The 61,876-nt window shown below is 48.0% G+C and overlaps 2 protein-coding genes across 4 annotated transcripts; both read left to right on the top strand.

The window, feature by feature from the left end:
* The first annotated feature begins 2,295 nt into the window (after positions 1-2,295).
* B4GALT7 (beta-1,4-galactosyltransferase 7) lies at positions 2,296-12,660 on the top strand. 3 transcript variants are annotated; one of them, XM_008015467.3, is made up of 6 exons: positions 2,296-2,466; positions 6,677-7,039; positions 9,644-9,869; positions 10,881-10,964; positions 11,255-11,359; positions 11,858-12,660. In XM_008015467.3, the coding sequence occupies exons 1-6, from the start codon at positions 2,417-2,419 to the stop codon at positions 12,011-12,013; spliced, it is 984 nt and encodes a 327-aa protein (XP_008013658.2). In that variant the 5' UTR covers positions 2,296-2,416; the 3' UTR covers positions 12,014-12,660. The 3 variants fall into 3 exon arrangements, with proteins under 3 accessions (XP_008013658.2, XP_072866562.1, XP_072866564.1); XM_073010461.1 differs by having other exon boundaries at positions 2,318-2,466; positions 10,744-10,964; XM_073010463.1 differs by having other exon boundaries at positions 2,363-2,466; positions 6,777-7,039.
* A 32,359-nt stretch (positions 12,661-45,019) lies between these two features.
* Positions 45,020-45,721, top strand: LOC119623709 (NADH dehydrogenase [ubiquinone] iron-sulfur protein 8, mitochondrial-like). Its single transcript, XM_037996363.2, has one exon. The coding sequence runs from the start codon at positions 45,056-45,058 to the stop codon at positions 45,686-45,688; it is 633 nt and encodes a 210-aa protein (XP_037852291.2). The 5' UTR covers positions 45,020-45,055; the 3' UTR covers positions 45,689-45,721.
* The last annotated feature ends 16,155 nt before the right edge of the window (positions 45,722-61,876 follow it).

The following is a 61,876-nucleotide window of genomic DNA, read 5'->3' as shown; positions in this document are numbered from 1 at the left end:
TTTCCCTATTATTAACATCATGCATTACTTTATCCAGACTTCCTTAGTTTTTACCTACTGTCCTTTTTCTGTTCCAGGATTCCACATCACATTTAGTCACTGTGTCTCCTTAGGCTCCTTTTGGCTGTGACAGTTTCTTAGACCTTCCTTGTTTTTGATGATTCCTTGACTGTTTTGAGGAGTACAGGTCAGGTATTTTGTACAATTTCTCAGCTAGGGTTTGTCTGATGTTTTTCTCATGATTAGACTAGGGTTGTGGTTTTCTGAAAAGAGACCACAGGCTGGGTGCGGTGGCTCATGCCTGTAATCCCAGCACTTTGGGAGGCAGAGGCAGGCAGATCACCTGAGGTCAGGAGTTCAAGACCAGCCTGGCCAACATGGTGAAACCCCATCTCTACTAACAAATACAAAAGTTAGTCGTGCATGGTGGCAGGCACCTGTAGTCCCAGCTACTAGGGAGGCTGAGGCAGGATAATTGCTTGACCCCGAGAGGCAGAGGTTGCTGTGAGCTGAGATCATGCCACCACACTCCAGCCTGAGCGACAGAGTAAGACTCTGTCTCAAAACAAAGACAAAAACAAAAGCAAAACAAAAGACACCAGAGTTGAAGTGTCATTATCAACGTGGCTTATAGCTGGATATCACATTTAAAAATTAGATAATTTGGGGCTGGGTGCGATGGCTCACACCTGTAATCCCAGCACTTTGGGAGGCTGTGGGCAGATCACGAGGTCAGGAGTTCGAGACCAGCCTGGCCAACATAGTGAAACCCCATCTCTACTAAAAATACACAAATCAGCCGGGCATGGTGGTGTGCGCCTGTATTCCCAGCCACTCGGTAGGCTGAGGCAGAAGAATCGCTTGAACCCAGAAGCTGGAGGCTGCAGCAAGCCGAGATCACCCCACTGCACACCAGCCCCGGCGACAGTGTGAGACTTCGTCTCAAAAAAAAAAAAAAAAACAAAACAAAAAAAGATAATTTGGGTTTTATGTGAGATCTGATTTCTTGAGATAGTGACTCTGACAATCTGAAGTAGGACTTCATCCTGATGTAGTAACATTTAACCGGATGGAGTGATCCCCTTTAGATGGGCTGTGGATTGGTCAAGGTTCTGGTGTAGGGTCTGCAGTGCCCTGGGGGAGTCCACAGGAAGGGGGATGGGTGGATTATATACTTCCAGGTTTAAGGGGTAAAGGGGTTACTGGGAATGATTCATTTCCCGTCCAGAGTGACGTTCTCTCTGAAGCAGAGTGATTAAGATCATAGATTGTGGGGAGAAAAAAACAAAATAGATTTTTTTTTTTCCAAAACCCATATAGATTGTGCAACCAAACTACCTGATTTGCTTCTCTGTGGCTCAGTTCCCTCAACTTTAACTTGGGGATAAGCACCTACCGATAAGGACTACCTGAGATAACCCTCATGCAGTAAGAACTATTAACAAGGACTGGCACATAATAAGAACTTAACAGGAATCTACTAGGAAACTTAAAGTTTGTCTGGAAGAGCAGAGGAGGTCAAGTCTAACAACTGCCGCCTTCTTTCTTCAGGTAGGAGGCTAGCAGGAGGGGTGGGGAGGGGTGTGGGATGCGAGGCATGGTTAAATTCCCACGGGGACGGGGCAGATAAGGGAACTCAGTCTCCTATTCCCTTCTTCAGTTCTCAGCTCCACCAAAGTACCCTTTTCCTGAATGACAGCTGTCATTTATATGGCGTTGAACTGTGTGCCTAGCGCTCTACAAGTGTTTGCACTTTCTCCTTGAATCCCCACAGCTACCATATGGGATAGGAGCCATGGATATACCCAGGTGAGGAAACAGATGCAGAGATGTGGCTTGCTCAAAACACAGCTGAATTGGCAGAGTCGAGTTTCAAATTCAGTCAACTTGCCTTCAGAACTCGGCTCCTAACGTCTGCTCGGGCTGTCAGCTGAACTCAGCGCCGAGGCATGAGCTTGGCTTTGCCCCTCCAAGCTTGTGCGGAGGAGAACGCGCCGCCTGGGCCGAGACGGGGACCCTGGGACGCTCCCGCCTCCCCTCGGGAAGAGGACGGAGATGCAGATTCTCCCCGAGCGCTGGTTTGGAAGTCTAGACTTTTAGGTCCAGTCCCAGCCCATTGACTTGTTGGGAGGCCCTAGGCGTCTGGGCGTCAGTTTCTCGGGCTGTCAGGCGGGTCCCTGGGCGGCTAGGAAGGAGCCGCCCGGCAAGGGAGGCCCGTCCGCGCTGCTCGCAAGCAGAACCTTGGAGGCGGCGGCTCCGGGAGCGGGCGGCGCGGCCGGAGCAGCGGACCCGGCGGACCGGGGGGCGGGGCGGACGGGTCTGGGCGGAGCGGGAGGCGGAGGCGCCGCGTAGGCCCGGGAGGCCGGGCCGGCCCGGCTGCGAGCCGCTGCCCCATGCGCCGCCGCCTCCCCGCACGATGTTCCCCTCGCGGAGGAAAGCGGCGCAGCTGCCCTGGGAGGACGGCAGGTGAGCGGCGGCGGCTGGCCCGGGCCCCGTCCTCCCGGGCGCCGCTCCTTTCTCGGCCGCCCGCGGAATCTGGGAGCCCGAGGCCGTCACGTCTCCACGTCTGCGGGTCTCTGTGAGGGCGTGTGGGTCCCTGGCGCCCTGTTCCGGTTTCTGTCTGTCGGTGTGGGTCTTTGCCTCTCCCGCCCTCCGCCACTCCCCGCCCCCTCTCTGCCTTTCCGCTGCACTGGTTCTTCCTCCAGTACCTTCCCCCGCGCCCGTGGCTCTGTGTGTCTCCATTGACTTCCCTTTGTGAGTTTCTGATCCCCTCTTTGCTAGTCTCTCTCATTGTGTGTTTCGTTGTGTCTGTGTCTCCACCAGCCTCCCTGTGTCTGCATGCGGGTCTCTGACTCCGCTGACCTCTCACCATGGATTTGTGTTTCTCAATCTGTCTCTGATCCCTGAGGGCGTTTATTCCGTTTCTCTGGTCTCTACCTCCCTCATCACATCCGTATAGCCTCAGACCCTACCCTGCCTCCTTAACGCTTCCCCCCACATCCTTTGCAGGCCGCCAGCAGAACCCACCAGAGAAGCTCCGTGCTCTGCCTGGCTGGTCACTGCCTGGCACGTACTAGACACTCCTCATACACCCGTTAGTCCATTTCCTGTGCAGCTGTATTGGCCCTACCTGAAAGATGGGAGCTTGGCCCACACCTTAGCTAATGATGTTTCTCACTAAAGCAGAATGGGGAAAGCGATTTGACTGCCTCCATTTGGGGGGCGCTTGAGATGTGTCCCTGCAAGTCTTCTCACATAACACGTGACAGGATCTCCTCAATGACACCTCATTTCCTTCATGTTTCTTAAGTTTGTCAGGTGCCATAAGATTCTGAAATTTGGCCGGGCACGGTGGCTCACGCCTGTAATCCCAGCACTTTGGGAGGCCGAAGCGGGCGGATCACGAGGTCAGGAGATCATCGAGACCATCCTGGCTAACACTGTGAAACCCCGTCTCTACTAAATATAGAAAAAAATTTACTGGGCGAGGTGGCAGGCGCGTGTAGTCCCAGCTACTCGGGAGGCTGAGGCAGGATAGTGGCGTGAACCTGGGAGGCGGAGCTTGCAGTGAGCCGAGATCGCCCACTGCACTCCAGCCTGGGCGACAGAGCCAGACTCCGTCTCAAAAAAAAAAAAAAAAAAAGATTCTGGAATTTAGTGGGCACAACTTTTACTTCTGGGGATTTTTCAGACTTGGTGTTGAAAGGAGAAGACAGGAATATAATAGAAAGCATGGACTAGAGTTTGACCTGGGCAGGAGTCTTCGTTAATTATGTGAGCAGAGACCCCTGCATCTTTCTGACCGCAGCCTTTCCATTGCTGAGACAGTTGTCACAATATTGACTCTGCAGGGCTGTGTGAGGATTAAAGGAGAGCATCCATGTAAAGACCATGGCACTGCCTGGCACAAGAGGAGGTGCCAGTTGTCTTCCAGTTACATTTGCAGTTTTGAGGTGCTGTAACCAGAGCAGCTGAGGATTCAAACCTTGTAGTATGACGGTTTGTATGAGACAAGAAAGGAAAGGTAATAGAGGAGCATTTCTATTTCCTGATGCCTTTCCGTAACTGTTCCCAGAGAAATTTACTGATAGTCAGTTCTGTGCTTTTGACACAGGGGTGGTGCAAAGATCCACGCAACTGATGCAGGCTAGTGTAGCTATGGAGTGTAGGTTCTGGAGCCAGCCTTCCTGGGTTTGAATCCGCCTCTTACTAGCCTTGGGCAGTGATTGATGAGGGAGACAAAGCCTCTTCTGAACTGCCCCTCAAAGTCAGGGCGGCCTGGGCCTGGGAACCGCTGGGACTGCAAATCTGGAGTTTGCCACCTGGGGGCACCAGGAGCAACTGTTCTCAGTGTCTACTGTCTTGAGGAATTGGGACTCTGGGTTCAATTCAGTTGCTCAGCGGTTTGTGCCCTTAGAGCACAGGATAATGCCTGTGGGGATGTACTCCTCATAGGAGAGGGGAGCAGGACCGAGGGAATAGTGTGTGAAAGTGCTTGGAGTGCCCAGTCCACGCCGTTCGCCTGGATAATAGTCACTGCTTCTTTTCCTGAAGGGATATCACCCCATGTCCATCTCTGCAGAACCTACCCTGCCCCCAGAAAAAGCCCAGAGGGCAAGGGAGAATCTGTAGAGGTTCCAGCCTTCCCAGGCCACTCTCAGGACTGGGCTATGCGCCTCCCCGGCTGAATCCACCACCACAGGATAATGGGGGGTAAGTCAGAAGCCCTGGGGGGTATCCTACCAAGCCACCTCTTAGCTGCATGTGGAACCTAGGCCTGGCTTCAAGGCTACTGGCTTCTAGGTTGGCAGTTGTTTCTCTAGAAAAAGGGAGGAGTTAGTCTGGTTTTAGCGTGTGACTTAAGGCATGCCCTGACTGCTTTAACCCTTTCTGTAACTCACTTGGGGAGCTCTCTGCTGCCTGGCCTGTGCTTGCTGTGCCACAGATATGAATCTGACATGGCCTGAGAAGCAAGGACACAAGGTGTTACAAAAAAGTAGGAAGTAAGATGCCGTGGGAATACGAAAGGGGGAGTGTTATGGGGCCAGGGGGCAGTGCTGGCCATGACATTGGAGTTTGGCTCTGAAGGATCAACAGGTGGCCTCAGGCAGATAAAGGACATTTCAGGCAGAAGGAGCAGGCTGTGTGAGGGCTGGAGCAGGAAGGAAAATAGCAAGTGGAGAAGCTCCGAGGTGCCCAGCATGAGAACATGGGACGAAGGCTTGGGAGCTCCTGGAGTTGGGGCCAGGTCACGGAGGGCTTTGACTGTCGGGCCAAAGGGCTTGGCCTTTGTCTGGCAAACAGAGGAGGGTCATTCAGAAGATTGGAGGGGTCTGAGCAGGGCAAGGAACAGATGAGTGAGGAAGGATCAGAGGGGGACTTAGGAGATAGAATTTGTTTGTTTATTTGTTTATTTATTTATGAGACGGAGTCTCACTCTGTTGCCCAGGCTGGAATGCAGTGGCGTGATCTCAGCTCACTGCAACCTCTACCTCCCGGGTTCAAGCGATTCTTCTGCCTCAGACTCCCAAGTAACTGGGACTACAGGTGCACACCACCAGACCCAGCTAATTTTTGTATTTTTAGTAGAGACAGGGTGTTACCATATTTGCCAGGCTGGTCTTGAGCTCCCAAAGTGCTGGGATTACAGGCATAAGCCACTGCACCCAGCCTTGAGATAGAATTTATAAGACCTGATAGTTAATCGCTGACTCTTAAATTAAGACTGTGAAGTGGATTCCTTTGCAGATTATTTTGGGGAGAAGGTAGGGGGAGTACGAGGAAAGTTTCCCCTTCCTGGATTCCTCAGCCCCTCTCTCAGCATACTCAGGAATTTCCAGAGGAGGGGCAAATGGATCCGGTGAATTCTGTTTCTTTGTATTTGCTAACCAAAAGACTGTCTCCTGCCATCACCCCAGTTTCTATGATGTTCAGCTGCTGTTTTTCTAGTTTCTGAAATCAGTGCCTATGCTGTACCCAGCCCTCATCTTTCTTTCCCTCTCTGTCTCCCATCTTTTACATGAGCTGCCTCTTGGACTAAAGGTTTGAGGCTCATTCAGTGAACTGCCACTGACAGTTTGGGCCTTGCATTGCTTCGGGGGCAGGTGTGATCTTCCCAGAGTAAACATCGGTCATTTTACCTGGACTAGCGCCGGCACACACACCCGTGTCTGGGTGGCCTTTGGTCATTCTGGGAAGCAGGATGGAGCCACGGTTTCTGCTGGGGTGGATCTGTAGGGGAGTGGGTTTGGAAAGCAGTGGGTTGCATCTCTAAGGTGGGGATTCCTGTCACTGGCTCAGGACGTTGAGCCACTGTCGTGGGGAGGAGCACATACAAGTGACAGGAGCCTCCTCATCCCTGTCCTGAGCAGCTCTGACCAGGACTTAGTCACAGAAAGTAAGACAGCATGGAGGAGCTGGGGCAGCTCTGGGACCTGGGAGTGGTTCAGAGGGCTTCCCAGGAGCCGGCAGCAGGGGTTGGGTCTAGGGAGGTAAGCAGAATTCTGACGCATGGTGGTGGCATGAGCAAAAACATTAAAGTTGCTTTCGTACCAATTCCCAGGTGCTTGGGGTAGACCAGTTATGTGCAGCCTCCTCGTGGGGAGGCCAGAGAAAGGATCTGTCAGAGGGCCAGCCCTGCCCTGCCCTTCTGACCCTGGCCCTGCTCTTGTCTCAGGTCCAGGTTGCTCTCCGGCAGCCTCCCTCGGAAATGTTCCGTCTTCCACCTCTTCGTGGCCTGTCTCTTACTGGGCTTCTTCTCCCTGCTCTGGCTGCAGCTCAGCTGCTCTGGTGATGTGGGCCGGGCAGCCAGGGGACAAGGGCAGGAGACCTCAGGCCCTCCTCGGGCCTGCCCCCCAGAGCCACCCCCTGAGCAGTGGGAAGAAGACGCATCCTGGGGTCCCCACCGCTTGGCAGTGCTGGTGCCCTTCCGCGAACGCTTCGAGGAGCTCCTGGTCTTTGTGCCCCACATGCACCACTTCCTGAGCAGGAAGAAGATCCAGCACCACATCTATGTACTCAACCAGGTGGACCACTTCAGGTAGCGCCCGCCCCCGCCCTCTCCCCTCTCGACACCCCGTCCCAGGCTCAGGCTTCTCAGGGCCTATGAGAGGTCACCTGGAGCAGGGGCAGGAGGGCGGGAGGTGGCAGACCCCTCTCATTGGGTGTGACAGGAATCTTTGGAGAGGGCCCTGAGCTAATTTCCATTTTGAAAAGCTCACTGTGGCTGCTGTATGTGGAATGGATTATACCAGGGCAAGAGGAGAAGCAGGGAGACCAGTTAGGTGGTCACTGCTGTGGTCTGCAGTGACAGTGGCTTGATGGCGTGGTGGGGGGTGGGTAGAGAGAGGTGCTGTGGAGGAAGTCCAGACAGAACTCCCTGGGGATTGGCCCGGGGATTAGGGAAAGGGAGGGTCAAGGCCACGGCTTTAAAGTTGCCCAGAGTCTGGCGTTATCCTAAAATCCCTGCCCTTACCAAAAAGTGCTTCCTTCCTTGACCACAGCTCGGCATCTCACCCTCCAGCCCCCACCTCATTTCTCTCTAGGTAACTCCCACTGGAAGATGGATTCTTAGCCCACCAGCCCGATCTTCCTGCTTTTCAAGTCCCCTTGATCCGGATCCTCAGATCCCCCCACCTTTTCCCTGCCACCCTCCTTGTCCTTACTTCCTCCTTACCCAACCTGGAGTCCAAGGTCTGCCATTAAAATCCTCCCCGGCGTGCTCCCTCCAGCCTCTGGCCCGTTGTTCCTGGGATCATCCCAGCCTGGCTCACTCCAGCTGTCCGCCCCACACCTATGCCTGGGCACTGGAGGCCGTGGAGAGAAAAGACAACCCATGAGGCGGCCACACAGACTGACATGGAAGAGAACTTTCCCCAGTTCCCTCCACAACTCACCTCCCAGCCTCTGTGCACAGGGACTCAGGGCTGTCCCAGCTTCTGTCTGAGCTGACTCTCTACCATCCCCACCCTCAGTGTTTCCCCCACTCCACAGCTGGCCCCTTCCTCTCCCTCTCGATCAGCGTTCCTCTCCTGGAGCTACATGTGAGCACACACACTGAAGTGGCTCCTCTCTCAAAGGAAAAAGACTCCCTGGATCCCACATCCCTCGAGGCTGTCACCCTTCTCTGCTTTCTGGCAGACCTCCTTCCCGTTCTTTCTCCTTGTCTCTCTTGAACTCCTTCCGCTCAGACTCCTGCACCCACCATGGCACAGAGCAGCTCTCACTGAGGTCACCAGCCATGTCCACTCTGTTGGTCCAGAGGCCATGCTGGGCCCTCATCCTGTGGACCTGCCAGCAGCATCTTCTTTCGTAAAATGCCCCTGCTTGGGGCAGCACCCTCTGGTCCTCCCTCTACACCAGCCGGGCCTCTGTGTCTGTGGATTCTGCTTGTCTCCCCAAGCTCTCACCATCGGGGCTTCTCTGGGCTCAGTGCTTCAGCAGCCCCCTTTTCTAACTCCAGGTGTTCCTTGGGGCATGTCATGTCATCTCCCAGCATTAAACCCCATCTCTACTCTGATGATTCCTGAGGCTCTTTCCAGCCCAGACCTCTTCCTGAACTCTAGGCTCATCAGCCCAGCCATCTACACAGTCCCTCCATGTGGTGGCCTCAGAGCTACGGCAAGCTTTCATGATCACAGCTGAATTGCTGGTGGCCTGCCCTGCCCCAGACCTATAGCTCTGCCCTCTTCCCCACAGGAATGGAGACTCTTTGCTCCCATTGCTCAAGCCCAAAAGCCCTGTGGTCATCCTTAGCCGCTCCTTCTCTGTCGTACACCACATCCTATTCGTCAGCAAAATCCATCTAGAATCTGCCGCTTCTCACTGTTGCCACTGCCACCTCCTGAGCTAGGCCACCTTCATCTTTCGGTCTCTCACCTAAATTATTGCCATAGCCTCCCAGCTGGTCTCCCTGCTTTCACCCCTGCTCCGACAGTCTCTTCCAGCACAACAGCTAGGGCGGTCCTATCCAGACCTAAGTCACAGCACGCCCCACCCCTGCTCAGAGCCTCCATGGCACCCCACCTCACCCAAGCAAAGCCCCGTCCTTCAGTGGCCCTTGGGCCTCGTGCAGTCACTGTGTCACCCCCAACATCCCCTCCTCCGCCCTCGCCCTGCCCAGCTGCCTGCTGTCTGCTGCTGCCTCCTGCTGTGGCAGTGCTGTCTCCCCTGTGCAGAGCCCTAGGCACCCACTGCCCTGTGGGTCATCTCTTCAGGCCTTCAGGTTTCTGTCACTCAATTCCCCTGGCCCTCCCTGACGGCCCCATCGAGGACAAGAGCCACCTCCACCCCCAGCAAGATCACCCTCCTCGCCTGCTTTGCTTTTCCCCCAGCACTAACCACTCCCAGCCTCGCTTTATGTTTGCTTGTTTGTTTCTGTTTCCTTCTATTGGAATCTCAGTTCCTTGAGAGCAGGGCCTGGTTTCTCACTGCTGTACCTCCAGTGCTTTGAATGGTTTCTGGCACATAGTAGGTGCTTAGTAAATATTTGTGCAGTGAGTGGAGGGGACAGCTCCACAGGCTGAATGAAGTCAGTGCTGGGCCAGAGGGCAGCATAGGCACCACGGGGACCCCCAGGTGGGTGCTGAGCCCCAGGCAGTGAGCCCGTGTGCTGCCCCTGCCCAGCCTTGGCCGCCCTGCACAGGTTCAACCGGGCGGCGCTTATCAACGTGGGCTTCCTGGAGAGCAGCAACAGCACGGACTACATTGCCATGCATGACGTTGACCTGCTCCCTCTCAACGAGGAGCTGGACTATGGCTTTCCTGAGGCTGGGCCCTTCCACGTGGCCTCCCCGGAGCTCCACCCTCTCTACCACTACAAGACTTATGTCGGCGGCATCCTGCTGCTCTCCAAGCAGCACTACCAGCTGGTGAGGCCCTGACAGCCGGCTCTGCTCAGAGTCGGGAGCTCCCTCTGGGCTGCAGGCGGTGGGCAGGATGGGACAGTGCCTCTGGGGCCCAGCAGATGGAGCCCTGCCCAGGCCTAGCAGGGGAACCTAAGAGCAGCCAGAGTGCGAGGAGCAGGCGAGCCAGTCAGCTGCAGCAGCAGAACCACTTGCAAACTGGCTTCAGAAACCTGGGGAGTTAGTGGCCCTTAACATTGACGAGTGTAGGGGGCAGTTCGGGTGCAGCTTGCCCACCTCTCAGACAGTGTCACCAGGACCCTATTTCTCTGTCCATCTCTCAGCTCTGCCTTCCCTACACTGGGTTTATTGGCAAGATGGTGGTTGTCACTGCAGTCTGTATCCATCTAGGCCCTAGCCTGGTGGGAGATGGGGCCTTTCCCTCATAGCTCAGGCAGGAGTCCAGCAGTGAGCTGCACTGGCTCTTGATTGGCCAGTTTGAGTGCTGAGCCCACCGCTGAGCCAGTCACTGGCTGGTGGACGGGCAGGCAGGAAGAACCAGGTGGCTCAGGCCTGGGTCTCTTCCTCTCCAGGCCATGGCAGGAGCCAGCTTTATGTAAATGAAGCTGCTGAGCCAGGTACAAGAATGGGTGTCTGTCATGGAACCCAGCTACCCCTCTCACACACACACAGGAAGAGATAAGGGCAGGGCCACCAGGAGAAAGGGAAATGGGGGAAGCAGAAATCAAGGAGGAGCTGGTGCTTCTGCCCATCGATAGTTCCGCAAGGAGATCCCCTCTGGCCAGCCAGACATTTTTGAGAAGGTGAGCATCTCACACAGGTTCAAGGCCCCATGAGAACGGGAGAGGGACTGGGATGTACTGCTTCCTGCCGCCCCCAGCACTGCAGAGGTGGAGGAGCCTGTAAGCACCTGGTGCTTATTCAGAACTGCCCGGGGAGAGGGGCACTCCCAAGCAGTAGGAGACCAAAGGCCCCCCGGGAGGATGGACCGAGTGACGCTGCTTGTCTCTGTGTCAGTGCAACGGGATGTCCAACCGCTTCTGGGGCTGGGGCCGCGAGGACGATGAGTTCTACCGGCGCATTAAAGGAGCTGGGCTGCAGGTGAGGTTCCCCGGGGCCCTGCCACCACCTCAGCTGTGGTGGCTGCCCAGAGATTCTCTTCTGTTTCCTCAGATGAAGCTCCCGGGGTCTGGAGATGGCCCTGGTTCTGATCCCTGCCCTAACCCTGCCCTGCGTGGTCATCTAGCCAGTTCCTTGCCCTGTGGGCCCCAGTCTCCTCTCCTGCAGGCTGGGAGTGCAGGCCCCTGCCTGTGGGACCTCAGAGGAGCTGGTGGTGAGGGCTGGGGCTCCAGGAAGGGCAGCCTGACCCTGACTTCCTTGGACCTCCCTAGCTTTTCCGCCCCTCGGGAATCACAACTGGGTACAAGACGTTTCACCACCTGCATGACCCAGCCTGGCGGAAGAGGGACCAGAAGCGCATCGCGGCTCAAAAACAGGTGCTGGCAGGGCTCCTCATCGGGGACGGATAGGTGGTGATGTGGGGAGCCAGCAGGCCCGAGCTTTCACCAAGTTCTCCTTGGCCCAAACGGCCCCATCCTCCCCTGCTTGGCCCAGGTCAGTGGACAGGCATTCTGCTTGGGCACTGTGCCCTGCTCTGGTGGCTGCTGTGGGCACCCTGGGCACTGTGGGTCAGCCCAGACCTCAGGGTCCATGTAGGCTGGCAGAGTGGGGTTGGGGAGCCACATCCGGGATGCAAGGATCTTGCCCTCAAACAGCCCCTTCTCTAGGAGGCATATGCATCCAACAGGAGATCTCGGCTCTCCTGTTTCCTAGTGGGGCACAGCCCTGGGCAAGAGGCTTCACTGCTTTGAGCTATGGGTTCTTCCTCTCCAGTGGGGACCACAGGGCCTCTGATGGCGAGGTTGTGTGGGGTCAGTGGGTAGCTGGTACTCTTGCAGCCCTGAGTCCGTGCTCTTTCCTCCCTTCCTTCCCAGGAGCAGTTCAAGGTGGACAGGGAGGGAGGCCTGAACACTGTGAAGTACCATGTGGATTCCCGCACTGCCCTGTCCGTGGGCGGGGCCCCCTGTACTGTCCTCAACATCATGTTGGACTGTGACAAGACTGCCACGCCCTGGTGCACATTCAGCTGAGTTGGATGGACAATGAGGAAGCCTGTACCTACAGGCCACATTGCTAAGGCTCAGGACAAGGCCTCAGGTCCCAGGCCCAGCTCCGACAGGATGTGGGGTGGCCACGACCAAGACAGCAAGCTACTCAGTTGCAGCCAGCTGACCGCCAAGGCAGGCTTGAGCTGGGCCAGGACACGTGGGGTGCCTGGGACGCTGCTAGCCCTGCACAGTGATCAGAGGGAGGCTGGGGTGTGTCCTGACCAGGATCCCCCCTGCCTTCCTGCTCACCCTACTCTGGCCTCCTTCATGTGCCAAGGCCTGTGGGCAGTGGGGAGGGCTGAACAGGACAACCTCTGATCAGTCCTGGTTTTGTTCCTTCCTGCTGGGGCGCCTTGTGCAAAGACACAGCGCAGGGGCCACGCAGCTGGCGTAGGTGGCAGCTGGGCCTGGGAGGGTTAGAACTCCGGAAAGCAGAGCACAAGCCCCGTGGAGGGCACAGCCAGCACCGTCTAGCTGGGGGTCGCCGTGCTGGAATGTGGGCCTGGTGTTGCCAGATCTTCTGATGTTTCAAAAGAAACTAGAATGCTGGATTCTTAAGTGAAATCTTCTGCTTTTTAAATGATAGCACCTAAATGAAACTTTCAAAAAGTATGGCAGGCCAGACAAAATGTGTCATGGACCTCTCTCTCACATGTCACTTTTGGCTGAGGGGCAGGGAGAGGGGTGAGTTACAGGCTGGTGAGGAATTGGGGTGGGGCTGGGATGACAAGTCCAGCGGGGGTGGAGAAGCCAAAGGCATGAGGATTCCTGGACCACCTCTACCCCATCAAGGCTTCTGGGCAGCCCCCTGGAGGCCCCTCTGAGCAGTCTGACCACCTCCAGGCTCTCCCTGGGTGAGCTTCCTCTGGCCTCCCTGAGACATGGAGGAGGGAGAGTAGCTGAGGAGATTCACCTACAGGACTGGACTGAAGTAGGCAGGGCACTCAGCCGATGCCTCGGGTCATGGCTTGAGCCAGGAGGAAGGAGAAGGGGAGAAGTGGGAGGATCCCTGTGGTGTTCCCTCAGCACAGAGGGATTATAGTGGTCACCGAATGCCCAGGAGCAGTGAGAAGACACGGAACTGGGGAGTGCTCTTGGGGGAATCACTCGGAGGGAAGCCCAGAGCCCATGAGAGTGGGAGGCAAGGGACCCTGCATGTAGGCCACTCCAAGGCATTTGGCTGCCAAAGATGCAAGGCAGAAGGCAGAGGAGACCATCGGGCCCCAGTAATGTGGGTTTGTTTTAACACCAGGACACCTGGAGTCCTGGAGAAGGAAGGGATTGTGGTCCCAGAGCTCAGGAAGGTAGAATCCACAGCTCTGGTTCAAAGACTTCTCCTCTGAGGATGATCAGTGAGGATGATCAGGGCTGCTGTGTGCAGTTGTGTGGGTTGTGCACTGTGTAACCTGTGTATAAACCAAGGGATTTAAGTAGAGATGGCTGGGGTAAAGCTTCAGGTTCAGGTGTTTAGCCCAGGGTCTTTGTGATCCTAAATTGACTTTGCCCATTGATTCAACCATACCCACTATTGCGATGGGCAGATGGGCCTCGACTCCAGTGCAAGGGTGGTGGAGAGGGGACTGTGCCAGTTCCCTGGACAATCCCAGCTGCCTCATCTTGGACTGACACGGACTCCGGGCAGTAACACCAGCTCTTGGAGTTGCTGGGAACGAGTGTAATATCAAAGCTCCCTGCTCTGCACTCCCCTGTCACGTAGGAAGACCTCAGAAAATGGAGTTCCTTCCTTTCCACCTGCACTGGGGGAGTGCAACAAGCAGAAGAAAAGCGAAGGTCCCTTCACCTTGTGAGATCAGCTGACACCCGGGCTTAGGTGCATCCCTATCCCTGCAGCCTGTTACTTCCCTTGATCGCCACCCCCACCTCCATCTTCAAGGCTGTGCTGGGCACTCCAGGCTGGGCCTGGCGCATTCCAGATCTGCAGCTCCCTCACTCTGCATGCTGGGCCCCCACCACTCTCCAGGAGAGTGGGAGAGGCCTGAGCCGCGGGTGGCGAGGAGAAGCGGCAGTCCCCTGCAGCCTCAGTGCCCCACTTACCTCCTTCGTGGAATGGACTTGACATCCCTGCCTTGCTGGCCAGGGCGTGGCCGAAACCTAGCCAGGATGTAGGAGCACCGGGCACAGTGCTTGGCCAGTGAGGTGGTGTTTGCAATAATAATAACCATCACGCCGGGCGCGGTGGCTCACGCCTGTAATCCCAGCACTTTGGGAGGCCGAGGCGGGCGGATCACGAGGTCAGGAGATCGAGACCATCCTGGCTAACACGGTGAAACCCCATCTCTACTAAAAATACAAAAAATTAGCTGGGCGTGGTGGTGCACACCTGTAGTCCCAGCTACTCGGAGGCTGAGGCAGGAGAATGACGTGAACCCAGGAGGCGGAGCTTGCAGTGAGCTGAGATCCGGCCACTGCACCCCAGCCTGGGCGACAAAGCGAGACTCTGTCTCAAAAAAAATAATAATAACCATCACTTGTTGAACATTCACCACATAGAAAATTCTTCACACTGCGTTTCACTTAGGCCTCCCTGCCTAAGAGCTGGGTCCTAATTCACCGGTTCTGTAGATCAGGAAGGCAGTGCACAGACAGGCAAGTAGTTTGCCCAAGGTCCCAGAGCTGTAAGGGGTGGGGGGCTGGGAATGGGAACACCTGGAATCCACTTTCAGAGCCAGATTTCTTCCCCCCGCCCTGTGTAGCAGGTGCCCATGAGCAGGTGTTCCTTCCCCACAGGCCTCCCTCCTCTCCCCTGATGGAAAGGGCAGATGGGGAGGGCTGGGAGGAAAACAGGGCTACGGTGGGGGTGCAGAGGATGTGCCTCATGCTCTGCTGCCTCGAGGAAGACAGGGACTCTGCTGCTTGGTGCTGAGGAGCACTGACGGGGCATTAGTGGGACCCAGAGTGTGGCACTGTAAATGAGGGCTGTACAGAGTGCTTGGGGAAGTCTTCCCCGAGGAGGCAAAGTCTTGCTGGTGGAGAATTTGTCAGCAGGAAAGGGAAGGGACCATCATGTGCAAAGGCAGAGAGCCCAGAGCAAGCATGTGTGTCAGTGACCTGGGAGGAGCTTGAGGTGTTTCTGGCACCCCAATACTGTGCAGAAGTAGGGAGGTGGGCAGCAGAGGGAAGGCTGGGGTGAGCCATGAGGATCTGTGAATGCCACACTAAGCAACTTGTACTTTATTCTAGGGGTGCAGGGGTTTTGAGGAGTTTCAAGCACTAAAGAACTTTTTTTGTTGTTCTTTTTGAGACAGGGCCTCTGTTACTCTGTTGCCCAGGCTCGAGTGCAGTGATGCGATCTTGGCTCACCACAGCCTCTGCCTCCCGGGTTCGAGATTCTCCTGCCTTAGCTTCCCGAGTAGCTGGGATTACAGGCATGCAGGACCAGGCCCAGGTAATTCTTTGTGTTTTTAGTAGAGAGATGGTTTCACTATGTTCGCAATCTGCCCACCTCAGCCTTGCAGAGTGCTGGAATCACAGGTGTGAGCCTGGCCAGGGGAGAACTTTTGAACACTTACCTGTGTTCTATAACATAGATCCTTTGGGGGATAACAAAGATCCTTTGGGGGACCCAGGGTGGACTGCAGGGTGCAGTCTGAGGAAGGAGAGAGCCCAGTCCAAGGAAGAGATGGTGAAGCCAGAATGAGGCAAGGGAGCGGGGTTGGGGATGCAGGCCTGCTAAGCCCCCAGAGCCAGTAGGAGCCCTCCCTAGTGGGATCAACCAGACGCCATCAGGCCTTCCCTTCACGGAGGGTCGACTCCACTGCAGACTGTTTCCCAAAAGGCCAAATGGATGTACACATGGCCTTTTTGCCATCTCAGCCCTCATGCCTTGAGAACGTTTTTTACAAAACAAAAAAAGAGAAAAACAACTTTCGGTTCCAGCATCAACGTGTAAACAGCTTGTAAGTCATCATTGCCATCCTTTCAACAAGAAATAAAGTGCAACGGACTGAAAAACAGCTCCTTAGCTTAGAGCCATCAGAGAAATGAGGTCGCGGGGCAAACTGCCTGCCACAATCTGGAGAGGCAGGCGGGTCCTTAGCTAGAGAAGAAGCTGCTGGAACCACACACTGGGTAGGAATATTTAAGTGGTAATGTTGACAAAGTCAGCATGTGGACTCTTGGTGAAGACCCAAGAAAAATCCCCTCCTGTCTCTGACAGGGGAAGGGAAAACTAACCATTTAAAGAAACCCAGAGTGGGCTGGGCGCGGTGGCTCACATCTGCAATCCCAGCACTTTGGGAGGCTGAGGCGGATGGATCACCTGAGGCCAGGAGTTTGAGATCAGCCTGGCCAACATGGCAAAACCCCATCTCTACTAAAAATACAAAAAAAAAAAAAAAAAAAAATTCAGTCGAGCGTAGTGACAGGACCCTGTAATCCCAGCTACTTGGGACACTGAGGCAGGAGAATCGCTAGAACCCTAGAGGTAGGAGGCTGCAGTGAGCTGAAGTCACGCCATTGCACTCCACCCTGGGCAAGAGCGAACCTCCGTCTCTAAATAAGTAAATAAGTAAAATAAAAACACCAAGAGCGATCTCCGTAACAAAAGCCTACTCTCCAAGAAAAAAGAGCCTGTCTCACCGAGGCCTTACAACAGCCACCCAGCTCCAGCCGCCTCTAGCCTTCCTGTGTCACCTAAGGAGGTGGGACAAAGCTAAGACACCTGTGAAGACACCAGGGATACGGATGCACTATAAGACCAAGATTTAATCATAAAATTAGCAACGTGCTTCCCCCTTTCGTAAACCTTGCTACCACATCAACGGGGCTCCAGTGTAACAGCAGTGGATTGTAGCTGAGAGAGCTGTTAGACACAGTATTTAAGAAGCTCTTAGGGAAACCCGAAGACAACCAAGGAGACAAAACCAAAGACACTAGAGGAATTTAAAGCCTCTGTCTTGAAGTTACAGTAAACATTATGCCCAACTCCTTTTTATTTATTTATTTTTTTTGAGACCGAGTCTCGCTCTGTCGCCTAGGCTGGAGTGCAGTGGTGTGATCTCGGCTCACTGCAACCTCTTCCTCCCCGGTTCAAGCAGTTCTCTTCCTCAGCCTCCCAAGTAGCTGTGATACAGGCATCTGCCACCATGCCTGGCTAATTTTTTTTTTAATTTTTATTTTTTTATTTTTTATTTTTTTTTTTTAGTTGAGACAGGGTTTCACTGTGTTAGCCAGGATGGTCTCGATCTCCTGACCTTGTGATCCAACCGCTTCGGCCTCCCAAAGTGCTGGGATTACAGACGTGAGCCACTGCGCCCGGCCTACAAAGAATCTTAAAGTTCAACAATAAGAAAACAAATCATCCCAAATAAAAAAAAGGGGAAAGAACCTGAGTAGACACTCCACCAATGAAAATATACTGATGGCAGATAAGCATATGAAAAGATGTTCAACATTGCTTGCCACGAAATAATTACCAATTAAAACAACAGTGGAATAACACCACACACCTGTTAGAATGGCTAAAATCCCCAAACACTGGTAATACCAAATGCTGGTGAGGCTGTGGAACCACAGGAACCATTCTTACCATTGCTGGTGAGAATGCAAAATGGTACAGCCACTTCAAGTTTGGCAGTTCCATGCAAAGCTAAATATAGTCTGGCCGTATTTCAGCAATTTCATGCCTAGATATTTACCCAACTGATATGAAAACTTATATCCACACAAAAATCTGCACATGAATGTTTATAACAGCTTTATTCATAATCACTGGAAACTAGAAGTGATGAAGATGTCCTTCAGCAGGTGAGGGGATAAGCAAACTGTGGTATATTCCTACAGTAGAATATTATTTAACACTAAAAAGAAATGAGCCATCAAGCCACAAAAAGACATAGAGGAACCTTAAATATATATTGCTAAGTGAAAGAAGCACGTCTGAAAAACTATGTACTATATGATTTTAATTACATATGACATTCTGGAAAAGGCAAAACTAGAGACAGTAAAAAGATCAGTGGTTTCCAGAGGTATTTGGAGACAGGAGAAAGGTTGAATAGGTGAGGTAAGGGGATAATTTAGGGTCATTAAACTACTGTGTATGATACTGTAATGGTGGATACATGACACGACGCATCTGTCAAACTTCAGAGGCCCTTTAGCACAGAGTGAACCTTTGCGTATGCAAATTTTAAAAAATAATTTATGGCTGGGTGTGGTGGCTCATGCCTGTAATTCCAACACTTTGGGAGGCCAAGGCGGGCGGATCACAAGATTAGGAGATCGAGACAATCCGGGCCAACATGGTGAAACCCTGTCTCTACTAAAAATACAAAAATTATCTTGGCGTGGTGGCATGTGCCTGTAGTCTCAGTTACTCGGGAGGCTGAAGCAGGAGAATCACTTGAACCTGGGAGGCAGAGGTCGCAGTGAACCAAGATCGCACCACTGCACTACAGCCTGGCAACAGAGAACAAGACTCCATCTCAAAACAACAACAACAATAACAATAATAATAATAATTATTATTATTAATTATTATTATTATTCTTTAGAAGGTCAGAGGATCCCAGGAAGGAACATAGACTATGACAAGAGAATCTATCTGTATTACAAATGTATGAAATAACTTCACAGAAGGAGGTTAAGGAGGGAAGTGCTGCTCTAAGTAACATCCTCCTTGTGATAGGCAGCGGGCTGAGCGTCGTAGGCCACCCGGCCTCAGCTCGGAGAACATTGGCCCCAGGCAGGGGCTGTGGCAGGTCTCCTGCAGGAGCAGGCACTGGCCGGCAGCGGGGTTGGTGCCTGTCTGCACCTGGGTCTGCCAGGGCCGCCTTCCATGCTCCATGGGGTGGGGGTCTTCGGCCCCTGGGAGGCTGCAGGTCAGTGTGACTCGGAGAGGTTGCAGTCAGGAGTCCCCTGGGGAACATGATGCAGGAACTGCACCCTTTGGGGCTGGGAGGGGTGAGAAGGTTCTAGGCCTCCCAGAGCCCACCTAGCTCCCCCATCAGAAAGGCAGCCAGGATTGGGGTTGAGGAAGGTGATGCTGTGCCCCTGAGGCGGGCTCCACTTTCCCCAGGGGACCTTGGAAGACAGGCCTTCTCCTGACCCAGGCTCAAGGACACTCCTGCCCTTTCTCCCAGCCTTGGCCTCCCTCCCGGAGCTCTAAGGTCAGGCCTAGGCCTGTGGATGGCTCTGAGATGATCCCTGGGCCTCCATGGAACTCTGGCCTCACAGCTGTGTAATCTGGAGGCCTCAGGGAACCCACTGCCCTCTGCCCCTGAGCCTGAAGGCCTGTGGATCTCTGAGCCGTCCCCTCTGAGACCCTCAGCAAGGCGGGGGTTGGGCAAGAGCAGGCGGTGAGGTGTCCTTGTTCCTGAAGCTCCATTCTGCTTGGCTCCTGCCCCCTAGAGAGGCCTGGGAGGGAGACGCTGCAGGCAGGACCTTGAGGGCGGCAGTTCAGGCTCACCTGGGTCCTGGAGGGATTGGCGTTTAGCCCTGAGCAAACATCTCTGTTAGCTTTTGCCTCATGGGTGGCTCCACAAATTACAGCAGCCCAGTCACCACCACAGGTCTCCTGTGCACCTGGACAGGTGTGCACCCACCTGGTGCAGGCTTTCCTCCTTGACACCAGTGATCCCAGAGGAGCTGCGGCCAGCTCAGGTGAGATGTCTGTGGCCCTGCAGGCCCAGGTCCTGGGGCACCAGAGCCGCTTCCCAGATTTGGGTGCTGGCAGTGGTGCTTCCCGTCCTGGCCCTGGGCTCCTCTGTGCCCTGGACTGCTGATGTCTGTGTCCTGCAGAGCCCAGAGTTCCAGGGAAGCACCTGAGGGGTGGTGTGGCCCTGGGCAGGAGGCAGGGGGGGCAGGACAGGGGCCGTCCCAGTTGCTTCCAGGTCCCTCCTGTGTCTCCATGACTAGAAAATTCTCACCCTTGTGTTCCTGAAAGAGAAGAAATGTAGTTTCCTAGAATTTGTCATGACCTGGGGGATGCTGGGGGAGGTGTGCCCTCTGGGTACCAGGAACAGGGTGGTGAGCTAGGGGTGCAGCATGAGCGGGGGTGGGCGAGGGAAGGGGAGGGCTCACTGGGTTTCTTCTTCACACTTTAATTGCCAGTGAAGCCAGCACAGACCTGGCAGACAGGGGCTGGTCCTGAGTGGACCAGGGGTGTCGTCCTGGTCTGCTCCCTCTTCTGCTCCTCCACCATGGCCTGTGGGGTGTCTGCTGCACCCCGGGAAGCCCATTCCAGCCTGACACTGAGCCCAATGGGGCTCTGGGCCCGGCCCTCCTCACCTGGGGAAATGGGGCTCACAGGTGCTTGGGGATGTGGGCACAGTGCTCTGCCATGGTGAGGGGCCATCCTTGGCTGTGGGACCCAGCACCGGTGGGCAGCCCCCAGGTCGTCTGCGGGAGACTCCTCTGGCACGTCACACACAGGATGCCCCACAGAGCTTTGAAAAGTCGTGACCCAGGAAGGGCTCAAATCTTTGCTCGCTCAGTCTTCAGACCACTGGTCTAACTCTGGCCATCCAGTGGGTGCACAGTGCCATCTCGCTGTGGCTCTGGCTTGCCTTTCCCTGGTGACAGTGCTGCCGGGCATCTTTTCCTGGGCCTGCTGGCCAGTTGTATCTCACTGGAATGGCATCTCTTTGAGCCCTCTGCCCATTGTCTACATCTGGAAAACCCAACAGCCTGTCCCATTTTTAGTGTCCTGAGTTTAAGCATTTCTCTGCCCAAACCACCAAGCAGCTTCATCCAGAGGCGTCTTCATCAGTGCCTGAGCCCCAGGTCTGTTTTGAGGAGGGCGTGGGATCATCTGATTTCTCCTGTGGGCACTGAGTCACCACCATCCTCGGGAACCCTGGGAACGTTGTCAGAAGACCTCCTTCCCCCAAACCTCAACTGTGCCTGGACCCCTTCCCCACCCACGGCAGAGGGCTGCATGTCATTTTAGGAGTGTCAGGAGACTTGGGTCCTGGTCACAATTTCACCATGAGTGTAAGAGGTGAGTGCTGGGCCTCCGTTTCCCTGCACAGAATGGGGGAGGGATGTCCGTGTTCTCCAGTGGGTGGCTCAGGCCAGGTGCTGGAGGAAGAGCCTTGAGGAAGAGAGGGCTGTGCCTGTGTGTGCAGGGATGGTGGTGCCCCCGAGGCCAGGGCTGGCTCCCATCTCTGCTCCTCCTCCCACTGCTCCTCCAGGCCACTCGTCCTGGCCGGGGGCCCAGGAGGAGAGGTGTTTGCAGAGGCCCTGCACTGCACACTGGGTCCCCCACTCCCCATGTTGGGAAGAAGGAATTTAAGTCTGGAACTGAGACTGCACTGCCGTGATGGTGACTGTTGTCCTCACTGGGCACCAGGGAGGTAGCTGTCCTTAGCATTTATTGAGTGCCCAGTGTATGCACTAGGCTGTTCATGCATCTGCAGAGCCCAGGGTTTTCTTGATGGTTTGGCAGAGAGATGCTTAAACTCAGGGCACTGGGAACAGGACAGGCTGTCGGGTTTTTCAGATGGAAGCACTGGCTTGTAGATGAGTGCAGCTGGGCGGTGGAGCCGTGAGCTGAGGCAGCTGCTCCCAGAGTGAGGCTCCTGTGGACCATCCCGTCACTCCAGCGTGCCCCAGGCCTCTCCACACCTGCTCAGTGCCGGGAATCAGGCCATGGTGGATGGGCGACCTGATGCCTCGTTCTGCCCCTTCCTTTCATGTTTAGACACAGCCGTGTCCAGCAGCATGTTCCAATCGAGGTCACCAGACGGAGAGAACAGATTCTGTGGCAGTAAAGTACCAACATGTAAGCAGCACCTACAGCCATGCCAGGCAGGGGCTGAGTCAGACGCCCCTAAACAAGGAATAAACTGTTCCGACTGCCACAGAGTTTCTTTTGCTCTAGCAGCTAAATCAGCACTATGAACAGTTGTAGCGCACCACCAGACACTGAGTAACTGGCCCCCAAGCCCTGTTCCAGCAGCCGTAACTGCAGCTCCAACTGGACAGGAAACCGGTTTCAGTAACTCACTCCTGGGAAGGGACCACCTGCCACGGGCTGGCTCTGGCCGGTTTACAGAGGCTGTGCACTTGTGTGCCTTCGTGTCCTGAAGACCTTTTGAGGTACAGGGCCTAATTGTAATACATTTAAATATTAGGTCTCCACCCCATAGTGAACATGGGTCATATGCTGCATGCGTGTTTGTTTGGTATGCATCAGGACCATCCTCACGAATGTTCACAGCTCCCCTGTAACCTGTGGGAGGTTTCTATTCAGCCAGCCTGTCCTGCGTAAAGCTCCTGCCCCAGCTCCCCCTCCTTCTGTGTTGATTGATGAGCCAAACACATTTAATCCTGGAGTTTGAGGTTATCATAACTCTCCATTTAGAAAATCATCCTTTATGTATTTCCAGACAATACATTGTTGAACATATAATGCTTCTTTTTTGTTCATCTCTGAGTCAATAGCTAGTCTTTCATGTATACATTCACACCAAATCTCTCAAGAACTCAAAGAGATTCAGAAATCAGTAAGTATGCAACTTAGTTGCATACAGAGAAAAACAGTAGATAATATAGATAGCTGATAAGAGAGTTTATACAATTACTATGAGTTATATTTTTAGAGATTGACTTTTAAAAATTAAATTTAGACCAGGCACAGTGGCTTACTCCTGTAATCCCAGCACTTTGGGAGGTCAAGGTTGGTGGGTCCCCTGAGGTCAGGAGTTCAAGACCAGCCTGGCCAACACTTCAAACTCATCTCTACTAAACATACAAAACTGAGCCAGGTGTGGTGGTGCATGCCTGTAGTTCCAGCTACTAAGGAGGCTGAGGCAGGAGAATCGCTTGAATCCGGGAGGCGGAGGTTGCAGCGAGCCAAGATCGCACCACTGGACTCCAGCACCACTGGGCGACAGAACGAGACTCTTGTCTCAGGAAAAAAAAAAAAATGACTTTATACTAAGGCATTTTATGCTTTCATCTGGAACAAATTTAAAATTGCCGAATACAGAAATTACTGATGACTCAGGAATAGTAAAATGGGTGGGGATAGTCTTTCAAATCCAGGAAGGAACCTCATTTTATTCTGAATGTGTTTTGACCCTCTTCACCCTGAAATTTTCACTATCGAATATATTTGGAAGGCAGGTCTTCTTTCCTCATTTAATGTTTATCTCATACACAGGGAATAGTACTGTGGGTGTGGGATTCCGATTTTGAAATGAAGCATGGACTCTGAGTGGCCCCTTGTCCTGTGAAAGTGCGCTGGTCTGGAGAGCGGCAGTTGGACCCCAGAGTGTGGCACGTGTTCCTGCGTTCATTTGAACATTCTCTGATGACCTGTCGCTGAGGTCATGTGATGATGCGTATCCTGTCTCCACCCCAACTGCCGCTGGGTTTGAACTGCCAGCTGGACCACTCACCAGAATGGGAGGCAGCCTCTGCTGCTGTGGTGAAGGTAGGCTCACTTCCGTCTTCTCACTGCAGCTTCTTCACACGGGCCACTTGTACTTAAAATGTCTTCCTGATTTATTTATTTTTTCCCCAACTCCAGTTTGTCTACAGGTTTACAAATTGGTTTTAGAGTTTTATGACTCAGTTTGCATTTTTGAGTCTATCAAGCTTTTGGCCTTACATATTTTCCTCTGTTTAGAAAAATGTTCTGTTTCCAAGGCCAATTTTATACACACTTCCATAGAATAGACCCAGAAGAAACGCAGCAGCATTTCCTTCGTCACGTCAGGAGGTCTCGGTACCAACTACAGGGTGGGACGTTCCGTGAAAGGCAGATGACAGGCCAATGTCTTCTACATTGAGACGTGAAAATCTTAAATGTTGAAGCAGCTGGAATCCAGAGATTTTTAGAAAATAATCTGAGATTTTCTGATGGGAAACACAGTAGCCTAGTTAAGAGGTTTTGAGGGATTGTTTTAAATTAAAGACATTTTAAAAACAAATAAAATCAAGTGGATATACAAAGTTACAAAATAGAAAAAATTATTAGAGGTTATAAAAGGTTTATGAAAATCTTACTTTTTAGTCAAAACTGACTGGGGTAGATAGGTTTATTGATAAGGTCTTATTAAAATTAGCTACAATATTAAAAATACAGCAATACCAAACTAAAATTTTGGTTTAAAAATAAGCTTTTAAGATAGATAATTTGTTCTCAATGAAATTATAAGAGGTAATAATTTTTTATTCTGAAATCTGTTTTTTTGTTGTTGTTGTTGTTAAACTTCTCAGATTTATGCCTCAGAGGTTCGCCTTTTACTGTCTCTTTACACCTAATTTACAGGCCCCACATCATCGCCTTCTGTTTCTTCTCCCCTGGAAAAGGCGCATCTTTCTACTTGGCTTGGGTGATAACTCTTTACATTTTCATCTCCATTTTCATCTCCATTTTCATCAGTTCCTTTGACCCGTGGCCCCCCCACCCCAGGTTCTAATTCTGCTGCTGTAGTACTAAAATGCTTATTTTAAAGGTCTGAAATACTAATGTTTGTCTCAGATGTAACATGATTTTGTACTCTTGGCCTTTTGCTATATCTTGTTTTAGGTGATCAGGAAACCTCCCCATGCTGTTAGTTAGAACCAGGTATCCCCCTGCTCAAGTTACTAGCACTTCTGTTTACATTTCTCTGTAATACAATATTCACTCATGACTGAACACACGCTGTGTCTCATTAAATTCGAGTACCCTTCTCATCAGGTGTGACTTCCAACTTATTCAATAAGTTTCATTCAAATACGGCCCATTCTCAGGCAGGCCTTAGTTCGTCCTGCTCAGATAGTTGCTCAGATGATGGTCAGTGAGACAGTGGGGGTCACAGATTTAATTCATTAAATCACTTAAACACCAGCCCTGAGGGCCACATTTTCAGTGAACTGCTCATGCAGGGTTGGTCAGTGGAAGGGAAGTTGATTCTTGGCACAGTCATCGGGTGGCAGTTGGCTTAGAATGTTCTGAGTTCCGAGCCATCTTGGGGACCAAGCAGACCGTTGGTCCCTTGGGGTGGTCACGGTCATGGGGGTGCTCACCACCAGGCAGCTGGCAGTTTGAAGCTGCTGGGGAACGATGGCCAGACATTTGAATTTGTTCATCAGAGAGGCTTTGTTTGCAGGCAAGTGCCATATTTTAGGTGAAGAATGAAAATCTAGAGACAGAAGTTTTGCTTTGTTTGAATGATTTGAGCTCTTCTCTGGACTTAGTCACCTCCAGGCATCCACCTTCCTGAAGAGACCTGGGGCAGGAGGGTTGAGAAAGGGAGTGGAAAGAGCTCCTGGTTCAGGGTCCAGGCCATGCTTTAGAGGCCTCAGGGGTTCAGGGACCTCTGTCCCCAGAAAACCATCTACATTCTTGTCCCAGATCCATCACTCCTGAGTGCTGTGACTCTGGGCAACTCGCTTCAAATCCCTCATTTCACTTCCCTGAGCTGTCAACTCTGGGTAGCAGCCCCTGCCCTGCCCATCTCTCCAGGCTGGTGTGGGCATCACAGGAAATAACAGAAACTCTCATGAGCTCTAAAGCATCGGGCCCGTGTGAAGGAGAAAGGAAATTTCATCCTGTACTGCCCTGGAGCCCCTCAAGTGCCTTCTCTATATTAACCACTGTCACGGGCCTGGCTTATTCTTGTTTGTTTGTTTATTTATTTATTTATTTTGAGATGGAGTCTCGCTCTGTTGCCCAGGTTGGAGTGCAGTGATGCCATCTCAGCTCACTGCAAGCCCTGCCTCCCAGGTTCACACCATTCTCCTGCCTCAGCCTCCCGAGTAGCTGGGACTACAGGTGCCCGCCACCTTGCCCGGCTAATGTTTTGTATTTTTAGTAGAGACAGGGTTTCACCATGTTAGCCAGGGTGGTCTCGATCTCCTGACCTCATGATCCACCCGCCTTGGCCTCCCAAAGTGCTGGGATTACAGGCATGAGTCACCACGCCTGGCCGGGCCTGGCTTATTCCTTCAGACATGTAATGATTGAACACTTTATGGCACTCAAGAAGCACCTAGTTTCTTCAGACTTTACCTCTATTTAATTACTTTTAGCCTTAGAACATAACATAGGGCTTTACAAACATTTCCACACTTGGAAGAGGGAACTGAGGCACAAAAGGGTCTATAGGACTTCTCAGTTCATGTAGCTTCCAAATAAGAACTTGAGCCCAGACCTTCGTGCACCAGTTCCCCGTGCGCTTGGTCACTCCCATCTGCTGCCTTTCTACCTTGCCTTATCTCAGTACAGGGATTTGCCTACGCAATTGGTCTTCACCGTTTTAAGTGCATTACAGAGTGCAAATTCTTCCTAATGCCCAACTCAGATTCACAAGGCTTATCTCTGCAGATGGTGACAGTGGACAATGGATCAAATGTTGAACCCAGTGGTTCCCTGCATTTTTTTTTTTTTTTTTGAGATGGAGTCTTGCTCTGTCACCCAGGCTGGAGTGCAGTGGCGTGTTCTCAGCTCACTGTAAGCTCCGCCTCCTGGGTTCACGCCATTTTCTTGCCTCAGCCTCCCGAGTAGCTGGGACTACAGGTGCCCGCCACCACGCCTGGCTAATTTTTTGTGTTTTTAGTAGAGACGGGGTTTCACGGTGTTAGCCAGGGTGGTCTTGACCTCCTGACCTCGTGATTCGCCCACCTCGGCCTCTCAAAGTGGTGGGGTTATAGGCATGAGCCACCGCGCCTGGCCGGTCTCCAGCCTTTTTGACACCAGGGACCAGTTTCATGGAAGATAATTTTTCAAAGGACCAGGGTGGGGGGGAAGGATGCTTTCAGGATGATTCTTGCACATTTATTGTGCACTTTATTATTATTATATTGTAATAATTAATGAAGTAATTCTGCAACTCACCATAATGTAGAATCAATGGGAGCCCTGAGCTTGTTCTCCTGCAACTAGACAGTCCCATGTGGGGGTGATGGGAGACAGCGACCCATCATCAGGCATTAGATTCTCATAAAGTGCGTGCAGCCTGGATCCGAGGCCTGTACAGCTCACAGTAGGGTTTGCGCTTCTATGAGAATCCAACGCGGTGGCTAATCTGCCAGGAGGTGGCGCTCAGGCGCTGATGCCAGTGATGGGGAGCGGCTGTAAATACAGATGCAGCTTTGCTCCCAGCTGGCTGCTCGCCCCCTGCTGTGCAGCCCGGTTCCTAACAGGCCACACACTATCGATGGCCCAGGGGTTGGGGACCCCTGATTTAACCCATTTCCCATTTAGAAAAGAAAAGCGCAACTCGCTGACAGCACAGTATTCTCGGGGAACACACAAAATGGGTTGAACTGTGAATAAACGATTCCTCATTTCTCTATGGTCTTCTGCAGCAAGATGTCAACAGCTGTCTTTATTTTCATACATTTCCCAGGTTGTTGCCCCGATGAACCGAAATCCACGCGCAGATTTAGAGCGCATATGCGCCGTGATCCTGATTTGCCCCCTGAAGGGCAGCTATATACAGGTACCGTGGAAATTCAGTTACCCTTGCAGGCATAAGGATTCCAGATTCTTCAGTGTCCCACACTTCAGACCACTCTGACATTGCTACACTGTATCTTCTTTATTTCATGTGTGCAAATTGACTAGCATAGTACTAGTCAATCACTAGTCCTGCAAATGTGGAAGATGTATTTCCACTTCAAGTTTGGTTCACTTTTAATAGTAAAGAACCTCTCAATGTAAGGTTTAGATATTTAGCTGATTGTTAGACATTGGCTAAAATGGAACTCTTCCTGATAAAATGTTGCTGCATTTTCAAACAAAATGGACATCATGTGAAACTTGTAAATTAACATGAAAATGGAAATACTACAGAAAGTTCGCATATACTCTCACCCCTCAGTATCTTTTTTGTGATCACATCTTACATGAATGTGGTGCATTTGTTATAGTGGCTGAAGCAACAGTGATATCTTCTTCTTAATGAACGTCTAGAGTTTGCAGTAAGGCTCACCAGGTGTTGTTCAGCAACAACAAAAGGGACCTCTTAGTCCCTTTCTTCTTTTCTTAGGACCCCTGACTACCATAGATCATTTATTTTACTGCCTCTATAGATTTTCTTTCCCAAAATTCTTAGAATTAGAATCATAAAGTATGCAGCCACTTACGACTAACTGATATCACTTAGCAATACACATGCAAGATTTTTCTCTTTCCTTCCCTCCCTCCCTCCCTCCCTCCCTTCCTTCCTTCCTTCCTTCCTTCCTTCCTTCCTTCCTTCCTTCCTTCCTTCCTTCCTTCCTTTCTGTCTTTCTCTCTGTCTTTCTCTCTTTCTCTCTTTCTTTCTCTCTTTCTCCCTTTCTTTCTTTCTTGCTTTCTTGCTTTCTTTCTTTCTTGCTTTCTTGCTTTCTTTCTTTCTTTCCTTTCTTGACAGAGTCTCAATCTGTCACCCATGCTGGAGTGCAGTGGCGTGATCTCGGCTCACTGCAACCTCCGCCTCATGGATTCAAGCAATTCTCTGCCACGGCCCCCCGAGTAGGTGGGATTACAAGCATCCTCCACCACACCCGGCTAGTTTTTGTATTTTTAGTAGAGATGGGGTTTCACCATCTTGGCCAGGCTGCTCTTGAACTCCTGACCTCGTGATCTACACGCCTCGGCCTCCCAAAGTGCTGGGATTACAGGCGTGAGCCACTGTGCCTGTCCAACATGCAAGATTTTTCATATCTTTTTGTAGCTTAACTGCTTACTCATTTTTTATCAATGAATCATATTCCACTGGGTTCATGTAACAAAGTGGGTTGGTGCACTCACCGCCTGAAAAGTATCTCAGCTGCTTCCAGTTCAGGCGATTACGAATATAGCTGCCCTCATTCTCGTGCAGATTTTGCAATGGGCGTAATTTCAAAATGTAACTGGGTAAATGTTTAGAATTTTAGTCAGTTGTTTATATAGTAAGACTATGTTTTCCCTTGTAAGAATCAGGTAGAATTCAGTAAAATCACGTGTGCTTTTTTTTTTTTTTTTTGAGATGGAGTCTTGCTTTGTCACCCAGGCTGGAGTGTGGTGGCGTGATCTCGGCTCACTGCAAGATCCACCTCCTGGGTTCATGCCATTCTCCTGCCTCAGTCTCCCGAGTAGCTGAGACTACAGGTGCCCGCCACCATGCCTGGCTAATTTTTTTTATATTTTTAGTAGAGATGGGGTTTCACTGCATTAGCCAGGATGGTCTCGATCTCCTGACCTTGTGATTCGCCCGCCTCCTCCTCCCAAAGTGCTGGGATTACAGGCGTGAGCCACTGCGCCTGGCCCACCTGTGCATTTCTTAAAAAGTTCTTATTGATTCAATTTCTATAATAGATACAAGCCTACTTAGATTATCTGAGTCTCCTTTGGGTACTTATGATATAGTTTCTGCCTTTGAAGGAATTTGTTATTTTTACCTAAGTTGTCAAATTTGTGAGCATAGAGTTATTCTAAGTATTCTTTTATTATCTGCTTGATATTAATGGGATCAGCAGGAATGATTCTTCCTTTTATTTATATTATTTGTAAATTGTGTCTCCTAGCTTTTCTTGTTGGTTAGCCTGGCTGGAGGTTTATCAAATCTATTTATCTTCCCTACGAAGCAGCCCTTGGTTTTGTTTATTTTATCATGTCTATTATAAAGATTTCTGCAAATAATTTTTTGTTCTATTTTTATGTCTGGTTTACATTACACTATAGTTTTTTTCTCTAGCTTCCTAAGGTGGAAGGTAAGAAAACTGAATTAAGATGGTTTTTAGTTTTGTTGGTTCGTTTGTTTAAGACAAAGTCTTGCTCTGTTGCCAAGGCTGGAGTGCAGTGGTGCGATCTTGGCTCACTGCGACCTCCACCTCCCAGGTTCAAGTGATTCTCCTGTCTCAGCCTCCTAGAAGCTGCGACTACAGGTGCCCACCACCATGCCTGGCTAATTTTTGTATTTTTATTAGGGATGGAGTTTCACCATATTGGTCAGGCTTGTCTTAAACTCCTGACCTCAGGTGATCCATTGCACCTCAGCCTCCCAAAGTGCTGGGATTACAGGTGTGAGCCACCGCACCTGGCCTGTTTTTAGTTATCTATACAGCATTGTGAATAGAACTAATGCCCTGAAGTCTGTACTTAATAATGAAAATAACACATATTGTGTATTTTTCACCACAATAACGCTTTAAAATCCAATAATAGAGATGATAAGTGCAGAAGGAGCATATGTAGATTCAGGAATGTTAAACATAGTGCCTTTTTTTTAAAATAAAGGATATTTACCAGGCCTCTTTCTGTGATGAGACCCTGTCCTGGAGTGATGTCTCCTGCATTTGTGTGCTGCCTGTGTGAACACTGCCTACTTCACAGTGATGAGGGTGGCTTAGCCACAGACCCGAGACTCTGTCTCCCAGGGCTCTCCTGATGGTGTCCTTTGCCTCCTTCACCACCAAGGAGGGTGGCCCAGGAGCAGCTCAGCCCGTGCTCTCGCCCACCTCCTCCACACACGCCAGCCCTGTGTGCTCAGCATCCAAGGCTGCCAGAGGTCCTTCAGCAGCTCCCACGGCTGACAGTGACTCTGTTTCCTAGACTACCACCAGGAGTGGCAGCGGCCCTCGGTGACTTCCTGGGACCTGATCCGGGCAGCACACTCGGTAAAGTCTTCTTTCTTTGTCTGAGATGCGAATTTCATTTATTTTGGTTTCTTTCTATTTTCTCTGAATTAAGATGTGTAAATTTTACCACGTACTTTACAGATGAGCCACCGAATTTCTTGGTGGGCAGAGGTATGTGAGAGCCCATTCATTGCCAACTTGGAACTTGTTCCAGACGGCACTCATAGATGACAGCGTTAGTGATACCCTGCATGGCAGAGAGCATTTTCCTCAGGAGAAATGCATTCTTGAAAATAGCAGTGACTCTGCAACCAAAAATCATTTTGGGAATCTCATGTAATACTCTTACTCATTTCCACAAGTGTCTTCTAGGCTTTATTTTGGGGCCATTGACTCAAGCACTATCTCCCAACCGGTTTTCTTTCTTTCTTTTTTTTTTTTTTCTGAGATGTATTCTCACTCTGTCGCCCAGGCTGGAGTGCAGTGGCGCGATCTCACCACACTGCAAGCTTTGCCTCCTGGGTTCACGCCATTCTCCTGCCTCAGCCTCCTGAGTAGCTGGGACTACTGGCACCTGCCACCACACCCGGCTAATTTTTTTTGTATTTTTAGTAGAAATGGGGTTTCACCATGTTAGCCAGGATGGTCTTGATCTCCTGACCTTGTGATCTGCCCGTCTCGGCCTCCCAAAGTGCTGGGATTACAGGCATGAGCCACCATGCCTGGCCTCCCAAACGGTTTTCTAATGCCACCAAGTGAAGAAAAGACCCAAGAACACAGGACACAGCATGGTCTGACCCTCACAGTGTTTTCCTTTCTCTCTGCAGACATTCTCAGCAATTCAGGAATACAGTATGTACTCTGGGATCTCCCATTTGATAAGGAAAAATCTTAGCTTTGAGAAAGGTGACACTTTCCTCCCTGCTTTTGCTGGAGAGTCACCCTGGTTTGAGCTTCCTGCTGGAAATGAGGTTTGGGCGGTTTGGTGTAAAAAAATGAAGAGTTTAGTCAACAACTGTGGCCGTCCACTGTAGTTCCCAGAAGCAGTGATGTCATTTAAACAGGAATAGGGTACGTCGGGGTGGAGAGGTATGGAGGAGAGAGTCCGTGTGGAGTGATGGTGAATGCCTTTGGGAGTGTGTGTGCATTTCTCTAGAAAGCATGTTCCCCTGTGCAAAGCACGACCCAAGGATCAATGTTCTAGAAACAACATTCCATCCCCACATCAGTCAACACTTCATCCTTCACCACAGCTGTACCAGAAGGTTAGTTGAACATCCCCCATCCTCAGATTGGAGACGGTGGAGAGATGAATTTCCCAAGCTCTCAATTTCCTGAATGGAAAAGGCAAATGTGAACTCAGGAAGGGGTGAAAGGTGGACGTGATGGGCCGCTACTCCGCAGTCCTCACGTGGCCCTGGTATAACTCGTCACCACACCAGGGAGTTCCAGCATCTGTGTGTGCATGTGGAGGCACGACAGCCTAGAGATCCCAACGCTGCCCAGCATTGTAAGATGTTCTCAGTGATGGCGAAAGGCAGGGTAGCAACACAGTGGACTTTGGGGTGGTCCTGCATGTGAAACACACATAGGGGAGTCACAGGCTTTTGGCTGCAGAGGTGGTGTCAGTTCTCAGCTGCTGTTCTAAAGCAGAGAATAATCAGGGATATGTCCTATTGTATTTAAAGATATGATTGGACCCAATGGGGAGGCTCATGCCTGTAATCCCAGCACTTTGGGAGGTTGAGGCAGGAGGATCACTTGAGCCCAGGAGTTTAAGATCAGCCTGGGCAACATAGTAAAGCCACATCTCTACAAAAAACACAAAAATTAGCCAGGGGTGGTGACGTGCTCCTATAGTCCCAGTTTCTCAGGAGGCTGAGGCTGGAGGATTGCTTTAGCCTGGCAGGTGGAGTCTTCAGTGAGCCCTGATTGTGCCACTGCATCCCATCTGGGAAACAGAGTGAGAGCCTGCCACAAAAAAACAAACCAAAATCATGATGACCACGAGCCTTAGAAATGCTCCAGCTTAGTGACACACACACCCAAGAAGTAGCGCCCAATATGGTGTCAAAAACAAGTTGGGTGTCAGCCTGGTGCCCCCTCTTCCCTGCTGGAATCTCCAACAGCTGGGTTAGAGAGGGTTAGCGCCCCCACATGCTGCCCGCATGACAGGCTGTCCCAGTGTCAAAGCCAGTGTAAGTGTGAGCAGCAACAGACTCCACGGACACACACACGTATGGAAAAGAGAGAGTGGAAGGACAGATAGCAGGTGCTAAATCGGGGTTACCTTTAAATAGGAAGAAAACTGAGTATTTTCTTTTCTTTTCTTTTTTTTTTTTTTGGAGACGGAGTCTCGCTCTGTCGCCCAGGCTGGAGTGCAGTGGCTCAATCTCGGCTTACTGCAAGCTCCACCTCCTGGGTTCCCGCCATTCTCCTGCCTCGGCCTCCCGAGTAGCTGGGACTACAGGCACCGCCACCTCGCCCGGCTAGTTTTTTTTTGTATTTTTTTAGTAGAGATGGAGTTTCACCGTGTTAGCCAGGATGGTCTCGATCTCCTGACCTCGTGATCCGCCCGTCTTGGCCTCCCAAAGTGCTGGGATTACAGGCTTGAGCCACCGCGCCCGGCCAAAAAAAACTGAGTATTTTCAAAGCTTTATTTCATTGCCTTCAAAAATGGCGAGGAAATAATTAGAATATTTTGGGTACAATTAAGTCTTCTCTTTAAAGAAAGGTTGCTAGGTGGGATGATATTTACAGCGGCAGCACAGGTGGATTCTGGGGAGGAAATGATGTTGGAAGAACACAGGAACGGAGGGCAAGTGAGCTCGGATCAGATGAGGAGGCAGGAGCCCTGAGAGGCTGCAGGGACACACAGCCTGCCCTGGGTGGTGTGCCCTGTTTGAGATGGGCTATTTTATGTTGATGGGGTGGCCTGGGGATCAAAAGCCTTCCCTGCTCCTCCCCTGCACCTCCTGATGGTCACTCTGTGTCCTCATAGGTCCCATGGAGAGTCCCGTGGAAAAATTCATCTATGAATCAGATGAGGAGGCCCCACGACAGTGGCAGGTCAGGCCACCTGCTGTTGTCACAGAAAAAGTTAGTTTCTTAGCTTTATCTTCTTGAATTAATATAAGATATGAGAATCTGGCCGTATATATCATAGGTGACTTACACAGTGTCCTTGGTGGGGGGAATTCTGAGTGAGTCTGTTCCCCACTAAGGTTTGATTTAAGACGGAGAAAATGACAGCATCAGCCACGCACTGAGCGGCAGTGAGCTTTCTCCTCAGCAGCTTGATTTTCTCCTTGGGGCAAAATCACTTAATTGCCAAGGAACATGGCCTTGAGAGGAAACATCCTCCAGGAGAAACTTTAGGCCGGGCGCGGTGGCTCCCGCCTGTAATCCCAGCACTTTGGGAGGCTGAGACGGGCAGATCGTGAGGTCAGGAGATCGAGACCATCCTGGCTAACATGGTGAAACCCCGTCTGTACTAAAAATACAAAAAATTAACCGGGCATGGTGGCGGGCACCTGTAGTCCCAGCTACTCGGGAGGCTGAGACAGGAGAATTGCTTGAATCCGGGAAGTGGAGGTTGTGGAGAGCAGAGATCATGCCACCACACTCCAGCCTGGGCTACAGAACAAGACTCCGTCTAAAAAAACAAAAACAAACAAACAAAAAAACCAAAAACCCCCAGAAACTTTAGCATAAGTCCATTTTTCCTGCCCTTCTTTTGTGTTCCTTTGACTTGATCACTGTTTTCCATCTGCCTTTCTACTGCCACCAAGTGAAGAAAAGACCTGTGCCCACGGGACTCAGGATGGTCTGAAACTCACAGTGTTTTTCTTTCTCTAAATGCAGGCCGGCGGACTGCCTGAAGAAAAAGGTGTGTGTTCTGGAATCACTCCTTTGCTAAGAAAAGATCGTCAGGGTTGCAAAAGGTGGCACTTGCTCGCCTGCTTTTGCTGGAGAGCCACTTTGGTTTGAGCTTCCTGACAGAAATGAGGTTTGGACAGTTTGGTATAAAAAACACTGAGTCCAGTTGAGACCTGTGACCATCACTCGAGTCCGGGGAGGCAGGATTGTCATTTAGATGGAATAGTGTGTTGTTCATCGGGGTGCAGAGGTACGGAGGAGAGAGTGCTTGTGGAGGGATTGGGAATGTCTTTGGGAGTGTGTGGGCGTTTCCCCAGAAAGCATGTTCCCCTGTGCAGAGCACAACCCAACGAGCAATGTTTCTAAGAAATTGCATCACCACTGCACACTTCACATAAAGTAACGCATTCATCCTCCACCACGGCTGTACCGGAAGGTAAATTTTATATCCTCATCCTCAGATAGAGACGGTGCAGAGATGAATTTCCCAGGCTCTCAATCTCCTAAATGCAAGAGGCGAATGTGAACTCAGCAATGGGAGGATTGATGCAGTGGGTGACTATTGTGCATTCACCAGCCAGCCCTGGTATAACTCACCATTAGTCCAGGGAGTTCCGGCATCCGTGTGTGCATGTGGAAGGATGAGAGCCTAGAGAGGTCCCAACACTGTCTGTCATTGTAGGCAGGTCTCAAAGGTTGCCTAACCCAGGGTAGCAGTAGGTACATTTTACACTGGACTTTGGTGTGGTCATTAGTGTGAAACACACAGTGCGAGCTCACAGGCTTCTGGCAGTAGTCGTGGGGTCATCTCTCAACTCGTGGTCAAAAGCAGGGAATACTCAGGAACATGCTCTATTGTGTTTAATAACATGATTATCACAAGTCTTAACAATGCTCCGGTTGGCCAGGAACAGTGGCTCACGCCTGTAATCCTAGTAGTTTGAGAGGCCAAGATGAGCAGATGACTTGAGTCCAGGAGTTGGAGATCAGCCTAGGCAACATGATGAAACCGTGTATCTGCTAAAAATGCAAAAAATTACCTGAGCATGGTTGCATACCTGTAGTCTCAGCTACCTGGGAGGCTCAGTTGGAAGGATCACTTGATCCCAGGAGGCAGAGGTTCCACTGAGCAGTGATCATGCCACTACACTCCAGCTTGGGTTACAGAGAGCCTCTATCAAAAAAAAAAAAAAAAAAAAAAAAAAGAAAGAAAGAAAGAAAGAAAGAAAAAAAATGCTTCAGCTGAGTAGTAAACACAATCGAGACAAATATGGTCTCCAGATACAACTTGGGTGTCAGCCTAGCAACTGTCTCCCCTGCTGGAACCTCCGGCACAGCTGGGTTGGAGATGGTCAGTGCTGCCACCTGCTGCCCCCATGACGTGCTGTCCCAGTGTCAGAGCCAGTGTGAGTGTGAGCAGCAGGGGACCCCGACACACAGACATCGCATTGAGAAGGCTGAGTGCAAGGATGGACAGCACTTGCTAAGTGGGGGTTATCTTTAAATAGAGGATAATTGAGTATTTTCCAAGCTTCGTTTTATTGTCTTTAACACAAAAGATTGGTGAATGTATAGAATATTGGGGCTGAAATGAAATCTCTCAGAACAAAGTTTGCTTTTTACCAAGTATAAAATATCCTAGAATGACTGATACACACAGAAGCACCACAGGTGGGTTCTAGGGAGGAAATGGCATTGGAAGGACTCAGGAAGGGAGGGCAAGTGAGCTCAGGTCTGATTAGGAGGCAGGAGCCCTGAGAGGCTGCAGGGACACACAGCCTGCCCTGGGTGGTGTGTCCTGTTCGATATGGGTTATTTCATATTGATGAGGTGGCCTGGAGCTAGAAAGCCATTTTTCCCTGCTCCTCCCTTGCACCCGCTGACCGTCACTCTTTGTCCTCCTAGGTTCCAGGAAGGAGCCCCTGGAAGACAGCAACAAAGGCTCAGCTGAGGACGCTCCCCAATATTTGAAGGTCAGGCCACCTGCTGTTGTCAGAGAAAAAGTTACTTTCTTAGCTTTATCTTCTTGAATTAAAATAAGATATGAGAATCTGTATGTATTATAGGTGACTTATACAGTGTCCTTGGTAGGGAGAATTTAGAGTGAGAGTCTGTTCCCCACTGAGGTTTGATTTAAGACGGCAGGAGAAAATGACGGCATCAGCCACGCCCTGAGCAGCAGTGAACTTTTTCCTTAGCAGCTTGATTCTCTCCTTGGGGCAAAATCACTTAATTCCCAAGCAACATGGAGTTAGAGGAAACATCCTCCAGGAAAAACGTATGTTTTTAGCATGATTCGGTTTGTCCTTTTCTTATTCTGGGTTCCTTTGACTGGTCTCATCGTGACAGTCGATGTCCTGGTCTTCAGTGTCTATAAAGTCCCTCTGCAGCCCTCCTGCCCACTGCCTTGGCATTGCCTCGATTCCTGGTCCCCAGGCTGTAGCGTTGAATCCTGCCCACTGCCTCGGCATTGCCTCGATTCCTGGTCCCCAGGCTGCAGTGCTGAATCCTGTTGAGGAACCCCACAGGGTTTAGGCAGGGAGCCCGGCTGAGGTCAGAAGAGTTGGCCCCACCCTGCAGGAAGGGTTCCCAGTGACGTCTGGGTCTGCTGTGGCCGCCCTCACCTGCCGCCCCAGGGATTTTGCTGCACTGGGGTCTCTGGACATGCGCAGTTGTTTTCTTCCTCCCAGGTACCAACAAGACCTCTCCGGGCACCTGCAGAAAAAGTGAAAGAGACAAACCCTGAACAGGCAGAAGAAATGTGAGTGTGCAGAGGCGGCATGACCAGGGGAAGGCAGACAATGCCTGTGTGCCCGTGGCTGCCCTCACTCTCTTGTGCCATCAGAAAACCTAGTGAACTCAAGGAGGATGAGGATGCTAAAGAGCCTGAACTGACCTGTTGTGGCCTGACCTGTTGTGGCCTTTGTATTTCATGGTGGAAATCCCTAAAGGCAAGTGAAGGATGCCCTGAGAACATCCTCCAGGCAACAGACACCATCTCCATAGCAGCCCCTGAGTCCACTGGGTTGAGCCCTCTATAGGCTGCTTTAATGAGGGAGGGGCTGAGGTGCCAGTCAGGCTACCACATGTAGGATTCCGAGGGCCATGCACCACGTTCTTGCCTGCAGTATCACTTCAGCTCATTTGAGGGGACACAGTCCTGCTCTCCATGTCCCCAGAAGACAATAAGGAGGGAGTATCATCAGTTCAACATAAGCAGCAGACTCTTAATCTCAGTGTTGTGGGTTCGAGCCCCACATTGGGTGCCAGATGAAGGGGTCTGTCCCTCCACACCTGTGGATATTTTTCGTCAGGTGGAACGAGAGACTGAGAAAAGATACAAGACACAGAGACAAAGTACAGAGAAAACAGTGGGCCCAGGAGACTGGTGCTCAGCATATGGAGGACCTGCACCAGCACCGGTCTCTTAGTTCCCTCAGTATTTATTGACTACTATTTTCCCTATCTCAGCAAGGGGAATGCGGCAGGAGAACAGGGTGATCGTGGGGAGAAGGTCAGCAAGAAAACATGTGAGCAGGCTGGGCACGGTGGCTCACACCTGTAATCCCAGTACTTTGGGAGGCCGAGGCAGGTGGATCACGAGGTCAGGAGATCGAGACCATCCTAGCTAACATGGTGAAACCCTGTCTCTACTAAAAATACAAAAAAAAAAAAAAAAAAAAAATTCAGCTGGGTGTGGTGGCAGGCGCCTGTAATCCCAGCTACTTGGGAGGCTGAGGCAGCAGAATGGCGTGAACCCAGGAGGTGGAGCTTGCAGTGAGCCGAGATCGTGCCACTGTACTCCAGCCTGGGTGACTGAGCAAGACTCCATCTCAAAAAAAAAAAAAAAAAAAAAGAAAAAAGAAAACTTGTGAGCAAAGGAATCTGTGTCACGAATAAGTTCAAGGGAAGGTACTATGCGTGGATGTGCACGTAGGCCAGATTTATGCTTTTTCTCCACCCAAACATCTTAGTGGCGTAAAGAGTAACAGAGCAGCATTGCTGCCAATACGTCTCACTTCCTGCCACAGGGCAGTTTCTCTCCTATCTCAGAAGAGAACAAATGTACAATCGGGTTTTATACCGAGACATTCAGTTCCCAGGGACAGGCAGGAGACAGAGGCCTTCATCTTATCTCAGCTGCAAGACGCCTTCCTCTTTTACTAATCCTACTCAGCACAGACCCTTCATGGGTGTCAGGCTTGGGGAGGGTAAGGTCTTTCCCATCCCTTGAGGCTATATCTCAGGCTATCTCAGTGGGGAGAAATCTTGGACAATACTGGGCTTTCCTGGGCAGAGGTCCCTGCAGCTTTCCATAGCGCACTGTGCCCCTGGTTTATCGAGACTACAGAATGGCAATGACTTTTACCAAGCATACTGCCTGTAAACATTTTGTTAGCAAGGCACATTCTTCACAGCCCTAAATCCCTTAAACCTTGATTCCATACAACACATGTTTCTGTGAGCTCAAGGTTGGGGCAAAGCTACAGATGAACAGCATCTCAGGGCAAAGCAATTGTTCAGAATACAGGTCAAAATGGTTTCTTGCCTTCCTTTTCTACATAGACACAGTAACATTCTGATCTCTCTTTCTTTTCCCTACACTCCTGAAGGACCCAGTCTCGTCGTGACAGTCGATGTCCTGGGTCTTCAGTATCGATAAAGTCCCTCTGCAGCCCTCCTGCCCACTGCCTTGGCATTGCCTCGATTCCTGGTCCCCAGGCTGTAGCGTTGAATCCTGCCCACTGCCTCAGCATTGCCTCGATTCCTGGTCCCCAGGCTGCAGTGCTGAATCCTGTTGAGCAACTCCACAGGGTTTAGGCAGGGAGCCCGGCTGAGGTCAGAAGAGTTGGCCCCACCCTGCAGGAAGGGTTCCCAGTGACATCTGGGTCTGCTCTGGCTGCCCCCTCCCCCACCTGGGGGCTTTTGCTGCACTGGGGTCTCTGGACATGCGCAGTTGTTTTCTTCCTCCCAGGTACCAACAAGTCCTCTCCCGGCACCTGCAGAAAAAGTGAAAGAGACAAACCCTGAACAGGCAGAAGAAATGTGAGTGTGCAGTGGCAGCATGACCAGGGGAAGGCAGACAATGCCTGTGTGCCCATGGCTGCCCTCACTCTCTTGTGCCCTCAGAAAACCTAGTGAGCTCAAGGAGGATGAGGATGCTGAAGAGCCTGACCTGACCTGTTGTGGCCTTTGTATTTGATGGTGGAAATCCCTAAAGGCAAGTGAAGGATGCCCTGAGAACATCCTCCAGGGAACAGACACCCTCTCCATAGCAGCCCCTGAGTCCACTGGGCTGAGCCCTCCACAGGCTGCTTTAATGAGGGAGGGGTTGAAGTGCTGGTCAGGCTACCACATGCAGGATTCTGAGGGCCATGCACCACGTTCTTGTCTGCAGTGCCACTTAAGCTCATTTGAGGGGACCCAGTCCTGCCTCCATGTCCCCAGAAGACAACGGGGAGGGAGCATCACCGGTTCAGCATGAGCAACCACTGGGGTTGATCATGAATCCCCCTGTTTCATGCCTCCTGGGAAAGGTGTGAGAGGGAGGGAGGCAGCCCCAGGTTTCTTGCCACACAAGCAGCCCACCCAGCCCAGCATTGCACACCTGCGGGCACTCAGTAGGGCCTGGCATCAAGAAGGGGAAGGGCCAGGATCCAAGACCCGCTGGGATGTGCCCAGTCCCAGGGACCCCTCAGTCTCCATGGAGCCCTTGGTGCCTGGGGTGGCCTCATGGCCCCATTTCTCAAGATGAGGTTGGAGAATTCTGTGTGTAGAGAGCACCGGCTTGGGCATCAGTGGTTCTGTGTCTGTGTCAGATGCCAACAAAGAAACTCTTGAAAACAAGTCAGGGCCATGCTCACTTAGGAGGAGTTGAGGGGCAGGATTCAGGGAGCCACTGTTTTAAATGTACTTTTCAATTTGAAATTAGCATATACATATGAATGTGTGTTTGTGTATATTTTATACACACACACACACACACAGTTTTTTACTCTTTACAACAGTGGTTTCTGTAATCTTTTATGCTTGAATGTATTAAGTGAAATGTATGTTTTACCAAAGCATTAATGATTTTTAAATGGAAATGCATAGACAGGGTTGGTGGGGATGTTGGAAGGATCACGTCTTATTGGGCGATAACAATGACATACTTCAGGAAGCGGCACACATTCAACGTGCAGCTCTTCTGTCTGGATGGCATGGAGGGTCTGGGTGGAGGGGCAGGTCACCACCCCACCCTGTGTCATCAGACCTCCTGCTCCTCCCAGGACCCGGGGGCATGAAACTCTGCCTGTTGATCCTTGAACCTCCCCCCTCCCTCTTTGTGTTTCAGTATCTGGAGGTCCAGCCCCCTGAAGGCGCCCATGTGCGTGCCTGGGCTCAGTGCCTCCTGCAGGACATTTATAGACACTCTGGGCACAGACAACCCCTTCAGCAGAGAGCAGCACACAGGCCTCGGTGCCCTGTGGATAGACTCTGGGGAGGCCAGGGGCCCAAGGCCACCTTCCAGGGCCGGAGGAGCCCTCTGAGACCTGCACACCCACCCCAGGGAGCCCCCCTCCCTCCACCTCTGTGCCCCCCAGTGACCCTCGAACCTCTGTCTGTGTTGCAGATTTGTCAACCTCCGGAAGGGCTGGTTCTCGGTAGATTTCCCTGGCCTGTCAGCCCTCTGGATCGTGCGAGTATTGGAGAATCCCCTTCCTCTGTAGTTCTTTTTGACCTTCTTTAATTTTTTAAAAAATATTCTTACTTTAACATGTTTACTTTTAAGATACCAGCTGTCATTGTGTCATCATAGCTTACATTTTATTGCTGAAGTAAATTTTCCATTGTTTTATTAGGTTTTTTTTGATCTTTGTCCACTCATTTTGGAGTTTTTGTAATTTTGATATTCTTTTATGCTTTGTATTGTTTTCTTAATGACTTTTACCTTAGTTTTTAACAAATCCATAGTACAGTAAGTTATATTAAGACAGTATTTCAGCCAGGTGCGGTGGGTCACACCTGTAATCCTACCAGTTTGGGAGGCCGAGGTGGGCAAATCACAAGGTCAGGAGATCGAGACCATCCTGGCTAACATGTTGAAACCCCGTCTCTACTAAAAATACAAAAAATTAGCTGGGTGTGGTGGTGGGCGCCTGTAGTCCCAGCTACTCGGGAGGCTGAGGCAGGAGAATGGCGTGAACCCGGGAGGCAGAGCTTGCAGTGAGCCAAGATAGCCCCACTGCACTCCAGCCTGGGGGACAGAGTGAGGCTCCACCTCCAAAAAAAAAAAAAAGAAAAAGACATAGTATTTTTTATGTTTTTAAATAGCGTATATTCTGTACATCTTTTCACATATATATATATATATATAAGTGTTAATGGCCAGGCATGGTGGCTTACACTTGTAATCCCAGCACTTTTGGAGGCTGAGGCAGGAGAATCAGGAGGATTGCTTGAGCTCAGGTGGTTGAGGCTGCAGTGAGCCATGATTGCACCACCGCACTCCAGCCTGCGTGACAGAGCGAGACCCTGTCTCTAAAAAAAAAGTGCTTGTGGCACATATACACCATGGAATACTATGCAGCCATAAAAAAGGATGAGTTTGTGTCCTTTGTAGGGACACGGATGCAGCTGGAAACCATCATTCTTAGCAAACTATCACAAGAACAGAAAACCAAACACCGCATGTTCTCACTCGTAGGTGGGAACTGAACAATGAGATCACTTGGACTCGGGAAGGGGAACATCACACACCGGGGCCTATCATGGGGAGGGGGGAGGGGGGAGGGATTGCATTGGGAGTTATACCTGATGTAAATGACGAGTTGATGGGTGCAGCACACCAACATGGCACAAGTATACATATGTAGCAAACCTGCACGTTGTGCACATGTACCCTACAACTTGAAGTTTAATAATAATAAATAAATTAAAAAAAAAAAAAAACAAAAAACAAACAAACAAAAAAAGTGCTTGTTTATATTAATATTAGTTAGAAGTCTACTTGTTTATAGCAGAATTAAACTGGTTTATAGCAGATATAAGCACTTGGAGGAAAATATCACATTTTCATTCCAGGCCCTGAGTCTTTAGTAACTGGCTGTGTGCCCTTTAGGGCTCTACGGTTCCTGGTTGAGGAGCAGAGAAATCAATTGCTCCAATGTAACGGGTGAAGAGTTCCTTAGGGAACGGCTGCGGGGCTCAGCTTTGCTATTGTCCTCGCTTTCTAGTAAGCCTTGTGTTGCTGAAGTCCAGCTGTGTGAGTATTAACACACTAACGGTATTGCGAGCTTCTCCGAGCACGTGCAGGCACTGTTGCGAGAAGCTTAATATGTGTAAGCAGTTTGAGAGAAGTCTTTTCAGGGTGTTTTCTTGGGTGAGTCAGGTGGGGGAGATGGCATGGGGCTAAGAAGGAAACTGATTAATTCATATCAAACTGCCATCCCTTCATCACCTGAGTTTGATTTGCAGGCACTGAGCACACTGCAGGTTGGGAACATACTTGGATCTTTATTGTAGCCTTGTGCTGTGCTCTTCAGAGCCGTGAGTGTGCTTCTCTTACTCACCATTTGGGTTCTTATAGATTGTTGTGTTTGATGCTGGAAAACAATTTGAAGACAAGACTCCAAACAGTGACCTAGGCCACACTAGCTGATTAGAAAATGAGAAACTTGCGTTATCGACAGGCTTGGAAGATTCTTGTGGTCCTGTAGTCACCCGCATTTCCCTGGACTTCACCTTGCCACTCTGTTTTATTCTCGTTTTCTGTTGCAGTAGCTATAATGCCACAACGTTTTGTTTTTTTCCCCCTTTTCTTCCTTCCTGCTGGCACTCAAATGACCACTCCTATTAAGTGATGAAATTCCAGAATTTTTTTCTGTATATTAAACCTGATACAGTTTCACTCAGTTTATCATCGTTAGGGTGCAAAGTAGTCACCTAGAGGTGCCACTCAGTATGTAGCCCTGTGTTTAGAAATTCAGGGAGCCGTGAAGTATTTCGCCTCTGCTCTCTGAGACTTCAGCCAGGTGCAAAGAGCAGATACAGAGCTGAATGTGAGGTTGGGTGACTTACATCCAGCAGTACCAGAACGTGCCTGGAATCATGGGGGTGAGAAATTAACTCTGATTGAGGCAGGTATCTCTGATGCTTTCCGGAAGGAGGATGGGGTCTGTGCCAGGCCTTGGATGTGGGAGGAGGAGGAGCTGACAGGAAGCAGCAGTGGCCTCAGCCACAGCACTGTTGTGAGGAACATGGGCTGTGTTTGGGGGACAGCCAGGGGTTTGGTGTGGCGGGTTTACAGCACCTGTAGGAGGCTGCACTGGTAAATAAGCCCAGAAAAGCAGCTGGGGCCAAATTACGCAGGACGTTGAAGGTCAGTCTGATGAGTCGAGTGGGATGAATAGAAACTATAAGCAGCATCAAGTCCACTGAGGACAGGTTTTGCTGCCAAAGGATTTTTCAGACTTTGCTGGATTGTGTCATTGTGGATAAAGAATTACTGACCCAAATGTATTTGATCTTTGATTGTTTTAGTATGCTAGATTCTTGGAGGTGAAATTGCCAAGTCAAGGTGATGAGTGTTGTTGAGACTTAATTGCAAAATTAACCGCTAAAAAGGCAGTGCCAGCTTAGAAGACCATGACTGATTGAGAGTTCTTGTTTTATCCTGACCTTGCAGAGCTGGGTGTTACAACATCGAAAACCCCTGCAGTGTCCTCTTTCTCGCACTCCCTCCCCCTTGCTCTCCCTCCCTCACCCCTGCTCTCCCTCCCTCCTTCTCTCCCTCCCTCCCTCTCTTCCTTGGTTCTTCTCTTTCTTCCTTTTACTTCTCCTATGATAGGCTCTCATTTTCTGAAGAGCCTGCTGCTCTCTTCCCATTTATTTATGATGCCACATTTATCACATTTTTTTTTTTTTTTTTTTTGAGACAGAGTCTCACTTTGTCATTGAGGCTGGAGTGCAGTGGCGTGATCTCGGCTCAAGTGATTCTCCTTCTTCAGCTTCCTGGGTAGCTGGGATTACAGGCATATGCCACCACGCCTGGCTAGTTTTTATATTTTTAGTAGAGACTGGGTTTCACCACGTTGGCCAGGCTGGTCTTGAACTCCTGACCTCAGGTGATGCACCCACCTCGGCTTCCCAAAGTGTTGGGATTACAGGCGTGAGCCACTGTGCCCAGCCACATCCTAAGTTTTGATAACATACCAGGATCTTTCTTTCCTGTCCTCTCAAAGAGGTTAAATACTATTTTCATAATGAGTTATAATTGAGAAGTTTTCTCATGTCAAATATAAAAACAAAATCATACAGTTCATCGACTCACTTATGTCTTACCAGCTTTTTTATTACAAATTATTGTTCAGTCAACACTTGAAAGTGTGTCCCATTTTTTCCTAAGGTTTGCCAATAGATGATGATATTGATGATGAAATGTTTGATGATGACCATTTAAAGGTTTATTTTGAACAACTGGTAATTCCAGGAGTGATGGAATTAAACATATGAAGATCTAGAAGGACTGGAGCCTCCGGAAAAAGATCGGACATTACCTGCAAGTGCTCCTAGTCAGGAATGTTCCAGTCTTAGTGGCTTTTCCGAAATTTGACATTAGAAAATCACTATTGTTAAGGCAAGTAGCGGCGGCGCTTCAAGATGCACTGCCTGACCATGCCCACGCTGCTGCGGGCCCTGGCCCAGGCCACACATGCAGGACCTCCTGGTGGCCGGACCCTCCACAGCAGTGCAGTGGCAGCCACTTACAAGTATGTGAACCTGCAGGAGTTTAAGACGGACATGAAGTCAGTGACTGACCGGGCAGCCCGGACCCTGCTGTGGACTGAGCTCTTCCGAGGCCTGGGCATGACCCTGAGCTACCTGTTCCGGGAACCCGCCACCATCAACTACCCGTTGGAGAAGGGCCCGCTGAGCCCTCGCTTCCGTGGGGAGCACGCACTGCGCCGGTACCCATCCGGGAAGGAGCGCTGCATTGCGTGCAAGCTCTGCCAGGCCGTCTGCGCTGCCCAGGCCATCACCATCGAGGCTGAGCCAAGAGCTGATGGCAGCCGCCGGACCACCCGCTATGAAATCGACATGACCAAGTGTATCTACTGCGGCTTCTGCCTGGAGGCCTGCCCCGTGGATGCCATCGTCGAGGGCCCCAACTTTGAGTTCTCCACGGAGACGCATGAGGAGCTGCTGTACAACAAGGAGAAGCTGCTCAACAATGGGGACAAGTGGGAGGCCGAGATTGCCACCAACATCCAGGCTGACTACCTGTACCGGTGACGGCCCCACCGGCCCACAACCCCTGCTGCCCAATAAAATACTGCTCCAACCCCCCCCCCCCCGCCAAAAAAAAAAAAAGAAAAGAAAATCACTATTGTTCTCATTGGATGTTCACATGAAATTTAAGCCTCTGGTTTTCTTTGGACTCCATTTTTTTCCAGGTATGAATTGATGAGGAATGCCTGCCTTTTCTTCCTTCTTCCTACCTCTCTCTCGACCTACAGAAAATTCAAAGGCTAACACAATGGAGATTTACATAGTCTTCATGCAGATTCACCAGTTGCTAGTGTTTGCCACCTTTGCATTTTTTCCCTCTTCATACTTTCTTCCCTGAATCACTTGAAAGTAAACTGCAGAGAACATGACATCTTACCCCAACACTTCAGCATCTATCTCTTGTGAATCAGGACATCTTTCTCCATAATCACAGTTCTGTTATCTAACTTTGATACAATAATATAAATTACTGTACCATCCACATTGAAATTTATGTGATTATCTCCCAAATGTCCTCTATTTTTATTGTTTTCGATTCACAGTTTAATCAGAGATTAACCTCGCCTTTGGTTGTCATATTTCTGTATTCTCTTTTAATTTGGAGTCATTCTTTCACGACGTGAAACGTTTTGTAAAATCTAGGCTCTTTGTTTTTCAGAGTGACTCTCAATCTAGATACATCTGATTGCTCCCCTGCCTTGACTAGATTGGATTAAACCTTTTTGCAAGAATACAGATTAAACGGTTTCCTCATGAGTGGATTCAGATTAAACATGGGCAGCGTGGTGTACTTCTCATTGCCTCACACCAGGAGACGTTTGAGTTTGTCTGTCCCATGATTTGTGGTGCTGTATTAGGTAATTTTGGCTAAGGTGGAGTTGGCTACACATCTCTTTGTGAAGGTGGCCTTTCCCCTTTGTTATCAGTCAGTCATCTGGGATGAGACATCAAAGCCCTGTGAACATCCCGTTCCCTGACAACCCTTCAGAGCTGGGTTCAGCGCCACTGCTGAAGCCTCTGGGAAACATTGATTACACTCACGTGACGGTGGGAATTTCTCAGATTCCTTGTACGTTGACTGCCTGCATTATTCAGTGAAGCAGACATTGCCCGCTCCCTACAGTTTCCCTGCAAAATGTTCAATTTTAATTTAAAAGATTAATACAGCCAAGATGTTCTTTCAACAGGCGAATGAAAACCGCAGTTTAAACTTTTCAATCAGAATCTAACAGCTCCTGGATTTCCCGTGGCTCACACTCTTCGGAAACAACTCACAAAGAGCCTGAGGAAGCAGCTCTCCCTTATCAGTGGGCCGGTTTATTTGTCTCCCTGGGACTAGTAAGTACTGAAACGGTTCTTTGTTCTTAAATTCTAAGTTTGACTTTATCTTTAAAAAATTATTTCTTTGGTATGATTTAGTATGTATTAACCCTGCCACTCCCTCAAGTCTAAAACTTTTCAAAAGAATTTTTAATAATACCTGAGTAAATTGGTGTTATTAGAAACACCATAGTCGGTATTTCTTGGGCTGAATGTTATGAATGATTGTGTTCTACCCAGACATCAAGAATTAGATGTGAATTCTCTCATATGGTAGCAGTTTATCATGTTTATTGTTGCCTCTTACTGTTGCATATTTTCTCTCTGGGCAAATTGTGCAGTTTGTCGTATGAATGCTAAGTATTAGGTTTACATAAAAGAATATTTTGATGAGAAGGATGCAGTTATTATATTAGATTGCTCAGATTGGACATTGCTCCATTAACTGTATTTTTCAGGTAATTCTGTAGTTACTGGAGGTAGTAGAAGGCACACAGATCATGCCATTTCCTTCTAGTACTTGGATAATTGAGCAAGAAATGGCAGAAAATTGTGAGTGGTATTTCCAGCTCCTAACAGAGTAAGTTATGCTTTTTCCTTAGATGTCCTAAGAAAGGGAATAAGGAGTCCTTTGCGTTTGTATGTTATCAGTTTATTTCCAAAGAAACAATTGCTGTTGACATCTGAAAACTATAGAAAAAGTATAAAAATTACTACCAATAATGTTTCGTATGTTTGTAAGTTTCTTTCCCATAATTTTCTTACATTTAAATATTTAATGTCTTGTGTTTAGATCACTCATGTGGAAAGCTCTTTGGCCCAGCGTCAAAACATTAAATAAAAAGCAAACAGACCTTTACCTCGCTCAAGCATATTTGTTTTTCATTGTTTCTATTTTTTTCTCTTGGTTAATAGCACCCCATTTTTTCTGTGCTTGAAACTTGGTCGTCATTTCTGACCCTTACCTTTTCATTATGCCCTTTGTTAGTAACGTACGACTCACGACTGTAGAATGGGGTTTACTATTTGGAGGGAGTGTGTGTGCTATGGAGACAGTTGTTCCATCCTCACAGAATTCTATGAGTGGACTCAAGCAGCGAGAGACGGGATTGTCATCTTAAGGGAGATGAGGTTCAGAAGGCCTAAATCCTGTCAGTACAGCCTCAAGGCTGTGCCTTAAAGATTTGTTCTTTCTTGTTTATTTCATTTACACCAATTCTGGTTGAAGGTGCTAATTACCACATCTAATTCATTGTCCCATAGACAGTGTCTCACTACTCTGTCATGTTTGAAACCAGCAGATTAATCTTGTTACAGTGACTTTTTTGTGTATAATATTCTCTGTGTCCCTATGTTTCAAATTAATAGTTCTTAAGGTACTGTGTCATCCGGTCCCACATTATCTGTCTCTTTTACTTTCTATATTTTTCTCCCTTCTGTCCCTAATCTGAATTAGAACCATCTTGCCAGTCTTAGGCCATGCCTTGGGTTAGTTTTTAATCATTCTAGACCACATTAACTGATCTGAACTCCTATTACAGTAATTGTATTCCACAGTGTAGTACTTTATTATGGACAGAAATGCACCACTTATCTAGGAGTTGCCTATTCAGCAGTTTCAAGAATTTGTAATTAACCAGAGAAGACAGTTACGTAGACATAAAATACAAAGCCATGTTCTCAGGCAGCCAGGATGAGTGTTCCAGAGTCCATGGGTTTTCCTCCCAGTGCTGGGCTGTAGACACTTGGACATGTGCGTAATCATTGGTGTGGATGTGTGGGCAACAGTGCAGCGTTTTGCTATTTTAATATATTTAGTTAATGGATTTCCAGCCCTCAGCCAGTTGGAGGTAGCAAATTAGGAATAAGAAAGAGATAACAGGCCAGGCATGGTGGCTCATACCTGTAATTCTAGCAGTTTGGTAGGATAAGGCAGGGGGATTGCTTGAGTCCAGGAGTTCAAGAGCCTGGGAGACGCTGTCTCTACACATGCCCACACACACACACACACACACACACACACACACAGCATGGCTATAGTCCCAGCTACTTGGGAGGCTTAGGCGGGAGGATCACTTGGGCCTAGGAGGTGGAGGCTGCAGTGACAGAGTGAGAACCTATCTCACAAAAGGAAACACAGAAGAGAGATAGCATCTATTAGTTTTGATTTTTGTCAAACTGTGATTGTTGATAAGCTTTGTAAATGGGTCAATCTGTGGTGACTTAATTTTGGGCTAAGAGCTTGTTCTGCTATAGTACAGCAACTATGTGATAAATTAAATGACTATTGAGAACAATGTATTTAGTTTGAATATGGTTGAGTCTTACAAATTGTTGGGGAATCTTGGTCAGGCCGCTTCACATGAGAGAATGGTCAGGAGCCTTCTCAGTGATAGGTGTGCTGCTTGGTGGTGTAGGCCATATGTAGATAATCTCCCTGCCTAACACTTAGTAGAAAAACAAAAGAAATACTTGGATAACTGTAAAATAACTTGATCGAAGCAGAATCCTGGTCACTGAATCACGTAGCACCTGCTGAAAGAAGTTCTCAAGTTCTGATTGAGTTCTAAACATTTTTGGCTATTGGAATTCTTCATGTGTGAGTAAAAACATAATTTCTGATGATCCATTTCTAGTCCATCTCCTAAGAAAGTATTTAACCTGGACCAGGCATGATGGCTCACTCCTGTAATCGCAGCACCTTGGGAGGTGGAGGCATGAGGGTTGCTTGATGCCAGGAGTTTGAGACCAGCCTGGGCAACATAGCAGAACCCTGTCTCTACAAAAAATTTAAAAACTAGCTGCCATGCCGTTTTCTACAGCAGCTGCACCAGTTTCCATCCACCAGCAAAACGGCAGGGTTCCAGCTTCTCCACATCCCAACTGACACTTTTACCCACTTCTTTTTATTATAGTTATCCTAATAGGTGTGAAGTGGGGGTACTCCATTGTGGTTTGGATCTGCATTTCCCTGATGACTAGTGACGGTGAACATCTTTCCACGTACTTACTGGCCGTTTGTGTGACTTCCTTGGGGAGCTGTTCGTTGAAGTCCTTTGCTCACTTTTTAACTGAGTTGTTTGGCTTTTGTTGTTGAATTGTCGAGTTCTTTATATCATCTGGATATTAATTCCTTAACAGATACATGATTTATAAACATCTTATTTCATTCTGTAGGTTGTCTTTCACTTTCTTGATTTTATTCTTTCATGTGCAAAAGTTTTTAATTACGATGTAGTATGTAGAGGTATTATCTATTTTTTATTTTGCTACCTGTGCTTTTGTTGTCATATCCATGAAGTTGTGAAATTCAGCGTTGTGAAGGATGAAGTCTTCATAAACACACAGGATGGATGCCTTTCCATTTGTTTAGGGTTTCTTTCTTTTAACAGTGTTTTGTAGTTTTCAGCATGTCTTTTGCTTCCTTGACTAAATTTATCCCCAATACTTAATTTTCTAGATGCTATTACAAGTGGAATCACTTTCTTAATTTATATTTTAGATTGTTTATTATTGGTGTTTAGAAACGTCTGATTTCTATGTATTGATCTTGTGCCGTTCAACGTTGAATTTATTTTCCAGCTCCAGTAGCTCTCTTGTGGATTCTTTGGGATTTTATGCATATAAGATGATGTAATCTGCAGAGAGATACTTTTACCTCTTTCCAATTTGCATGCCTTTTATTTCTTTCCCTTCTAATAGCTGTCTGTGATTCCCAGTACACTATTCAATAGCAGCAATTGGGCATCATTTCTTGTTTCTAATCTTATAGGGATAGCTTTCCAACTTTACCATTCAGTATGATGTTAGCTGTGGGTTAAAAAAAAATACCCATTATCATGTTTAGGAATTTCCCTTCTATTTCTAGTTTTCTGAGAGTTTCTATTATAAAAAAGGGTTGGATTTTGTCAAATGCTTTTTTTTGCATTGTTTAAGGTGATCATATAGTTTTATTAATGTGATTTATTATGTTTATTGGCTTTCTTATGTTGAACCATATTGTTATTCCTGGAATATATCCCACTTGGTTATGTTGAATACTTTTCTTACATGCTGTTCAATTTGATTTGCTGGTTGTTGAGGTTTTTTTCTTCCATATTATTGAGGGATATTGGTCTATAATTTTTTTTTTTCCTGTGAGGTCTTTGTTGGGCTTTAGTATCAGAGTAATTGTGGCCTCATACAATAAATTGGGAAGAGTTTTCTTCCTCTTCAATCTTTTGGAAGAGTTTGAGGAGGATTGGTGTTAATTCTTTTTTAAGAGTTTGATAGGATTCATCAGTGAAGCCATCTGATCTAGGACTACTTTTTGTTAGGAGTTGTGTCATTACTGATTCAGGCTCTCGTTAAAAGTCTCTTGAGATTTTCTATTTATTTTTGTAGGTCAGTTTAGGTGATTTGGGTGTTTCAGGGTATTTGTCCATTTCTTCTAAGTTATCTAATTTGTTGGACTATAGAAAATTTATAGTGTTCTTATTATTCTTTATATGATGTAAAGTCAATAGTAATGTCTCCACATTTATTTCCAATTATAGGTATTTTTGTCTTACATCTTTTTGGAAGTGTTACTCCAGCTAATAATTTGTCTGTTTTGCTAATGTCTTCAAAGAACCAACTGTTTGGTTGTATTGATTTTTCTCTGTTTTAATAATATTCTCTATTTTATTCATCTTCATTTCAGTCTCTCTTATTTCTCTTTTTTGTTAGCCCTGGGTTTAGTTTGCTCTTGTTTTACATTTCCTTATGGCTTAAAGTTAGGTTATTAATTTAATGTTTTTCTTCTTCTTAATGTAGGCATTTAAAACTTATAAACTTCCCTCTGAGCACTGTGGGAAATGCTGTGTGTTCATGTATCTCTTAATTGTTTTCTAACTTTTCTTGTAATTTCTCTTTGAACTATTGGCTGTTGTAAATTCTGTTCTTGAATTTGCACATAGTTGTGAATGTTTCAGTTGTATTGATTTCTAACTTCAATCCATTGTGGTTGGAGAAGATACTTGGTATATCTTTTAATATCCATTAAGATTTGTTTTGTGGCCTCACGTGGTCCATCCTGAAGACTGTTTCATGTGAACCTGAGAAGAATGTGGATTCTGTTGTTGTTGGGTGGAGTGTTCTGTCCATGTCTGTTAGGTAGAGCTGATGCGTTGTGTTATTTCGGTCTATTTCCATCTGATCTTAGTTCTCTCTATTATTGACAGTGGGTATTGAAGTCTCCAGTTAGCATTATAGAACTTCCTGTTTCTCCCTTCAATTCTGTCCTATTTTTGCTTCATTTGTTTTGAATGCCTGTTATTAGGTATTTAAATGTTTATAATTGTCATAACTTGTTATGTTTAATCTTTAAAAATATGTGACATCCTTCCTTGTCTCTTATAATGATATTTGGTTTAATAGTTTCAAAAATCGGATATTACAGCACTCTTTTGGTCACTATTTACGTGAAGTATCCTCTTCTGTTCTTTTACTTTTGGCCCATTTGTGTCTTTGGATCTAAAGTGAGTCTCTTGTAGCCAGGATTGTAGTTGGGTTATGTTTTATTCTACATTTAGCCAGTCTCTGTATTTTGATTAGAGAGTTTAATACATTTACATTTAAAGTAGTTACTGATAAGGAATTACTTTTGCCATTTTGCTGTTTGTATTCTATAGGTGTATTTATGCTGCAGCTGTTTTTTTCTGTGGCTATCATGGAAATTATATGTAACATCTAATGTGGTTTGAATACTTGTCCCTGCCCAAATCTCATGTTGAATCATAATCCCCGTTGCTGGAGGAGGGGCCTTGTCCTTGCCCAAATCTCATGATGAATCATAATCCCCAGTGCTGGAGGTGGGGCCTTGTCCCTGCCCAAATCTCATGTTGAATCATAATCCCCAATGTTGGAGATGGGGCCTTGTCCCTGCCCAAATCTCATTTTGAATCATAATCCCCAGTGCTGGAGGTGGGGCCTGGTGGGAGGTGACTGGATCATGGGGATGGATTCCTCATGACTTGGTGCAGTCTGTTCCTCATGAGATCTTGTTGTAAAGGGTGGTGCATCCCCCTTGCTCCCTGTTGCTCCTGCTCTGGCCGTGTGATGTGCCTGCTCCCCCTTTGCCTTCTTCCATGATTAAAAGCTTCCTGAGGCCTCCCCAGAAGCAGATGCCAGCACCGTGCTTTCTGTAAAGCCTGCAGAACTGTGAACTAATTAAACCTCTTTTCTTTATAAATTACCCAGTCTCAGGTATTTCTCTATAGCAATGCAAGAATGGCCTAACACAACATCCTAATGTTAAACCACTCTAATTTGAATTTATAGCAACTCAATTTCAATAACATATGAAGTGTCTGCTTCTGGACAGCACCATTCTCCCCCTTTTTGTTATTAATGGCACAGATTGCATCTTTATATACTATGTGCCTAACAGCATAGATGAGTATTTTAAAATGCATTTGTACTTAAAATCATATGGGACATTAAAAAGTAGAATTCCAAACCAAAATGACAGTAATAATAGCTTTTATAATTGCCCATGTTTTACCTTTACCTGAGATCTTTATTTCTTCATATGACTTTGAGTTAACCGTCTAGTGCTATTTCATTTCAACCTGAAGAACTCTCAGGCTTTTCTTGCAGGACAGGTTTAGTGGTAATACATTTCCTTAGCCATTGTTTATCTGGTAGTGTCCTGATTTTTCCCTTGAAGAACAATTTTGCCAGTGTCTTAGTCTCTTTTGTGCTGCTGTAATGGAACACAACAGACTGGGAATGTTAGGCCTTTGCACGCGTCGTCTCATGGTGGGAGGCCAAAGGGCAAAAGAGGGTGAGAAAGAACCAGAGCCAGAGAGGGCCACTTTTGTCCTTTGATGCGGAATCCACCCTCATGATTATGGCATTAATCCTTTTAAGGTTCCCCCTTCAGACACCTCTGCATGAAGTTCTAACACATAAACTTTGAGAAACACATTTAAACCCTTAGACCCAGACCTAAGACTCTTAGTTGAGAGGTTCCCCCCTGCCCCTCAGCACTGATCTGACACCCTGGCTGCCTTCTGGCCTCCAAGGCTTCTGATGAGAAATCTGCTGACAGTCTGACTGAGGATTCCCTGTATGTGACAAGTAGCTTCTCTCTTGCTTATTTCAAGATTCTCTCTTTGTCTTTGTCTTTTGATAGCTTGATGACAACATGTCTTAGGGTGAGATTTTTTGAACTTATCCTACTTTGAGTTTGTTGCACTTCTTGGATTTTTAGAAAAATTTTTAAAAATCAAAAACAGTTTGAAACAAGCCTTACTTTGTCATCCAGGCTGAAGGGGTTCAAGCAGTCCTCCCATTTTAGCTTTCTGAGAAGCTGAGACTATAGGTGCATACCACCACACCAGCTAATTTTTAATTTTAATTTTAGTTGTTTTTTGTATGTGTGGAGACCGGGTCTATTTCACGCAGGCTGATCTCAAATTTCCTCGCCTTAAGCAAATCTCCTATGTCAGCCTCTCAATGTGCTGAGATTATAGGCATGAGCCACTGTGCCCAGCTTGGATGTTTATATTAACATTTTAAATAAAATTGGGGATATTTTCACTATTTTTTCAAATATTCTTTTCCCCCCCCATTCTGTGATTCTCACAAACTGTTGTTGGTCCACTTCATGATGTCCACAAGCCATGCTTTCCAGTTTCCTTGTATGCCCTGTGATTTGTTTTTGTTGGAAACTGGACATTTTAAACTTAAAATGTGGTAACTCAGGAAGTCAGATTCTTATTTTCCTCCAACGTTTAGGATTTTTACAAAATTGTGTTGGGTGCATCTGGGCTGAGAATCAGCATCTTTCCTTCTGTACGTGTGTAGGCTGTCCAAATTCTCCTTGTATATTTATTTATTTTTTGAGACAGAGTCTCATTCTGTCTCCCAGGCTGGAGTGCAATGGCGCGATCTTGGCTCACTGCAACCTCCGCCTCCCAGGTTGAAGCGATTCTCCTTCCTCAGCCTCCTGAGTAGCTGGGACTACAGGCAACCACCACCAAGCCCGGCTAATTTTTTTGTATTTTTAGTAGAGACAGGGTTTCACCATGCTGGCCAGGCTGGTCTCGAACTCCTAACCTTAGGCAATCAGCCCTCCTTGGCCTCTCAAAGTGCTGGGATTACAGGAGTGAGCCACCGCACCCAACCTTAAATTCTCCCTGTATAGATGGTGGGTTTTGAATACCAAAACAAAACAAAACAAAATGCAGCTCCTTGAAGTCTTCTAAAGGCTGCTTCATCCAGTGGGTTAGAAACAGTGATGGGCAGCTTCTGTGCACCTATCCCGGGCAATCAGAAGCAGCAATGTGCAGTCAGGACATAGAACCCTGATAAAGCGGAGGCAAGGTCCTATTGCCAAATGTGGCTCCAGCCATCTGCCCTAGAAACACGGATTCCCTTCCCTACATTTGCTGGCCATGAGCCTGGGGCAGGGGGCTGGGGAGCCACTGTTATGCTGAAGCCTGAAGTTGGTCCACATTCACTGCAGTTGACCAGCCGAGCTTTTTCCCTGGTAGCTGGAAGTGTTCAGAGACCCCCGAGTTCTGACAGTGACTCCAGAGTCTTTTTACAGCACACTATGGTTGTTGACTAGGTGGAGACACACATTTCCGGCACTTTCTACTTTGCCATCATCTTTCCTAATGTCACTTCTTGTTATCTTTTCATTTCTAACGTTATGGGCAAGTAATCAGAATTTGGTTTGGCAAATCTAATTTAAATATTTAGGTTATATAAATAATACATATGTTTCATGGATATAAGAAGATGAACTAAATGCGTTTTTGAGGGGTTTTAGCTTTACATGATTTGGGTTCAGCATTTTATATGATTCCATTTTGTCTTTTATAGCATATGAGATATAATTCTTTGTTCCCACTTTTTTAGTGGTTGCTCTAGTGTTTGCAATATACATTTACAATTAATCCGTGCTCACTTCCAAATAACATTATCCTGCTTCCACAGTAGTTTGAGTACCTCATAGTAGCAAAAGATTTCTAATTCCTCTCTACCATTCCTTGTATCATTGCTGTCATTCAGTTTACCGACATACAAGTGTACATAAGCATATATATGAGATACACATATATATTTGTGCCCACCCACCCTCATATATGTACACACATAAACATATAACTCTACGTAATTGCACACATTATTGCCAGTATTATTTTGCACACATTTTTATTTGTTAGATCAATTAAAAATAAGAAAAATACAAGTTTATGTTTTATTCTTTTTTTTTTTTTTTTTTTTTTGAGACGGAGTTTCACTCTGTAGCCCAGGCTGGAGTGCAGTGGAGGGATCTCGGCTCACTGCAAGCTCTGCCTCCTGGGTTCATGCCATTCTCCTGCCTCAGCCTCCCGAGTAGCTGGGACTACAGGCACCTGCCACCACACTCGGCTAATTTTTTTGTATTTTCAGTAGAGATGGGGTTTCACCGTGTTAGCCAGGATGGTCTTGATCTCCTGACCTTGTGATCTGCCCGCCTTAGCCTCCCAAAGTGCTGGGATTACAGGCGTCACCCACCGTGCCCAGCCATGTTTTATTCTTTATTTATTCTTTGATGATCATTCTTTCTTTGTAGATGCAAGCTTCTGAGCTATATTATTTTTCTTCTCTCAGACTTTTTGAAAACATTTCTTGCAAGGCAGGTCTACTGGCAACAAATACCTTCATATTTTGCTTGTCTGAGAAGGTCTTTTCTTGTTTACTTTTGAAGGATAATTTATTAAGGAACAGAATTACAGGCTGGTGGTCTCTTTCATCTCTTTAAAATATTTCACTTTACTCAATTCTTGCTTTGAATAGTTTCTCAGGAGATTTCAGGTGTTAAGTTCTTTGTTTCTCTATAAGTAAGGTGATTTCTTCCCCACCGCGCCACATGGCTTCTCCTTAGGATTTTTCTTTATCTTTGATTTTATGTAGTTTGAAAATAATATGCTTAGATGTAGTGTTGATTTTGGCCTTTATCTTCCCCCCTACCGCCCAAGAACATTTTTCATGACCACATCATAACTTTTGGTTTTGGTCAACTGCTTGTGTTTGGTTCACATGTGGTCTGGAATACAGTAAATAGCGTATACTGTTCCTTCATATAATACAACTTTTATATCAACTATACAATTTTTCCCATACATTTTAGTATGAGTTATGAAACATAAAATTTACTATTGCTCTGTTACTGATTCTTTCTTAAAGGAAAATGCAAGAAAAGCTGTTCCAGTGAAGACCCTCAGGCAGCTAGTATGACACTCAGCTCTGTTCACTTTCATGACACAAATGCCCACAAAAGCGGTTTTGACCTGACTGACCCTGTACGCGGAGGCACAGTCTCCTCACCAGCATAAGCACGTGGCATCAGATGCAGAGACAGTTTTGGACATGGATGGATGTTACACACTGAGACCCCTTCAGCGTCCCTTCAAGAAAATGTGGACACAGTGTCTCTGAAGCCTATTAGTGACCATAGAATTAATTTCACTAGTATCTTTCAGTCACCAACTTGTGAAAAGAGAACATGTGAATGTCACGAGTCCATTGAAAAAAGACAGTAAGTGGCCTTGAAAAAACAGAATAAAAGAAACACAAGTTTTCATTTTGATCAAGGTTAAAATGATACAGTTAAGGAATAGCTGCCTTCCACCTAAATGAGTCACTAGATGCTAAAACACTTTTGCTCATCTGTAAACATGTGAATACAATTAGGTTTATATTACTTTGAAGAAACTGTATTATGTTATCTAAATTTGTAACATCATATTTGAGAGACTCAGTGATTAAAAACAGCTGTTTTTGCTGTAAATATGCTTTTGATTCTGATTTTCAAACAAAAAGAAAACATACTTTTAGTAAAAATGTGTCTCAGAGGAACACCATTACAGTTTTTCCACTTTCATTAAGTGATTCTCTGCTCACTCCCTTTTTCCCCACCAGAAGTGCGGATGACTCCGGTATTCCTATTAACAGATAAGTTACTCCTTTCCTAACCTCTTTTAAGATTTACAAGCACATAGATTCCAAGCACAAACTTTTCAAAGTAGGAAAATATCCTTCTCAATATATTCCCTTGTTCTCATGGCTTTGATACCCAGGGATTCTTATTTAAATTGGTTTACTGGAGGCAGTGTCTACAGGGTGTTTACAACAAACATGAAAAATATGTCTCTAGTTACCAGGAAGGTAATTTTTCAACAAGTTTTAGCAAGTTTCATTGATTCGCATCATGTCCTTTCACTTACACCTAACTTGGTGAAAAAAATCCAAGAACATTTAGAACTCATCACGCCCAAATTGAAAGGCCGTATTTGTCCTCTCTGAACTGACATTTATGTTGCAGTAGTTCTGTTGCACTTTCACGGTGTCATAGGACGTTAAAATCATATTCTTCCTCTCCTTTGTGATGGAGGCTTTTAGATAGATACCAACCACTTCCAATAGGTACTAACCACTCCCAAATTCCAAGCTTATGGTATAATTTTTAAAAGTACATTTAGGGTTTGTCCTGAGTTCCTGGCTCAGAGCTTCACAAACCCTAGAATTTTCCTGAATAAGAGTGTCTCTCGTTATTCATACAAACCCCTTTGGACCATACCTGAATTTACGCCAGCAAGATGGCTCACGGATGTGGGGCGGGGGGACTGGCTGGATGGCTTCAGGATAAAGGCTGTTTGCCAGAAAAAACAATCATGTAATTAGAGGGTTGGAATTTTCACCCTCCCAATCTCTGGGGATAGGAAAGGGGCTAGAATGGAGCCCCATCACATGCTCAGTGATTTAAACAATTATACCTATAAAATGAAATCTAGATAAAAACTCTCAGCAATAAGGCTTGGAGAGCTTCCTGGCTGGTGAATCTATTGATGTGCTAAACAGACAGATGAGCTGAAGAGGGGACAGAAGCTCTGTACCCAGGGCCCCTCCAGACCTTGCTGCCCTGAGTGTATCTTCACCTGGCTATTCATTTGTATCCTTTACAATAAACTGTCATTGTAACTATAAAAAAAGGAAACAGATATTTGTCCATTTTGGATAGGGTATAGTTTCATGTGGACTGTGTCAGTCTTTTAAGTTGAAATATTTAAGTGTTTTATAGTTCAAACAAAATTTCCAATATACTAGTATAGGGAGAATTGCTCAGAAATCGCATCTTTCATCGGAGTTCTAGTGGACACATACCTTTCTATGTCTCAGCATTCTTCCCTTTATTTCTCAGTCTCAATTATTGACTTGTTTTCATGAGCGCAGCTGGCTTGTCTGCCATCAAAGAGATACTTTCATTTTGGGAAATGGATTTTTCTTTTTCCAACAAATTTTGGGCAGATTTCAGTGCTGTTGATAACTAAGGCAGTCATCTAGATGAAACAATTATGTGAGAATGTCTTATCATTTTCGTTGTTACATGTGTCAACGGATAGTTTTGGAATTTTGATTTTTAGAAATGAATCTCACACAGAATGTGGTTTATGACAATGAAGAGGGCAGACGGGTCATGGACCTCGCCTGTCACACATCTTTCACCAGCAAACAAAATGTGATGAGATGTCTGGAGTCTTGGGATCTGGTTGTAAGTATGTGGATGAGCTCATTTATTGTGTGGTTTTCATCGTTTCTGATGGCGTTTCCGAGGCTGCCCTGTATATGTTGCTCAGCCACGTCAGATCCCTTTGGGACTATCAATGTATTCTGGAAGCTCTTCAGTTACTTTCACAGGAACCGAGGTGTGAGTGAGCTGGTCTTCACCACTGTAGAAGCCGAACCATTTCTTGAAGCAAAGCCACTGAGCGAGAAGAGCACTCTTCTGCTTCTGTGCAGACCCCATAGTACTGCAGGGCTGGAAGGGACTTTCGGCTTCTCTTGTCCACCTTAAAAATTCTGTCCTGAGCAAAAGAAATGTTCTGGTAAATGTGTCATTGTAAACACCAGCCCATTTTAGAGTACAGGCTAAGAAGTGTGATAGAAATGATAGAAGAAAAGTGGCACAAAGGATAAATGAAATCCGAAGGGATAAGAGCATTAAGGGAAGCTGATCATCATAGTCCCGACAGCGAAAGTACAGCCTGGCTTAGGTCTGCAGAACGGTGGGTCGTGGCGTTTTGAGCCCGAGCCTATGAAGACGCTGCGCCACCAACCGCAGCGCCTGGGCTCCTCTGTAACTGTAAGGAGCCACGGTACTCCCTGGCCTGCCAAGCCCAGCCTTATTGTGAGTACCCACTGCTTGTACTAAGCTCTCCCAAATGTCCAGTGGTGTGGAATTACCGCGATAAGTCATGCATTATTAGAGCCACATGCGTTTAGACACAGGAAAGGGATGGGTCCACATAAGAGTTAACATCTTTACTCTTCAAGCACAGGCAGCAGCAGGGACAGATGGGGGGTGGGGCCCTGTGAGCCAGCTGCGCCTCCGATCTCCGCTCTGCCTCGTGATTAATGTATTTAGATTTTCATTATAAAGTTTACACAAGTCCCTTAAATTTTCAAAAACTTACTCGACTCTGGTCCTTTATCTATGTAAACTTCAGATATGACTGGTGAATACCTCCTGTTTATTTTCCTCATATTATATGTTTTACAAAGGAACAAACATAAATTTTCTAATAACCTGCATTTCCCAATTGCAGAATAACTCCTTCGTGTAGACCACATCTATTTCAGAAAGAGAACCCACGCAGACTCCTTTATTACCTGAGTTTATACCAGCATGATGTGAATTTGTTGTATTCAGTTTATCTGATTATTTTTAAAATCTTGTCACACTCAGAGTGATACCACTAGTGAGATGAGCACCACAATTTTTCAAGCCAGCCCAGCCCCATCAGAGGAATAGGCTGTGGAAAAATTGAGAGAAAAAGTTCCATTTCAGAATATAGGAAAAGGAACATAAAGGAACATTACCGTGTATGATCGCAAACAACTGTGAAATGAAAACATGACTGCAACTACTCTGAGTAGCAAGCCTAAAGATGTAAAACCTAACCTTAGATCAAGTGAAGATCTTCCTCCAAAGTGGAGATCTGTTGGAACCCGGTGAGATGGATTGGATGTCAAACCTCAAGGAAGTAGACCCGATCAGGCTGGCTCTCCTGAGCAAGTCAGGTCTGAGTCGCCAGACAGGATCAGCCACTCACACCTCCTTGTGTCCTGCCAGGAGACCGTAGATGATGATGAAAGAACCATCACTAAAGCTACATCAACTGCAAGTAGTGAGCTCAGAGGCCAGGACCTGTTCCCAGCGGAGCCATTCATGACTCTGCAGCTGAGATCAGAACATGCCTGCTGCGGAGTCCTGCACTCTTGGTGTGACCCCTCCCAGAACAGCTTCCTTCAGCCAGAGGTATTTAAGAACACTCCCTTCAGCTGGAAGTGTCACTTTGCCTCAGTGCCAGGCTGTCAGGGCCGCAGTCTGTGGCTTCTCAGGAGGCTGTCCCTGTCCAGCTGTCATGGGAGAGCATGTGCAGAACTCTGCAGCTGTGGAATCTGGGACCAAATACCAGCTCTGGATGAATGGGTGCCTCTTCCATCTGCAACCCATATTCTAATGCCTCACAGCGGAACCTGCTAAGCGCAGCGAAACCTTTTCCTGTGCATTCTATTGGTGCAAACTGGAAATAAGCCATGGGATTCAGGAATGACATCAGTACTGGGTGAGATGCTTTTGCTCCGTTATTGTTATTGTTATTTCACAGTTGGATTTTTTCAAATGACCCCACAAAGTTAGTTTGTTTCACGGAGTTACTGGTTGGCCTTAATTTCTTGTAAGTTTTGTGCTTTGTCCTAAACTGAGACCACCACAATATATTTCTGTGCAAGGGTTCCCGAAGATGGCTGAGAACACCCCCAGCACCTATGCAGGTGATAGGCTGCCTGTGG

Source organism: Chlorocebus sabaeus, chromosome 23, assembly GCF_047675955.1.
Source record: "Chlorocebus sabaeus isolate Y175 chromosome 23, mChlSab1.0.hap1, whole genome shotgun sequence".
NCBI classification, from domain to species: Eukaryota; Metazoa; Chordata; class Mammalia; order Primates; family Cercopithecidae; genus Chlorocebus; species Chlorocebus sabaeus.
Note: the sequence above shows the minus strand (reverse complement) of the source record. Positions and strands in the feature narration are given on the sequence as shown.

Bases quoted from the DNA above. Each gene is read 5' to 3' on its own strand.
- B4GALT7 (XM_073010461.1), top strand. From the start codon at position 2,417: ATGTTCCCCTCGCGGAGGAAAGCGGCGCAGCTGCCCTGGGAGGACGGC. The intron at 2,467-6,676 runs GTGAGCGGCGGC...CTCTTGTCTCAG, and splicing joins CTGCCCTGGGAGGACGGCAG to GTCCAGGTTGCTCTCCGGCA. The intron at 7,040-9,643 runs GTAGCGCCCGCC...CGCCCTGCACAG, and splicing joins AACCAGGTGGACCACTTCAG to GTTCAACCGGGCGGCGCTTA.
- LOC119623709 (XM_037996363.2), top strand. From the start codon at position 45,056: ATGCACTGCCTGACCATGCCCACGCTGCTGCGGGCCCTGGCCCAGGCC.